Source organism: Sminthopsis crassicaudata, chromosome 4 (assembly GCF_048593235.1).
Source record: "Sminthopsis crassicaudata isolate SCR6 chromosome 4, ASM4859323v1, whole genome shotgun sequence".
Taxonomy (NCBI): domain Eukaryota; kingdom Metazoa; phylum Chordata; class Mammalia; order Dasyuromorphia; family Dasyuridae; genus Sminthopsis; species Sminthopsis crassicaudata.
The window spans coordinates 43594805-43666893 of NC_133620.1; positions in this window are offsets into that span (position 1 = coordinate 43594805).

Below are 72089 nucleotides of genomic sequence, written 5' to 3' on the forward strand. Positions count from 1 at the left end.
TTAACTTCTTTATCATTCAGGTAGCTCCAAATGGCTTATGAATGAAGTTATCATAGGTGGGTTTCAATCTATCTTGATGAAAATCATTCCCTCTTTACTTCTTTAAGTCAATGCAATCGATGATCATGATCATAATGTAAATTCTTGAATAGCAACAGAGCATGGTGAATGATTGGATGTGGGGGAAATGAGGATCATGACTATCAATCGACAAGCATTCAATAATCTCCTACTATATGCTAGATATTATACTAATTTCAGGGGATACAAAACCAAAAATAGGTGAGTCTCCAGTCTTATATTATTTTCCATCAAGGAAGACAAAGTGTACATATATAAGCATACAGACAAATCCAAGATAGTTTACAGAGAGATGATATTAGCAGGTGGGTAATCAGAAAAGGCTCCACTGAAGCTTGAAGAAAGCAAGGAATTCTATGAGGTCAAAGTGAGGACAGAATCAATTTGATGATAATACAAAAATGTCAACAGGAAAGCATTAGTACAAAGATCATACCTTGGTGACAGAGAAGAAGATGGAGAGAGAGGGGGAGAGTGACTAATACAAAGGGAAAGGAGGATTTCGAGTTCCTTGTTAGTCGTGTTGAGTTTGACATAACAGCTGAACATGGAAAGCAGATACCCTACAGACAGCCTGATGAATGGAATTGGAGTTTATGTGAGAGTTGGAGTTAGAGATAGGAATTTATAAATTATCAGCAGAGGATATATCTAGAGCTATGAGAGCAATGAGTAGGGGAGGGAGCATGGCACAGAAGATGTATACATACATATATATGTATACATACATACATACACTTCTTTTTGTACTATATATACAAAAAGAAGTGTATTCCAAAAAGGAAGTGTGATATGAGAAGCACTGTGATCTGCACTTGGGTCCTGGTCCTGACACTTACCACCTAAGTGACATTTGGATGACTCAATTCTTCTATTGCTTTTGCTCACTTTCTTTATCCATAAAACCTACAACAGTAGTTTCAAGGTTTACAAAGAACTTAACTTGACATCTCATTTGATGCTGACAACTCTGTGCAACAGATATTATTATCCCCATTGGAGTGGAAGTCAGTTCCACCTGAATATTATTTTTTATAACTTTTAGGAAAAAAAGAAGGAAGTTAGGAAGTTAGGAAGGAAGGAAGGAAGGAAGGAAGTTAGGAAGGAAGGAAGTTAGGAAGGAAGAAAAGGAAGGAAGGGAAGGAAGGAAGAAAAGGAAGGAAGGTAGGAAGGAAGGAAGGAAGGAAGGAAGGAAGGAAGGAAGGAAGGAAGGAAGGAAGGAAGGAAGTTAGGAAGGAAGAAAAGGAAGGAGGAAGGAAGGAAGGAAGGAAGGGAGGGAGAAGGGAAGGAGGGAAGGAAGGAAGGAAGGAAGGAAGGAAGGAAGGAAGGAAGGAAGGAAGGAAGGAGGAAGGAAGGAAGGAAGGAAGGAAGGAAGGAAGGAAGGAAGGAAGGAAGGAAGGAAGGAAGGAAGGAGGAAGGAAGGAAGGGAGGGAGGGAGGAGGGAAGGAGGAAAGGAAGGAAGGAAGGAGGGAAGGAAGGAAGGAAGGAGGGAAGGAGGGAAGGAGGGAAGGATGGAAGGAGGAAGGAAGGAAGTTAGGAAGGAAGAAAAGGAAGGAAGAGAAGGAAGGAAGAAAATGAAAGAAGGTAGGAAGGAAGGAGGGAAGGAGGGAAGGAGAGAAGGAAGGAAGGAAGGAAGGAAGGAAGGAAGGAAGGAAGGAAGGAAGGATGAAAAATTGAGGTCGCAAGAGTTAAATGACTTGTCCAAAGAAACAGTTATTTAAAGAGGGTTGTGAGTAAATTCAAGTTTTCCTGACTCCACGTCCAATATTCTATCCACTCTACCACCTAGGAACTTACTTGGATTAACAGCTTTGTAAAGGAAAATAATTATAATAAACTGAATGTTGTTTATAAAAATTGCTTATCATAGAGCTTATTAAAGTTGTCTTTCCCCATCCCCAGAAAGGAGTAGAAAGAAATATATTTGGAAATGAAGATGGTATAAAAACAAAAGATGCCGCTAAATTTTTAAAAAGCCAACTATACACATATTCTTTGTAATTTTTTTTGAAACCAGATTATGGGAAGTAGAAAATTGGCCTCCATTACAGTAAAAAATTCCCTGAGATCATAAACTTTCATTTTTGTCCTTGCATCTCTAATATTTACTATATGTTCAAATATATCTGGGGTCCTATCAATGTGGACATCTTCTCAATGATAAAGTCATGAGTTTCCTTGTCTTCTGATAAACTTAACAAAGGGGTTCTATTCCAAATGCTAGAGCTCTTTCTTGCTTCCTCTTGATATAGCTAGTTCAGAAGTAGAGCCCATAATATGTCATCATGTGACTGCTCCATCTTTTTTCCTCTTCTCTTTTGTCAATTATATCCATTTATAAGAGTGAGTGTTCACTGATTACCTCCAATATACTTAAAAGTAATTATCTTTGCTAGAGGAAAACACTTTTTGATGCAATTGATCATAATTAAATGTGAATAGGCATTGGACACCTCCCTGAATCAATGAAAAACTTCAATCGGGGTGATAGAAAGTCTGTTCCTATTGGATGGGAGATTTTGTTATGCCATGAAGAATTCCTCTAAAAGCCCAAGCTAGTTCAGAACCAGAGAGAAATTAAGAGTTTGATGAAGAAAGAAATGAGTGGAGATGTCAAAAGTGGCAAGAAAGAATCATTAGCATAGGCAGGAGCTGTGAAGCAGAAAGGAAAGGTAGAGGAAAAATTTAGGGAAACTCATCAGATATACCCACTGAGGGAACAAGGAGTGAGGGAAGTTCCAAGAAATTATGTACTCTATCTCCACTGCCTTCCTCTCTTTACCTATTTGCCTATTTGCAGATACTATAATTTACTCTGCTGATTTTTTAACTAAACTTTCCTGGTAACCTGAATTTTGTCTTAACCACAAAGCAGCCAATGTTTGGTGAATTAGAGGAGCAAACATAAACTAAGGCAGAAAACCAAACCTCTAAATGTTGAGAATTTTCCAAACTTGGGGTTCAAAATGTCTATGATTGCATTCTTAATTTGTTTTTGTTCAATATAATCTCTCTACAGAAAAAAGAGGGCCTTTATATTGATCCTAGGATTAATAGAGACTCGTATTGAAGTGTTAATCTTTGCCTTGTTTTTCTTTCATAATTCTTTGTTTTGGTGAGTTTCAACTTGCTCATAACCAACACAGGCCTCTATTGTTTTTTGAGTGGCTTTAAGTTTCAGCTTTCTTGACTTGCAGCCATACAATTATTACAAAAGGAGCTTTACAGTTGGTAGGCACTTCAGGGTTTATTAAGTTGAATTGGGTTGGACTTGATTCCATTTAATGATCTCTTGATCTTTTCCAAATCTCAATCCAATGATTTCAAGGCTAGAAAGAGAAATAGTCATTATCATCTGTGTTTAATATTGTTAAATAAAGTACTTGGAAGGTTGTACTCATTCATGATGGGCTTTTTCCCCCTTAAGTTGCTTACAAAGTGTTTCAAACCTTTATTATTAGGTTTTCCGATAAAAAGCAATTCTCTTTTAGTGAAAGCTTTCTAAAGTTTGATGGGAGGAGATCAAGATTTGACTAAATTGCCAGAACTAGCTCTTTTAACCATTACACTTAAAGATTCCAAGCATAAATATAAAATTATGACAGAAATAACAACTGGCATTTATATTTTTAAAAGATTTTCATGTTTTTACAAACATTATTGAGATACAAAGGCAAAAAATAAGCAGTTTACATGGTCTCTATTGATCAAAATGGGGATACCCCAGAGAAAATAGGATATTTGTACATAGTGACTCATATATCTATTGCTTTTCAAGGCCTAAATCTGCTAAGTAAAAAATTCTACATGCTGGCTAGCCAATTGTTCAAACCATATCTTAGGAGAAATCTTTGACTCCTACAATATTACACATACTTTCCTAATGATATAGTCATGACTAACTTTTTGATCTAAAGGGGAAATATGAGCTATTTACTAAACTCATTCTTAAAGTTTTAATAAACTAGAAAATATGTTAAAAACTGTATCACTACAATAATAAAAAGCATGACTTACAACCTGAATTCTGAATTGACATGTTTAAGTTCTATTGAAATTGGAATCCAGAGATTTGGGTTTGAAATATTTCTTATGCTTCCAAGATGCCCTTGGATTAATTGTTTATCCTCTTTGTTAATTTTCCCATCAATAAAATACATATAATATTTAGCATCTACAGTAGTGAAAAGATCAACTGAAATAATATAAAACACTTTTTTAAAACAAACCATCACGTCAATGACTTGTATAAATTAATGTGATTATGAGGAGGAGCAGGAGCAGGAAAATGATGTTCTCAATATTACACTAACTTTCTGGGTCACATTCATCAAAAAAAAAAAAACACATTGAAATGAACAAAAAAATCAACACATGATCCAGATAAGTCATGGGAGATTTGGCCTTCCATGGTTTTATAAAATCAGAGAGGATGTCCAAACCATCTTGTCCAAATGATGCTTCAAAACATAGCTTCCATTTCTCAGCAAATGTGACCAAAGAATAAAAATGGTTTTCAAAATAATTTCAAACTGTAACCATTTTAAAATATTTTCTAAATCATTGTTCATAAGAGAAATTAAAATTGTTTAAAAAGTAACTTTGACTTTTAACTTCATACTCTGAAAATTTGCAAAGTTCACAAAAAAGGAGCAGTTGATATCAAAAGGACTGTGAGAAAACAAGCAACAAAAATATGCTTTTGATAGAATTTTCAAGTCTTAAAATTTCTCAATTTTAATTTGGAATGATTCAAGGAAAGTAACCAACCTATCCGTATCATTTTATTCATTGATCCCACTGCTCAGCATATACCAAAAGGAAATCAAAAAGAGATGCAAATTCATACCAAAATATTTATAGCAATATATTTTCTGTTAGCAAAGAATTAGAAATGAAACTAGACCTCCCTTTGGTAAAGTAAAAAAAAAAAAGCTATGACATATTAATGTAATGGAATATTCTTGAATAGTGATAAAAGACGATTATAGAAAACTCAAACAAATGTGGAAAGATGGATCTCTCCAGTAGTTAATTCCCCAAGATCATAGTTGATTTATTTTGGACTTTGTATTCCTAGCACCTGGCACAATGCTTTACATATAGTAGGTGCTTAAGAAATGATTTTTGGACTAAAGAATGTAGGAAATATTCATATATGTCTTTTCTCTTTATCTCTGTTTTTTGTGGGTCTGTCTCTGTGTCTCATCTCTCCATATCTTTTTCTCTGACTCTCTCTTGCCTCTGTTTCTCTGTCTGTCTGTCTGTCTCTTTCCCTCTCTTTCTTTCTCTCTGTCTCTGGGTATGTATGTGTGGGTGTGGGTGTGTATGCCTGTCTGTGTTTGTGGCTCTGTTGCTCTGTGTCTGTCTGCCTCTCTGTCTCCCTCTCTCCCTCCTTCCCTCCTTTCCTCTCCCCTTCTCTCTCTCCCTTCCCCTCTTCTCTCTTTTTCCCTCTCCCTCTTCCCTTCCCCTTTTCCTTCCCCTTCCTTTTTACTGGGACAAGAGTAGAAGTAGTTTATATTCGTCTTCTTCAGAACATGACCAGAAGTTTTCAAGTTCTCATCTCTTAAGTTTCTTCAGGAAAAATGAGAGGAGAAAGCAGTTATAACTGACAAAGTGAATCCATAGTCTGGTTTTGTCTCTTCCTGTTAGAGTTTGGATTCAATATTTGGTTGGGAGATTGAATTAGGTCAACCTTGAACTCCAATACCACTCAATGTGTTTCTAGATGAGAGATTTTTTAATACAGTGGTTAAGGAAACAATGATATTCTTCATTCTCATAAAAGAAAACACTCAAGAAATATTAAAATAAATTCCTACCAATAAATTTAATGCCTCCAAATTAGAAATTGCCGAGGCATCAAAAACATAAAATAAAATCCTGAGTAGTTATTGCTTAAAATAAGTTTGGAGCAAAGTTGAACAAAAAGAAGGGACTGATTTACTTTACAAATTGTGGTATATTTTTAATGACCCCAAGTTCCTCCCTGAAAATGAGACCTACTATTTTTTTTTTCCTGAGGCTGGGGTTAAGTAACTTACCCAGGCTCACACAGCTAGGAAGTGTTAAGTGGGACCTACTTTTTTAACATCAATATTTTTCCAGGAATGTTACATGGCTTTAAGTAGAATAGTGATTTTTTTTTCTTTTTATCTGATAATTTTATCTAGATTCTCTTTTTATCATAACATTCAAGTAATCCAACAATTAATATATTGTCTCTCCTCAATTTCCTAAATTAGTTGTTTTTTTTCTAATGAAATGTTTTACATTCTCTTCTATTTTGTTGATTTATTTTACTTTATTTTATTATTTCTTGGTGTCTAATAATGTCATCAACTTTCCCTTGCCCTATTCTAATTTTTAAGAAGTTAATTTCTTCCTTAAGTTTTTGTATCTCTTTCCAATTGATTGATTTTCTTTTCATAATTTTCTTGATCTCCTTGTATTCTCATTCCCCCCCTAATTTTTACTGCATTTCTCTTATTTGATTAATAAAGTCTTTATCAAACTTCCAATAAATCTTTTTGGGGGCTTGGGACCATTTGACATTTCTTCTTGAAATAGGAGAAAGAGACAGACAGAGACCCAGAGACAGAGAGACAAAGACAGAAAGACAGAGATAAGAAACAGAGACAGAACCATGAGCAGCCTGTATGATCCATTGTTATTTTTACTACATCAGTGGAACTCAGTGATGGTCCCCAGATGAGAGGACAGACTGCACATGTTGAATCAATGATAAGATATTTACGAGAGTAGTACAGGATAAACAAGCATAGGAAGTAATGATCTTCATCATTGGAGGGAGTACACTCATCAATGAGATTACAGTTTCCTCAGAAGATTGAAATAATGGAGTAAAATAACAAGTCATTTCTTTAAAAATAAGAATGGCCACTTTCTCTTGCTCCAAAATCATTTGTCAATCACTAGGATAGAATTGAGCCCAGTTTCCTGCTTCTAAATGGTAGGAAAATAACTCTATTTTCATTCCCAATCAATTAAAAGACTGATAGAGAATGTCAAAAGATATATCAGGAGCAATTCATCTTTAGCTCAAAAACAATAAAGATTATAATTGAGGAAGACCCCTTAAGCAATCTCAGTATAACAAAGAAGGATAATTTATAGAAATCTGAACCTTACCTTCAATCTAAGGACAGTGTAAGATGTTAGAAAGGTTACCATCCCTGGAAAACTTCCACACTGATCATCAGTCAAAAGCTGATTGATTAGCTCACATGTCCCCAGAGTAATTGGTATTTAAGGCCATCATCTACTCAGCTGCTACTAATCATCCTCCTTGACTAGTTGTTACCACAAATAGAATGGATGGCAAAGGAAATAAAATTAGTCAACAGCTCAAGAATCTCTGGTCAATCAGTTTGGTACTTGAGAAACTAACATTGAACCAAAGCTTTTAGGTCATATTGCTTGGGCAAATGTCTTCAAGTTCTCTAGGTATATACTACCAGACCCTTGGGTGTAACAAGACATCAGTTAATCAATCCACAAGCATTTAAGACCTACTACATGGCAGGCACTGTGCTAAGTGCTAGAGATAAAATACCAAAAAAGTAAACAATTCATACTCTTAAGAAACTTATGTTCTATCAGGGGAGCTATAGACATTTAGAAGTATGTATAGAACATGTACACAAGAAATAAAAGGCATTTGGGGAGAGAGGGCACTAACAGTTCAGAGGTTCCCAAAAGACTTTATATAGAAAGTGGTAGGAGAGCTACATCTTGAAGAAAGTGAGAAATTGTAGGAGGTGTTGCTAGAAGGAAGAATACATTCTTAGTATGGATGGAGAAGGGTCAGTGTAAAGGTACAGAGACAGGAGAATAGCCATGTATGAAAAACAAAGAGAAAAACAGTTTAGTTTTAAATCACTTCTATTATCTCTTCAAATGTTTGGGGTTTTTTTGGGGGTTTTGTTTTTTGTTTTTTGTTGGGGTTTTTTTAGTCTTTCTGACATATTGTAATTAGAAGGAACTGGAACAGTCAAATACTAAGGTAGTGGGTTATAATGGAAATTAGGGTTGGCTGAAGTTCATCTCTCAATTCTGGATGTCTATTTGATGCAAAGCAACCATCTCCTCCTTCACAAGGTGCCTCATCCTTATCACCCACAATGCCGGAGCTGGTAACCACAGGTTTGATGGATTGTTGTTGCTAATATGCTGTAAGGCAATTTCTAATATGCCCAGAGTTCTTTGCCAATATTACTTCTCTCTTACTTTTATTTCTGCCACTGACTCCATGACCTGCTCTAACTTTCTAGGGGTATCTTATTAAAATACTCTGCTTTTTATAGCCATTTCCCCCTTTCTTCCAATAAGCAATTGAGGGATGAGATACAATGAAAATTTTTAAGTTATAAATGTCCAGTTTAGAAAGGGTATCACGGGAAAGCTATAAGATTTTATTTCCAGTATTTCTTCTGCCTTTTTTTCCAATAAGGAGAAAGGAGGCAGCATAATCCAAAGCTTTTCCTTTCAGACTCTCTACTGCCTGGTTAAATATTGCTCAAATAAGTGGAGTTCTTGTCCAATAAGATTAGTCTCCTAACAGTTGTTACTCTAGCTCTTAGCAGTTGCCACCACTCTCAGTGCAAACTGGCTTTCCCAACATAGTCATATTCCTCACAGTATCTGCTATCATCCCTTTAGATAGCCCAGGTCACATGGGACATACTCTCAACAGGTGCACCTTGGGCCTGGAAATGCCATCCCAAAATTCAAGGAAGGGCTAATCTTCTAAGAAGTGTGGGATGGGTGATTTTTCAATCCTACACATGGTTCCAAAGCCATGTAACCTCTAGGGACATCTGTGCATTGGCTCTTTACTCATTTGAAAAGGGGATCAAATGACAGGAAGCTTCTGCTGCATCAGTCTGAGACTTAATTATTATTCCTGCAGAGCTAGATGTCAGATGTCAGGGGAAAGAGGAAAAAAGAAACTGTCAAGGGGAGTGGAGAGGAGGGGAAAAGAGAAAAAGTGAGAGGAAGGGAGGTGAGGGAAGAGAGGAAGAGGAGAAAAGAGAGGGGAGAAAAGGGAAGGGGAAGGGAGAAGAGAGGAGGGGACAGGATGGGAAGAGAGCAAAGGGGAAATGAGGAAGGAGAAGGGAAGGAGAGGAGAGGAGGGAGGAAGGAGAGGGTAGGAAGAGGAGAGAAGGGAAGAGAAGGGAGGGGAGGGGAAGAAAGAGGAGGAGAGGAAAGAAGAAAAAGGAAGAGAGAGATCAGAAAGTGATTTCATCATCAAATCTTATAAATTCTATATCCTTATAATAGGATTGAGACAGAAAAGAATCTATGACTAAACAGAGCATCTTGAATACTCATTAGACCCATTAACCAAGTTCTGCGCCATGACCAACCTCCTCCAAATTGGGAAATAGAATCCTTTTCTTAAAAAAACAAAACAAAACAAAACAAAATCTCTCCCTTCTTTTTTTAAAAGTTAATTCCTGAGTTAGTTCCACAAGCCATGGTGATTTGGTCACACTCTAAATCCTTTTCCTAATTCTATAGCTGAGCAATCCTGTGGGTGAAAAAAAAAAAAAAACAAACAAACAAAAAAAAAAAAAAAAAAAAGAAGAAGAAAAAAAGAAAAAAAAAAAATCCTGAAAACCGTGTGGCCCTCAACTTCTGTAGTTAAAAGTTCGAGCAAGACTTGCAGGCCCCTGGACCTCAGGAGACATTGCCTCGGAGGATTGTGGGGGAGCCTCCTTCTGACAAGAAGCCTGACTCCCAGGCCCCCAAAGATGCAGAATTCCTCCTGTGGCACGCATTAGTGATAATCAGCATGCGTTGCTATGGTTCAGCAGAAGTCAGGCCTGAACTTCTCAGAACTCTTTCAACCTTTCCTCCCTCACTGTGTAAATGGGAACGGAACAATAAATCTTGTTGACAATTACTTCCCCATCTATTGGCAGGAAGTCAGCAGTGGTTTGAGCGGCGGCTTCGTGCACAATCTGTGCAGCCCAGCCAACACCCATTAACTATCTCCCTAGTTTCTCTGGTGACTTGGAGAACATGTTATTTTTCCCCAGTGAGTAACCCTTCCAAATGTTGAATTAGTAATATTAGCACCAAATACCACTAATTTGTCAGCTAGGCTGTGTTTTTCTGTAGCGCTTGCAATGGGGTCTGATTACCCCCTTTTGCAATACAGCTGAGTAAAGATGAAAATCTGAAGACTTTGTATTTATATAATTTTGCCCAGCTTTACAAAAACACATTAAAAACAGGCACAGTGTTGACTTAGTTACTGCTCAAGATCCACACCCTGACTGCAAATAGAATTCTGGCACTTAGGCCTTGACCGTCAACAGATACAACCTTGACTGGTCTTGCTGCTACATTATAATTTTGCAAATTAATTGAAATTTGAATTCATTTGTTGGTTTTGGACAGCATTAATTTACAACCCAGAAGCAGACCTCTTGGCTAAGTAGATAGCACTTGGAGTGAAGAAGTCCTGGTTCAAATCTTCCCTGGAATGCTTAATAGCTATTCAACTCTGAACAAATCATAAACTTCCCTGAGTTTCCGTTTCCTTTTCAGTAAGAGAAAGCTCATGATAGTATCTACTTTATAATGTTGTATGTCATAGGACTATTATAAGGATCAAGAGAGATTATATTTGTAAGGTACTTTGCACTATGTAAATACTATTGTTTTATCGGTTCTACATGCATCCGCTTTTCTGTACTCCTGTTGTCACTCTCCCCAGTTTAGTATTCATGATCAACTAGCCTAATCTCTCTCCTCAAATCCAGGAGCACCAATTGCCTATGAGATTTTAACTGTTAATCTCAGGCACTTCAAAATCAAGGAACTCAAAACAGTTTTCCCCTAATCCTGCCCTTCTTCTCAACATCCTTATGATTGTTGAAAATACCACCATAGTCACTCAGTCTCAAAAATTTAGTGTTATCCTTAACTGTTCATGAACTATCCATTACTCTTATATATTTAATATGCTGCTATTTAATATACAACATCTCTTATGTATGTCTCCTTGTCTTTACTCACATCATTGCCATCCTAGTCCAATGGCTTTCCATTATCCCCATTTGTCTGGACTCTTGCAATAAATTCTTAATTGTTTTCCCTTATGTAAATTTCTTGTCTGTCCAATCTATCTTCCACATAGTTGACAAAGTGATTAAAGCAGAAAATGGAAAAAAAGATTGATTCATGTGTGCAAAAATATTTATGGTGGTTTTTTTATGATGGCAAAGATTTGGAAATTGAGGGAATGTCCATCACTTAAGGAAGGGCTGAACAAGTTACAGTATCTGTACTGTGCTATAAGAAATGACAAGGAGGATGGTTTTAGAAAAACCTTGACTTTTATAAATTCATGTAAGGTAAAGAAAATCAAAATCAAGAGATTTGTACATAGTAACAGTAATATTGTAATGATGATCAAATGTGTAAAAATTAGCCACTTTACTCAATAGAATGATCCAAAACAATTCCAAAGGATCTGTGATAAAAAACGTTACCCACCTCAAGAGAGAAAATTGCTGAACTCTAAATAAAGATTGAAGCAAACTATTTTCACTTTGTTTTTCTTGCAACATGGCTAATATGGAACTCTATTCATATGGACCATTTGTGTCTGACCTGTGGCAGAGCACTCCAAACTCATATTGGTCTGATCAATCACAGCCTGACACACTGTAACTCAACTCTAACATAGTGATATTATTTTGGTCCCCTTCGAGAATGAAGGACAACAACCATGTCTTGCATGATTACACATGTATGAGTGATATCATATTGCTTGTCTTCTTAAGGGATGGGAGGGGGCATGAGAGAGAAAGCAAATTGGAAACTCAAAAAAGTTTTAATTAATGATAATATTAATTAATCAAGAAAAGTGATTAAGGGGCAGATCTGACTATGTCACTACCTTATTCAATTACCTTCAGTAGCTCCCTGCTATGTTTAGGGCCAAATTTAAGCAGCCCTAACCAACCCTTACACAATTACACCACCAAATACAAATTCTTCTATTTGGCATTCAAAGCATTCATTAGGCATCTAATGGTACAACAAAAATGGAAAAATCTGAAAACTCTGTGTATATAACAGTATATATACCTACATATATATGTATCTATCTATATATATGTATATATATATATATATGTGTGTGTCTTCATGTATATATAGAATGTCTACTAAGTTAATTTAGTGCCTATTTCATTTATATACATATATACATGATGCATAAAAACATATACACTTCATATATATATATATATATATATATATATATATATATACACACATATACTTAATACATATGTATCTCTATATATCTCTCCATAGATAACACATGCACACAACAAGAGCCACCTCCAGACTGCAAGCAGACTGTATTACTGGACAGAAATGGAGCTTAACTGGCCAAAAAGAATAGAGTCACATAATCATGGACTCTCCAAGTTCATTGGGATCTCTGAGGCCATCAAAATACAACCCATTCTCAGCCAGTAAATTTTTCCATAATCTACCTGATGAGTGTCGTCTAGCATTTCTTTGAAGAGCTCCAGTAAGAAGGAAACTGTGAAACTAACACCTTTTGGGAAATCCCATTCCAGTTGTTTTTTGTTTTGTTTTGTTTTTTCATGACATCAAATCTAAGTCTTCCTCTTGGTAACTTTCCTCCATTGTTACTGATTGTGACCTGTTGAAATGAACAGAATAAACCAATTGCTCTTCCATGTTAAAACCATTCAGATATTTCCAAAGAGCTCTCATGTATCTCTGGAGTCCTCAAGGAGCCATTATTTCACCAGTGGGGATGTGCTCTACATAATATTAAATAACCCCATTGTGACCTGGAAGATGGTTTACAAGATTTGTTGTGTCCCTCCAAAAAAAAAAAAAATTCTTCCACTTATTCCAAAGTGCTACACTGGAAAAGCCACTAGGTTTATCCTTTGTTTGTATCTCCAGAGCTTAAAACAGTGTCTGGCATGGAACCAAGAACTTGGTAAATGCTTTGTGGTTCACTAATTTAATAATGTTAAATGAAAGGACTCGGCTTTTGTACTTGCTACCTCTGTGACCTTGGGCATCTCTTAATTTTCCTGAGATTCAGCTTCCTCATCTTCAAAATAAAGAAATTAAACCAAATGACCTCTGCAATCCTATCCTGCTTTAAAATGCTTATTCCATGGTCCCACCTGATGGTGAGCATCTTTCAATTAACTAAGTAGTTCCTTGGATGCCTTTGTCTACTCTTAGAATCTTACCTTTTATAGCCGAGCCTTAATGAAACTAAAGTCTCTCCAACACATCAGAATAGGCTTTAAATAGCAGAAACTTAATAAATATTTGGCAAGGAGAATTAAGTACCTGACTTTAAAATGGACTGGGATATGGGGAAACAGATGGAGATAAGGGCTTCCATATAGCTATTTGATGCCGTTAGAACCTGGATAAATTGTAGTTGTGTTTAGGCATATGGGAGAAGGTTGGAAGAAGTGCTAGGCAAGATGGCATAGAGGGAACTAAGGAAATGATGGAGGAATAATGGATCAACTGTATATTTGAGCATCTTAAATATTACATATATGTAATCCAAAGTGGGCTATAAAACATCCAAGACTCGCCATTTTTTTCCATGGATTTGTAAGCTACCTTAATACAAATATTTGTATTGTTTTCCTGCAGGGGTTTTCTGGGCACAATAGAACTTTGCTTCAAGTCTTGAGCCGCATTCTGAGTGTGAATCAGAAGATCCATCCATCTAAAAGGGAAAGCTTCAAGGAGTCTCCATTCAGAAAGAGCAGAGGAAGACAAAAGAGTGTCACAGTATGAAAAATCGAATGTAAGTTTGCACAGTATGAGATTGAACCTGGCAGCTCAGCCTTAGTCCTGGAGACAAGAAAGCCAGAGAAGACCAATAGATCTTCTTTCATCTGACAGCTCTATGGTCTTTGGAATGCCCTCGGCAAAACCGTTCATAAGCGGTGACACAACCTAAAGATAGCTTACCCATTGTTCTCTCACCTTCTCTTTAGCAACAACAGAAAAGCAATCTGTCCAAATATAAAATTGAAATAGTAGCTCTTTCATGCATGACTCCACCAGTGAGTGATGGAAGGCCAAGTGCATCTCGAAAAGCTGAGGTACCTTCATGCAAGTGTGTGGGTGTGTTATGGATTTGCTTCCTGAAAGTAAGAAAATCCAACTCCCTTTACTCCCACTTTTCCTGGCAGTTAATTGTGTATTTTTGTTAACACCTACATGTAGGGCTTTTGCAGCAGTTAATTCAAATTCTTGTATACTTTTACATTTGAGATGGGATAGTCCAATGATTCAAACAGATGTCTCGGTCAGGGTGATAGAAGGAGATACCTCTTTCCAACAATCCACAAACCAAGATTTTTAGCCTCCTTATTTTCTGAAGTTTAAGCAAAATCAATGGCTCACTAAGAATGGAGAGTAAGAAATTCCCTAATAGGGGAGACATGTTTCTTATAATGACATCTGGAGTTTCATTTAGACAGAGAAGTACACAGTTTTGCAGATGTCAAAGCTTCAACAGAATAACTCATTGAGAGATACTAAATCTGAAGAGTTAAGGCTCATGAGGCATTTCACCTGCCTGTGGCATTGCTGGCCATCTTGGGGAGGCATTGCCCAATTGCATTGGTAGAGGGATTTCTCTATAACAATGAAAACAGAAGCTTTGTTTTGTTTAGGGAGATAAGAAAAGGAAGACAAAGAGACAAAGATGGGAGGGGGAAGGGAGGGAAGAAGAGAGAGACAGAGAGAAAGAGATAGAGACAAAGAGAGAGACAGAGACAAAGAGAGAGGGGGAAAGGAGGAAGAAAGAGAAAGGGAAAGGAAGGAAGGAGGGAGAGACAGAGACAGAAAGGGGTAGAGAAACAGAGGGAGAAAGGGAAGAAAGGTACGGGAAAGAGGGGGGAGAAAGAGAGAGAAGGAAAAAGAGAGATATTAATATATAAATTGCAACCATAGAGTAGAGACAAAGATATATATACATAAAATGCATATATATGTGTATATACATACATAAAAGTATATTGATTTCTTTGAAATCCTTTGATTTTAATTTATGTGTTTAAGTCATTATTTAGAGGTGGGAAAACATAGACTTCACTAATTGCCAAAAGAAACCTGGACACACACACACAATAACGGTTAGCCACCCCTGCTCCATCAAATTCAGTAGTATATGCTTACTATCCAAACATATCCCAGGCTTTCCACTTTCTTCATGGAGGGTCTAGAACTCACTTGCTAGTTTCCCAACACAGAATAGGATCTGCAAATCTGAACTCAGGACAATTCTAGATATGACTAGAACACGGAATAGATTAAGGATCCACACAAAATCTATCTTTTTGAAATATACTTGTCTCCTCCACAGTAACACAGCCAATGATTTAACTTGACATCATTCATATAGCCTCACAATTACCACTCTTCCTAGTTATTTTCCTTACAAATACGCCCATTTGTTCCTTTTTTTCTCAGCATTCAGTCCATCTATACATGCATTCCACAACATGTCTCCTCTACTTTGCGCAATCAATGACAATAAAGGGCTGTCACCAAGACAAAGCCCTTTGTCCTACACCAGGGTTCTCATTCTACCAATGGGATATTCACTTAAGAAAATTTTTTTCTCATTCTTTACAAATTATGCCATGATGGGCAATGTGCAGATATTGTTATGTATCTGCTCTTTTTTTCTTTTTTTAATCTAAAAGACCTTAAGCTAAGGTCTTTTTTTTTTTTTAATTATAACTTTTTATTGACAGTACATATGCATGGGTAATTTTTTATGTATCTGCTCTTAAAGTATTCCTTTAAAACAAAACTTATATTTGAGTGTTTGTTGCTAACATAGCCATACATATTCGACAACTAGGTGAAGATAGATAGAACTATTCTCAACAAATCTGAGTTGAACATTCAGCTCCATCACCAGGGAATTGTATGACCTTGAAAGTTTTTTAGTTTCTTTATTTGTCCAATGCAAATAATAATATCTTTCTTGATTATTTTACAAGGCAGTTGTGGATAGTCATTACTGCGCCTTGGGTAAATTCAGATGATTTGGGGAGAAGGGATAATGGTGTAAAGGACAGAGATGGTACAAGTCTTAAGGGTCAGATAACAATAATCCTGGTTGTGACACTAAAAAAACTGTAAAGCAAGGTGTGGAGATGATGATCACTACAATAATGAAGTGTGCTCTCTCCAGATGTTGCTCCCCTGATTCAAAGCCTCATTTACCTCATACTAGTTACAATTCAATTTATAAGAATCAAATGAAATAGTATTTATGAAAGTGTTTTAAAAAGCCTAAAGCACAGAGAACACATGGAATTTAGGAGCAGGAAGGGACTTAACATACAGTCAAATACAAATGACTTGCTTAAGGTCTAAATACCTAATTTTGTATTTATTCTCTCTTCTCCACATATGTAATCCAAAGTGGGCTATAAAACAGCCAAGACTCACTATTTTTTTCCACAGATTTGTAAGCTACCTTAATACAAATGTTTGTATTGTTTCCTGCAGGGGTTTTCTGGACACAATTTCTACTAAATTTCCACTAAAACTTGCAATCAATCAATTGATCAACAATAATTTGTTAAGCATTTACTATGTACCAGGCACTGTGCTAAACTCTCAAGATACAAACATAAAACAAAAAAAAAATTTGTTCTCAGTGAGATTCTTTTGTGCTGAAGGAAAATGATATACATGTTCTGCTAAATATGATATATATACATATATAAATATAAAAATGTGAATATAAAGTAATTCAGAGATAAGCAGAGATAAGCACTTAACCTTTTTGCTTTAGTTTCCCCATCTGTAAAATGAACTGGAAAAGGAAATGGCAAGCCACTTGAGTATCTTGGCCACGAAAAGTCCAAATGGGGTCACAAAGAATTGGCCACAACCAAAAAGATTGAACAACAACATGACTCCAATGAATAGAGTTTTATGAAGTTTCAAAAGAGAGGATTAAGTTGAACAAGACATTTTTAATTGATAGAAACCATAGAAAAGAATAAAATCACCGCAATATTTGTGAACATCTATTTTGATGTTTTGATGAATATGCTAACATATGTGGGAGGGTATAGATCATAGCCTCTCCTCATTTCTTCATGTATATTTGTCCATGTTCTCCCACCAATGCTCCACATATGAATTATTCAACCTACTGGAGACTTTACCTTAGGTTTTACAAATTGGGTTTTGTTTGTTGATTGGTTGGTTTTGAAAAGGGGGGGTGGGTCTTTCTTATTATTGTCTCGTTTTGTTTTATATTCATCTCTAATAGCATAACACCTTGGTTGTCTACCTGTTCTCTTTCCCTCTTACTAGATGCCTGTCTACATTCTTCTTCCTATATTTTCTGGATGATGTGAAGTCTTAGCACAATGCCTGGTACATAATGGATGTTTAATAGATGGTTGTTGATTGACTGATGAATTGTCTTTTATGTTACTTCTTCCACATAAGTTATCATTGATAATCCACTACATCCTATTTATTACCACTTTGTTCTTGTTTCTCTATTGCTATTTGGATCACCTGAAATTTTGATTTGGAGATTATGATTCTCAGCCAAGTAGTATCATTGACAGAATAGTGGGGTTAAAGGCCTGACTTTTTGCATCAGAGAGGATCTTTAATATAATATTCTAATTCATATTGTCCACCTTACAATCCTAAAAGCAATCCATTTGGATATAAATTTAAATCAGACCATTTTCTATGTTCAGAAAACAAAAGAGAGAATAAAGTGGAAAAGATATTTATCTCTCAGATTTGTGAATAGCAAGGGTCAAAATCCCTGCATGCTCTGTTCATATCCTATTATTTAATACTTCACATCAAACTACACTGAGCATTTCTTTTTAAAATTGAACCACAAAATGAAATCGCTGGTCCTTTATTAATTTGTTGTTAACTGTTTCCTTCTTAGGGATTTGTCAGGTTTTGCTAAGTAACGTGACTTCACAGATTCCAGAAAGAATATCCTATGTATACCAAGAAGGCAGAAGGAAACCTAAAGCCAAAAAAATCAGATTCAGATTGGAATTTTAAAAAAATGATTGAGATTTTATTTGACAAGGAGAGGAAACTATAATGTTAAGACTAATGAAAGAATTTTTTAAAAGCCATATCTATTGCTCTCTCCCCACCCTCACGCCTACTCTCACCCAATTCTGTAACATTAGGAGCCTCCAGGGGAGTTGAAAGGTAGAGGATATGGGAGAAGAGAAAGCTTTTCGTATTCTGTCTTGCCTCTGCTTGTCCCATTTTGGTTGCTTTATCTCAGACACTAACTTTGAAACAGCAATTATAAACAAATGGTACCCAGCATGAGAGCTCCTCTGGCTGCCTCACAGGGTCAATTGTCTCAGGCTCACCATTGCATCAGAATAGCCATGTATCACCCATTGGAAGTCAGCATGAGGAGAAGCTGAGAAGGCGAGTCGCCTATGTATGATTTAAACCCATACTCGTCTTTGTGTGCTCCCTAGGGGATGGCAGCTTGAAGAAAGCCTGTACAAAGCTTTGCCACTTGAAAATAAAATAGAGGTAGAATATATGGTGAAGGAAAAGGATGATTCAAGATGTGTAGATGTGTGTGTGCAGCATATATGTGAGTGTGTGTTTGTATATGTATGTGTGAGTGTGTGTAAGGAGAGAAAAGAAAGAAGAGAAGAGAAAAGAATAGAAGAGAAAGAGGGGAGGAAGAAAAGAAGAGGAAAGAAGGAGGAGAGAGCGAGAGCGAGAGAGAGTGAGAGAGAAAGAGAGAGAATGAGAGAGAGAGAGAATGAATGAGAGAGAGGGAAAGAGAGAATGAGAGAAGGAGGGAGAGGGAGGGAGAAATTGAAATCATTTCCCATAATAATCCTGGAGAATTGCCTTATAACTCTAATATAGATCGCCTGGGAAATAATTTAAAAGCATTTAAAAATATCTCCCATTTTCTATTACGAGCCTTTGGATTTCCACAGTTTGAAAGAATGTATACACATACATACATATACATGTATGTGGATAAGTATGTAAATATGCATATATAAAGTCCCAGTATTTTGTCACTTATCAGATGGGTGGAAGATTACGGCAAACAAGGTTACATTGCCAAGATCGCTCTTCTGAAAGACCCAATGTCAGTCGGAGAAGACTCTGCTCTTACCTCTATGTCTTGCTTCCGACATCTTTGCTCCATATTCTCTTTGTTCCCATCAGCCTACTAATTAGCTGTAATTTTTTTAATGCCCCTTGCACTGGGTTAATTTTGTCTAACTCACCAGCAGGGGTTTTTGTAATACATAATTCACAGAGCAATGTCAATGATTAAAATTCTTTCATTAACACAGCACCTTAAAGATAATAAATACGAAGATTTCTGCTACCCGATCCATAGACAAGGAGAACTTAAATTTTCTGGGAATGAAAATTCACCTTCAGATCACTGAAGAGCAAAACAGGATCTGATTTGGGATATATCACAACCCCAGAGTCAGGCAAATCAAAGAGCATCACTTATGAATGCAGTGATACAGTATAGCTTTTCTAAGGGGGGGGTAGGCGGGGTGGAGGGATTCTAATAATGTACTTGAAACATGCAAAACATGCATTCCAAAGGGCTAATTTCCCAGCATTTTTGTAGGCAGTGCTGGAGACACACAGATAATCAGCTGAAGGGTCAAGGTGCCTTGAGCTGAAAGTTGTCAGGGAGATGGGAAGGAGGAGGTGGCTTTAGACAGCAGATGCCTCCTCTCTTCAGTCTCCACAAGAATTTTAACAGGTTTTATTTGTCAGGATCTGAGGAGAGCAGTGCAGTAATTAGGAACATAAGATGAAATTTCATTTGGAAAAGTTTTAGTAAGTCTTAGAACATCTGTTCTACTGAACTCCAGTGCTTCCTAGAAAATACCTTTCCACCTACATTCTAATGATTCTTGTTTCATTTTGCTAAGTGCACAAGATGTTTGCCTTCTTGAATTCATTCTCATACAAATAGTATAACTAATAAGAGATGTCTTGGCAACAGCAGTCCTAGATCATAGAATCTGCTAACCAACAGTCGCCTCGCTAAGATTCTTCTCTCCTATTATTGTATTGTTTTTTACTTGTTTTTCTTCAGAAGTAAATCAGAATTGATGGGAGAGGAAGGGACCGGTTATTTGTGTGTGTGTGTGTGTGTACATGTGTGTACACACATATGTTAGCCTGATTTCCAGGTGAAAATATTTAATTTTTAATAATAGAAATCATAATAACACATAGCACTCATCAATAACCTTTCCAAATATTATTGACAGATTTGGGATTTCCTTAACATTTGGAATCCTCATTGTGACAATCCCCTCCACTAAGGCATATAGCAACCAATCTTTGACTTTGACTTTATAAATAAGTCCTAGAAAACTTCCTGAAGGACATGAATCCTTCCCTTCTCTCCAGTTGTGAAATGGAAATTTACAAAGTAAGGGTGTGACCACCTGGCTACCTTATTCAAGAAACTACTGTGGGTGCCTTATCACCTCTAGGATAAAATATAAATTCATATCCATTTGTTTGCCATTTAAAGCCATTCATGATAAGATTCTAGCCTATCTTTCCCAGTTCCTTTTAGATTATTTCCTCTCACATGTTATATGTTTGAGCCAAGCTGTTTTACTTTTAATTCCCCTTACACATTACATGCCCAATCTCCCAGTCTTTGGCCAGATTCTTCTTCTTATTCAGAATTAACTACATTCCTCTCTAGCTTCCTTCAAGATTCATCTCAAGGACTGCATGAAACACAAGGATTTTCCTAATGCTCTAAATTAGTGGCATCCTACTCCACCAATGCTACTTTTTGTTTCCGTCTTATAGATTTTGTTAGCTGCCAGCATGCTATCCCCCTTCCAAGAAAAAGAAAAAAAAAGATAAACTATGCAAAATTCTTTTTTTTATTTAGAATTTTTTTTCCACAGTATATATGCATGAGTAATTTTTTAATAATATTATCCCTTGTATTCATTTTTCCAAATTATCCCCCCCTCCCTTCACACCCTCCCCCCGATGACAGGCAATCCCATACATTTTACATGTGTTACAATATAACCCAGATACAATATATGTGTGTAAATACCATTTTCTTGTTGCACATTAAGTATTAGAATATGCAAAATTCTTGAGAACAGATTGTTTTTTCTTTATTATTTTATCCCTAACATCTAACAAAGTACCTGGATCATAAAAGGTGCTTGATAAATGCATATTAACTAAATGTATGTTGAATAAATGAGGTTCAGAAATAGAATTTGAACCACATATTTCTTGACTCAATCTTATAATATATATTATTATATAATAATATATTTATATTATATGTTATGATTATATAATTATATAATAAATACACTAAAACTTTATTCTATTGGCAACAATTTAAAAAGCTGCCAAAATGAAATAAGTTCATTAATAATAAAATAAGGATTTTGTGGTTTGTCTGTTTATGTGAAAAGGAAATAGTACTGCAAAGTACTCGGAGTCTTAATTTGATCTAATAGCACCAAATCATTACTCAGATCTAGGGTTGTGACTCATATTTTGATACCAGGACCCTCATAAAAGTCAAACATTTTCTATTCTTTATAAAGATTCTGATGGGTATCTCAATAGAACCAATGCTCCTCATGTAGCTGAGCCCTCCGATGTCATTTTGAGCAAAAGAGTCTTCAAATTGGCTTAAAAGATATGGTCTCCAACATCTCATCCCCTTCAAGTAAGTGGTCTGTCCATTCTAAAAGGAAGGTCAGCAGTAGGGCAGTTGAAGGAAATGTGCACTGGGTTTGTCCCTACTCTATAATTTGCCCGTGGCTAATTTTATAATTTCTGTTTTTAGTGTGTAGCTGGTTCCATTGCTCTCATGAGTTCGAATAATTGCTCCCATTTTTTAAAAGGAAAGAAAGCTGCAGATAGCCCCCTAGTAGGCCAAGCTCCTGAGCTAGCTACTGAAATTAATATTGAATCCTGCTAAGTAAAAGTTGCTACTGATCAACACATTAATGGAAAGTTGAAATAAATGTTTCTTTTTAACAGAGTAGGGAGGCAAATTTAGTTCTTTTCAACCCAAGCAGACTTTTCAAAACTAGAAGTGTTTTAATTTCACACATATAAACCAAAAAGAATTGATTTTTTTCCCCCTTGTTTCCACTTATGGAAACTTGAGTCTGGGTAGCTTGCCAAGCTTGGCCAAGCGATTATTGTTAACTAGAACAGATGAGGTGGGTGTGCAGTGACTGATACCCATAACTATTGGGCAATAGGTACATATGATTCCTATAAATCAAGAATTTTTTATGGATAGATTGAATCATGACATGAACCATCTGAATTCATAGCTCCTTCAACACTGCATAAAGGAGGATAGCAAAAGGCTAAAAGTTCAGGGTTGATATCAAATCAAGCCTCGTCTGCCTATTAAAAAAGATTTAGTCTGAATCTTTGATTCTCTCAACTGCTAGTCATCTTTAAAAAAAACTGCACAAGGAGCAATTTATTGTGTATAACATTATATATGTGTGTTGTATGTTTATGTATGCATGCATACATACATATATGCATATGTTTTGTATGTGTCTATAAAGCATGTGTACATATAAGTGAATATATTTATATACATATATATAGCTATACACACATTTATATATATAGCTATACATACATACACTTAAATATATATATATATATATATAGCTATACACACATATCTTTATATTTATAGCTATACATACACACACACAAACACACACACACACACACACACACACACATATATATATATATATATATGTATATATATATATACATACATATATACATATATATATTGTTTCCCCCAAATAATGGGAGGTCCATAAAGGTAAGACCATTTTGCTTTCACCTCTGCATCTCCAGTACCAAACAGTTCACAGTACATGTAATAGTCACTTCATAAATGTTTGTTGCTTGCTGGATTACCAAGACAGCTATTGTCATACCTTAGCAGATTAGCATGAATAAGCAAATTCTATTGACTCTTAGGCAATCAACACACTCATGCTCAGTTTCCAGAGTAGCCAAATAAAAGGAAAACCAGAAAATGATCACTCAGGGACACCATATAGATAGAGACTATGAGTGTTACCCTGCCAAGTGTACTTCCCAAGTGTAATGGGGTACAGCAAACGGGGCATTTTTACAAGTATTGCCATGCTATTTAGAGCACCATTTTATTAAATGATTCCCTCATGGTTTATATGAGTAATGACTCTCCCAGACAGCTTAACTTACACCCAGAGGCAATAACCTAGTTCACAGGCACAAAGAGAGTGGTCTAGAGTACACCTGATATGACCTGATTAAGCCAAAGAAGAAACTGATGAAACACTTGATATATTCAGCCTCAGCACTCATATGAACTGTCCAAGAAGCAAGGCTAATCAGATATACCATGGCTCGATGTGACCAGGGGACCAGACGGAAAGAGCTTTTTTTTCTTTCCAGCTACATTATGACAATGCTTGGGAGCTAATACACTTGTTATTAGGAGAGATTTTTTTAGCCCTTGTCAAGTAATCCGATTCTCTGGTATCTCAACAACCTCAATTGATATGCTTATTTGATGGGTCTAAAATTGAGGCATCCCAAGTTAGTAATCTTCTTAATGGACCAATCAGAATCCTGCAGTGTGAGTGGTTCCAAACAACACATTTTAAAAAGGCTATTGTTATGCTGAAGAGCAGCCAGCAGAAAATAAACAGGATGGAGGACCACCTTAGCAGGAAGGTGGGTGTGAGGACTGCTTGAAAGGATTGGGACGATTTAACTTAGAGAAGATAAGCCTTTGTATACATATGATAGCATGTTCAATTAAGGAAGGGATATCACATAATAGAGGTGTTAGATATAATATGCACCAAAGTGCATAGAGGGTGAATATTAGAGCATCATCTTGGGTTCAAATCTGACCCCAGACAGACACTTCTCAGCTGGGTTACCTTAGGCAAGTCACTGAATCTTTTTGTCTCAATTTTCTTATCTGTCAAATGAGCTGGAGAAGGAAATGGCAGACCTCTCCATCCATCTTTGCCAAGAAAATCTCAAATGGGATCACAAACAGTTGGACATGATGGAAAATGACTGAACAATAAATATGTAACATTCTATATAGTTCATATACATGGGTATAAATATATTTACATGTATATGTAATTATATACTTAAATACTATCAATAACAATAACAAAATACACACAATTAAATAAATATGTAAAAACACTCGGCAATCATTTATTAAATGCCTACTAAGCATCAGACATTGTGGTAGTAGAATGTGGTAAGTAGAAAGATTAAATTCTTACTCCAAACTCCATAATCTTTAATAAGAATTAATCAATCAACAACCTGCAGACATGTTTTTTTCTATGTTCTCATTTAGTGCTATCTTAAATTGCAAGGCTTTTGCTTGTTTCTATACTTACTTTTTTCCTTTATTTTATTATACATAGCTGGCATCAACATCTCTATAATTCTTTGTCTGATTATCCTTTGTCTGCATATCTCATATAAATCTCCCCGTATTACTTTACATGCTTCTTTTTTTTTTTTTTTCTTTTAAATAGAAGTAAAATTTTATAGTGGAAAGAGTGTGAGGCTAAGAGTCTGGACAATCTGGTTTCAAATTCTCCTTTAGAAGCTGTGAGACCATAAATAAGTTATTTAGCCTGAGTCTCAGGTAAATGTTTCTAAATCATAGAAAGGTTATGGTCAACGGAAGTGGTTTCTCACACCAAAGAAATAGCAAGCCCTTGACAAAAGGACACATTAAGACACTTCATGATTTAAAAAAAAAAAAAAAATCTTTCTACCTCCAGAAAGACAACTCAAGAAACCTAAGTGCAAAATTAATCTTACTTTTTTTCATTTTATTTATTTTTTTACTTTGTTGTTTGTAATATGGTTAATATGAAAATACTATTAATATTTTCATGTTAATGTTTTGCTTGACTATACATGTATAATTGATATTATATCACTTGCTTTCTCAACAAGTGGAAGAGTAACAGAATTTGCAATTAAATTTGGAATTCAAAAATTTTAAAAATTGAATGTTAAAAATATATTTTAAAAGTATTATTTATGCTCCACCATGCCTTTACTCTCAATTATCTTTATAATGCAGATATTAATGTCTGTAGTTTTGCTCTCCCAGGATTGTGATAAAGATTGAGATAATGTCTGTATCATTTCTAGCAGAAGTAAACATTCTATATAAATTTCAGTGATGGTGATGATGGTAGTGGCAGTGGTGGTAGTAATAGTGGAGATGAAAATAACGGAGATGATTCTAATGGATGATGATCATATGATGAGGAGGAGGAAGAGAAGGAGATAAACTTGTGTATTTGATAGAAAGTTTACAGTCAGGCAGACCTGAATTAAAGTCCCATTTCTGACAAATATTATCTGTGTGACTAAAGCAAAACAATTAATTTCTCAAGTCTCTAGACAATTCTCTAAGACCATAATTTGCAGAATAGCTTCCAATTTACATTGATATAGTTTTCCTCAATTAATATCAATGAAATCACAGATCCAGTCTCTATCCCTATTTCTTCTATTGCTATTGCTGCTGCTGCTGAAATAACTACTATTACTACTACTACTACTACTACTACTACTACTACTACTACTACTACTACTACTACTACTACTACTATTACTACTACTGCAAACACTAGTACCACTACTACTACTACTACTACTATTATTACTACTACTATTACCAAACTATCACTACCATTATCACCACCACAACTACTACTATTACCAAACTACCACTACCACTATTATTACCACTACTACTACTTCATCCTCACCTCAATATGAAATTGTTTGTATATATTTAAATCATTATATTTTCAAGATTTATTTAGTTGAAGATTAAGCTATGTCTGTAAAGAATGACCAATTTAAAACCAGCAATTCCATTTCAATCTTGCCAGCCTGCACAATTTTTTAGGAGGAATTATGATCTTAATAAGAACTTTCCACTATCTGGAAATGGAGCAAATTACAACTCTCCCTTCAAATCATCAGATCATCAGAGAAAGAAACTCTTGGAGCAAGGAGTATTTATAAGTATACGTGTCAAGTGTTCCATAAAATGATATTTCATCTCACCTTGCAGTGGTCTGTATCAAGATAAAATTAGCTAGAGATTATGATCTATTATATAGAAGATGAATAAGAAGATAAATTATTTTAAAGAACTTTGGCAGACTCTTCCAAACAAATCAAAATATGCATTGTTACCTGTGACTACACAATCTAAAGGTAAACAAACTGAAGCATAGGTTTCAGAATTAAAATATGAGAAAAACCAGACTAAGAATTTAAAGATTCTGGTTATTCCAGGCAACAAGAACAATAACAACAACAACAAAAACAACAACAAAAACCCATAATATATGAACAAAATAAAGTGACTACAATTTGAAAAATAGCAAAGAGCCCATTACCTTTATAGGAGACATTTTCAAATGAATTTTCTATGTATGACCCATCAATCAACTCATCAAAACAAAGACAAATGAATTGTGTATAATTTGTATAAGAGGTTTAAAAAATGGACTTTGATGATCACTATTTCAGTTCAAAGAGCAATCACCACAATGAAGAGGCAAGAAGAATACAGCATCTACTTCAACAAGCTAACCCTGATCTACTTACCAAGGTAAGAGGTATGGCAAAGAAGCACCTGTTTAGATTAAAACTCCTTTACAAAACTTTGCAGAAGGGGCTGGGAAAAAAATAACTAAGACCAGCCAATATGAAAAATATACAGAAATCTTCAGATCAGACAAAGTTCATCTAACAATCACAGAGATATTTGCAGATAAAACTGAAAAAAGAATAGGAAATGGATGAAAAAAAAATAAGATGGATTTATCAGTGTTCTTATAGTGTTCTGTTGTTACCATCAATAAGTATATTCTGAATTCTAATGCCTCAGTCCCTTATGTGCTTTGAGAAGCAAAAAAAGGTTCTTTCAAAGATAAAGTTGGGAAGAACACTCACATCAGACGTAAGAAATGTGTGCTATAAAAATCATACTTTTGAAAGCACTGAGGAGTCGTTTTGAAACTTACAAAATGTCAAAGATACCAAAAGACTAGGAGGAGGAGGAAATCAGACAATATTATTACCCCTAAAAGAACCAACTGAAAAGCCATAAGAAATTATTAGATAGTATAAATAAACCGCATTTATTTCTATAAAATTTCTATAATAATGATGCATATTGCATCAAATATTTTAAGAAGGGAAAAGGAAAAATTGTCCATTTTTAATGTCCATCTTTCTACAATAGATTACCTAACTCAAGGATATAGTAAAACACATTCTTCTTTATATATCGTTGCTTTAAAAAAACAAATCAGTTACACTGAGTAAAATTCAACTAAAAAGTCATTTCTCCAGGAAAATATTTTCACATTAAAATCATACAAGATTTCCTTAGAGATACAACTATAGAGATAACAATCATTGAATAATCTTATGATTATTCATTCATATCAAGTAAGGCACAAAAAGAAGGAAGATGTAAGCTTATCAAGGGTATTCAAAACTTTCTTCAAGGATGATCTACAAATGAGAGATTCCTTATAGATGATGAGGTTTTCAGGCTCTTCTTTTAAGAGATGTTTGAAATAATTGTATGATACACTAAAATACTACAAAGCTCCCTCAATAGGAATGGCCTTATTGAGATCATATGAAAAGATAAACCTGAAAAAATTACTCAAGGCAAAAAATAAAGAAATAAAGGATATAGTTCAGGTTATGACATGCAGTTTAATGAAAAATCTATTGAGTTATCGCATCAATACCACTCCCTTGTGCTGACAATTTAGATAGTGAGCAGATCCCAAGGAATAGGGAGGTAGTATTCTGTAGGGTAAATTTCACTACATTTTCAATTACTATCTGATATAAACTGTTACCTGACACAAACTCAAAAAAATTTTTTAACTACAATACTCTTCCAATCATACTAAAAGGAATAGTGCAATGCCATGAATTAAGTTTTGGATAACCGAAAGGGCAATGGAAAAGAATATTTTGTACATTAGCAGGTCAAAGTATCATAGATGCTATCTTTCAGGAAATATATGATTGGAAAGGGAGGTTACCTAGGCATGTCAGCATGTCAAGTATGACACATATCAAAAGAAAAAGTCCATTGAAGATTTTGGGAAGGACATGGACAAGGATTACATAGTTAAGTAGGAGAAGGTAAGGTTATAATCCAATGGATTGTGAATATTTTGAAATATTCAATTATAAGAGCATCATAGAATCTCAAAAGCAATGTAGATTTTTACCTAACCCAACATTCCATGAAATGTAGGAATGCCCTCAATATCCCTGACAAATATTCCTCTAGCCTGTACAGTTCTAATGAATATCATGAAATTCATAACAAGTTGATCTTTTTTTCCATTTCTACATAGCTCTAAATGTTAGAAAGCTCTTTAAAGAGGAAAAGTTTATAATTTCCCAGCTTTATTCCTACTTCTGCTTTTTGGGAACAACCAGAATAAATCTATAACTTTTTCAACATAAAGTCCTTCAAATATTTGAAAATGTCAGGCAACCATCTTTTGACTAGGCTAAGCACACCCATCTCTTTCAGCCTTTCCATAGAGGACTTTCAATGACTGTCTCAGGTTTTTCCAATGAAAAGTGTCTTTTACCTTCTGAAATTTTCCTGGATTTCTCATTGCTTCTCAATGTCTACCTAATGTTATATCTATTAGTACATGGGTTACCTACCTTTCCTGCAGGAGAATATAAGCCCTTTCATATATATATATATATATATACAACATACACACACACATATATATATACTATTATATTACATATATATTATTATATTATATTATATTATATTATATTATATTATATTATATTATATTATATTATATTATATTATATTATATTATATTATATTATATTATATTATATTACATATATATATACTATTATATTACATATAAGATATATATTATAGATAGGTAGAAAGCAGATTGTGATGTCACTTTTTGATTTTTTTATCTCCCATTCCCTTATGTAAGACATAGCAGACATTTAATAAACATTTGCTGAACAGAACACTCTTGTCTTGGAAAATCAAAGTGTTCACCTCTATCCAGTCTTCTCATACCTGCCCCATTCTCTATAATTCCTTTAATGTTCTTGACAGGTGTGCAATGATTTCATCTGCAAGTCCTTTCAGTAGATGAAAATATAATTTATCTTTGAAGTCTTGAACTCATTAAGAGTAGCTAGGTAGTCTCTTACTATCTATTTCATTTCAATTGTCTGAACCATGTGTGCAATGCTCTTTCTGGTCTAAAAAAATCATTCTCTTTGTAAAGAAGATGGATATGAAATGAAGTTGAAGGGTTCTGCTTTCTCTCTGTTGTCTGTTAACATTATACCACTTGGCTCAGACCATTGACCTTGCCACAAAACAAATAAATAAAATAAAATGAGGCATACTTTAATGTTTTTGTGCTAAATGACTTTTTAAAAAGTCATTTACCGCCTCTTGGCATTTTTTTAAAAACCTCAACTTATTCAAGAATTTTGCCATTCATGATAAATGTCTGCACAACAAATTTCTTTCTTCTTGGTTATGAAACATTCCCTTCATCATTTGAACATATACTTCAAAATAATCTCAGCCTAGAGGATTCTGGGAAATAAAGTAGGTCGGAAAAATTCAAACTCTACATATTTCCCTTACAAACAACACAAAATTGCATCTTGAGCTGCATGCAGAGCAGTTATATGTGTGATTCACATTGATCAATATTTTTAGATTATTTAAACAACTAGATAGTATAAGGTTGAGATATTGTTGTGGTGTAGGAAATGATAAGTTGGTAGATTTAGAAAAATACAAAAAGATCTGGATCTAAGAAGGAGCATGTTATCCACCTTCAGGAAAAAAAAAAAAAAGAGGACCAAAGAAGTATGGTACAACCTTACATAGAAATATATGAATGCATATGTGTATATATTTGTAGTTATAAATATATATATGTGTATATGTCTATATGTGTATATGTATATATATGTATGTATACATATATATATATATATTCATGCTTAAAAGTAATCTACTTGGGGGAGGTATGAGGGAAGAAAGGGGGAAAAAAAGAATAAAGTCAAAAGTACACAGCAGAGAACAAAAGAAAATCTACAAGAGAGCAAAGAAAAGATGCACAGTTTTGAAATAAAATATGGAGTGTTTATTACATATGTTTTATTAAAATGGAAATTTATTATTTCATATTTTGAATCCTCTTAAGTTCTGCTATGCATATGACAATGTTTTTTATTTTCTTTTTCTATTTCATATTTGTTTTAAATAGATCTATACCTTTTCAAAACAATCTAAGCTCATTAGAGAGTTTCTTGCATAACCTATGTAGATCTTTTTCCACCTAAATTTTTTATTTTATTTTTTATCAGAAATATTTTGGTATTGAGAGTTCCTATTACTCTATAGTCATCTTTTTTTATGCAGGATTGGGTCAAGGGATCATTAGATACCATTTAGCTAAACTTTAAGAAATATGCTTTCTTAAAGATACACTGACAAAGATATAGATATAGTGACAACCTTGAAGTTAGGCAAATTTATCTTTCTGAGTTCAAATCTAGCCTCAGACATTTATTAACTTTGTGACATAGGACAAATCATTTAATCTTGTTTACTTCAGTTCCCCCTATGTAAAACAAGCTGGAAGAAGGAAATTACAAACCACTCTAGTATTTTTGCCAAGAATACCCAAATGGAGTCATGAAGCACTAGATACTACTGAAATAACTGAACATCATCATCATCATCACCATCATCACCATCATCATCATCATCTAATATCTCTTCCTTTTTCTATCATAGTAAAAATTAACTCTTATGTAGAATTTTTTCTAATAATTATTTTACCTTCCAAATGAATATGGCACCCAAAGATTCAGATGAAATGGTGATCTCATTTATTTGGCCCTTTATAACAATGGTGCAAATAATAACTTGCCCATACCTGTCCATTATATGTGACTTTTGTCCATGCCTTTCTATAAGTCTGGTCCACCCAACATGGTTGATGATCTTCATCTCATTCTCATGAAACTTTGAAAATGTCAGTGAAATTCTTAGACTATATCTACTTGCATTCACCATGTGATAATTTTGTCTTTTTCTATCAACATTTTCTCTCCTTTTTTTTCAAAATTCCTCATTTCTTATACTTTGAATCCTTTCAATCCATAATGTACTGCATACTCCACTATTCTCTGTGCTGTTATCATTTCCTTTTATTTAGAAGTTTGGTCCCATGTCTTTTAACCACATAATTCTGGTAAAATACTGTGTGGTATGGTAGGGAAAGGGGCAGGGGTAGAGAGAAAATGCCTTAATCCCACAAGAAGCTTAGCATCATTAAAGTAATAATACATTTTAATAGGCACTTAAGTTCAGTCTCTTCTTTTAAAAGTTTGTGCCCAATTCATTACCTATTAGAATTATCTGTCCTAGAGATATGTTCTGAATGATAAGTTTTCTAAGTTGACCATTATGTCAGAATCTTAGACAATAGGCATTCCTCATCCACTTGATTCTTCTGCATGGATAGTCAGAACAAACTCTTCTGAGTGGTTAGAGATCTTCAGTATTTTGGGACTTGATACAATTGGGCATGTTATCCATATACAGGAACATCTGGGACTTCTCACCCTCCAAAGGGAATCTCTTTTTAATTTGGTTTCTGAACTTGATCACTTCAACTCCATCATAAAAATATTTGGTGAACATATGTCTCCCTATTTTATGCCTCACCTGATATTTGTTATAAGAAAGTATGTGACCAGCCTTGTTTCTATTGTTAAATCATGCAAAGAATCTTGAATGATTTTTTATAAATGGATAGAAGTCATATTGTTGACAAAAAGCCTTTGAGGCAGTGATCTGTTCTATCAAGTCAAATGCTTTTTAATGATTAATAAACAATAAAGAAAACCACTTTTATGCTCTCTATTTTTTCAGCCAGTTGTGTGATGGTCAAAGAATTGGCCCTCTGTGGAATATTACTTTAAAAAGTCTATATGTATTGAGTAGACCAATACCTATACTTTCATAAGTATGGAAATTATTTTGATTTTTAAAAGTTTATATAAACCGGAAAATACACATATATGTTGTTCTCTTTTTCTCAGATTTCCCCACACACACAGCTTGAATATTTTCCTCTCCTTCAGACAGTCTTTGCAAATCAGACCTTCAATACTTTCACAGTTTTGTCACCTCCAACACATATGTACTTGATAAATACTTAGGCGTTGCTGTTGTTGTTGGAGCATGAAGCTAAACAATATAATATGTTTATTTGTGGGTACAGTAAGGTCTTAATTAGTTACAATAATGAATCTTGTGAAGTTATCACATTATTTGAATTCACACTATTTCAGGTAAGGAGGGATTCATTTACCATATTTTACATAATGAAATTTCAAATAGTCAAAATTTGAATACATGCAGCCCCTTTGTAGAATTCATTTTTCTCACTAATCAGGACCAAACTATACATCTTTAAAAGTAAAAATAGTTTAAGATAGAAAAATATTATTTTAATTCTCCTCTTCACATCCCCATCAAAATGGAAGTAAGACAGCAAACAAAACAAAAACAGAAAATATATATTGCATATATATGTGTGGTGATGAATTCAACATTTTCTATACCTAATACATAACTGATGTTCATTAAAAGCTTATTACTATCAACAATCATTATAATTTTACATTATATTACAACAAACATTAAGAGAAAAAATATGAAGCTTTAGAATATGGACAGATATGCTATAGTACTTGTTTTGAAAATATAGTTTGTTCTAGTGTGATTGTTATTTTAGGGAACAATTTGAGCATAAAACAAATTTTGAGTTTACCTATACCCAATTTTATACTTAAAAAATACTAAGTAAACACAAAAATGATGCCTACCTGAATCAAGCTATGCAGGAATACACAAAATACAGACATACATACATACACAGACACACATCATGTACCATAACCATCCACAAGCTACCTCAGTTTAACGCATGTGTTATCCTACAAGATTGTGTTTTGCTACCCTCAAGCATTTGTAAACTTTTTATAGGAAAAAAAATCTCATTCAATATCCCAAATATGTCTAAATGTCATGGCTCAAAAACAGCATTGTAAACAAGAGGAAAGCTTTAATACTATGAAACTTGAAATAAAGCATTTTGAAAGAAACAAGAGAACATGTGTTTATCTATAGAACAACAAATATAAAGAAATCCACATTGCAGACCATTACAGACATCACTACAAAAATAAAAGAAATGATTGTAGCTAGAAGTGTTGTGTACCCATAGTTTTTATTATGCAATTTTGCATACCACAGTAATTTTTAAGAATACATGTGTCATATTATGGCATAACTGATTACATAAAAATAGTCATTTTATAACTTCCGATTACTTTTAATAGGAAGAAAAAGTTCGTGTACATTATTTTCTAATACATGGAGATATATTTTATGAAGTATTTTAAAGGGAGGAATATATAAAATTATTCTCATGTGATTGGAGCAAAAATAGCTTCCAAAATACTCTATATACATCTTTCATGTTCTTAGATATGGACATAATATCACTAAAATGTGAGTTCTTTGAGAACAGGTAATATTTTTATCTTTATATTTTAGGGAATCAATACAATAATTTGTATGTGGTTAAGTACTTACTAAATGTTGATAAATTGAATAATCTGATTCAATCCAGTTATTTTTCTCTTATTTTGTTTCATTCTAAATTTCTTCAAGACACACATCTGAAACTAGTCAATCAATCAGTCAATGTACATTTATTAAGCACTTACTATGTGTCAGGTGGTATATTAAGACCAGAAGATATAAGTACAATTAAAATCAAAGATACTCCCTCCCCTCAAATAATCTAATGAAGGAAGATAATACATAAAAGAGGGCTGAAGAGGCTAGGGGGATGGAAGGGAGGATGATAGAAGGTTCTTCAGAAATCCAAAAGCAGTGTAACTGGTAAGAAAGAGAGGAAAAACTTTGCTGAGCCCCCTCTTAAACAGTATCCTGTCCCTGGAATCCATGGCCTTACTCCAATCAGACGATTCAAACAGAAGAGCAGAGTATATTGATGAGAGGTGAGTACCAAGCAAATTCAATCCTGAAGGATAATGAGATTTCCCAATGTTTCAATTCCTGGATAAGCAAGACATAATTGAGAGTTCCAAGAAAGTAGAAACTAAGATGCTAGTACTAAGTAAGGTGGCTCTGTAGTCCTTGTTGATAAAAACAATTTGTTTAAAAAATATATAGATCTTTTCCATATTTTTATTGTTCTTCCATTTTCATCCTTACAATACCTCAAGATTATTTTGCTTACTTGGGATGAGACCATCAAGCTTTCTTTAAGCTGATTTCATGTTATAATGCTTTGCCTTGCCCAAGTAAGTGATACTCATAATTTTCCATCAGCCTTCTTCATAAGATTTTTACAAATTTGTATTCTAAATTTATGCTGTCTTTGTGACATCTCTTTCTACTTGGATAGTAAAGTTAAAGGTTTACTGACAAAGGACCTTTTTAGGCTTTTTTGTCTTTGCTTTTCTTAATTTACTTAAACTCATACACAAATTGTTTTTAATAACTGACAATGTCATGTCTATTGTGTTACCATTTTTTGTAATCAAAAGTTTGTTTAAAATAGATATTGAATTGTTTCAATTACATGAACCATATTTTTCTCTTTAATCTTCCTCCTTTCCATTTAATGATTGTGATTTTTGTTTGAACAAGTCAGTGATCCAACTTCGTTTCCTGTGCATTTAAATATAAATGAATTCAATTTTTGTGATATTATTCAGTGTTCACCATATACAAGTTTTACCAATTCTTTTCCCAAAGAAAGTATTTGTCACAAAACATATAAAATTTCTAGATAGTCTTTGACTTCTTTACCACTTTATAACTGACTCCAATTTTTAAAAATATTTGTTACCATATTCAACTATTTTCACACTGAAGTCATGGAGTTGGTACATATTAACTTTTATTGTGTTCTTTGTATTCTTTCTCCTCTGCAACAGATGCTATTATATAAGCTGCATTTATTTTCATTGTTCTCTTTTTTTCTCCAAATATTTATCATAAGCTGTCATAAAATGGGATGGGAATAATGAAGAGGGAGTAAAAGTAAAAGCAAGAGAGAGCAAGAAAAATCATTTACCACTTTCTCAATGGTGATTCCTCCTTTCATAGGACTAACTTTGAAACTAATGTTTCAAAATAAAATCCTCCATTAATCTTTATTAATATTTGACTGAATAACTAACCGATAACATTTTTTCTTACTATTTAAAGCCTCTGGAGCATAGTTAATTCATTTGGTTAACTAATCACACTGTTTTCTTTATCTGACTAAAGCTAAGTTTGGACTTATAGAGAGATCAGAGGATTTTAATAATATTGTTTACACATTTTTCAAATTTCATTATATATATATATGTACACACACACACACACACAGACACACACATATATATATATACATATATACACATTGATTATTGTGGAGATTTTAAATACCCTCCTTTTACAATGTGCTCTTCAAGAAGACAATCTATGTCAAAGTTGACAATGTTTAGTTCATTGTATTTTTCAACAACAAGCACATGGAATTTATGCCCAGTAAAAGATTTCCTCTCAAATAATTCAAATACCTATATATCCTCCTATTATTTTTTCTATAATTTTGAGATAACACTTCTTCCAGATACTCTTTACAAGAAAAGCTTCAATACTGGTGTGGTCAAGTCAACAAGAAAGTATAAAGCATTGACCATGTGTCAGTGCTAAGACAATCAACAAGCATTTTGAAGTTTTCGATGCCAGATATTATACTATTATACTAATCAGTCAACAATCACTTATTACATGCCTACTATATGCCATGCCCTATAATGAGCCTTGGGGTTCCAAAAGTAAAATAGTATCTACTCTCAAAGAGTTTATGATCTAAAGGGAGGGCAATATGCAAATAAATATGTACAAATAAGCTATTTATAGAATAACTAGGAATAATATGATTTGAGCTATTCAATGTTTCATTTTCCATATGGGTCACATTCTTCTGCTTGTCAAACTCTTGATATGGATGGATTCTGCTTAAAGTACTTAGCATTTTTATCTTTCCTACCCAGCTTTCTGTTTTGGCTTCTTTCATCCATCCATCGAAAGTAGGGCTTATGTGCCAGCTCCATTTGGGGGGATTCTTCCATGTGTTTTTTTCACACCTTGAAAATACTTTCCATTGTTTTGTATATATACTCTCTTTCTTTGGGTCTACATCTTGTATACTCCAATAGAATGCTAGGTCCTTGAGATTGAGGGTTATTCTCTTTCTGTGTTTAAATCCTCAGCACCCAGAAGGGTATATAGCACCTAGAATGTAGATATTTAATAGGTTTTATATAATTAAATTGAATAAAGTTGAAATCTAAGAATTCACAGAATACCTAAGTGGATAGAAAAACATTTTTTTCAAATTCTTTCTCCTCTGGATATAGATCACTGAAATACTAATTATCTTTCCCAATATCCAAGCCAGCATCTTCCTTCCCCAAATTTGATGTATTCAACCACTTTATTTAACATATATTTGCTATATATTTCAATTAATTGATCAATTAATTAACAAATTACATCTCAAACATCTACTCTAAGCCAGACACTGCTAATCACTAGGAAATAAAAGATAAAAGTGAAATAGTCCCTGTTCTCAAAATGTTAACATTCTGATGGAGTAGAAAACATTTAACATATTAAAACATATAACACATTTACAAGGTATCATGACAATTGGGGGAACCCAGAAAATTTCCAGCAGAAGGCAGACCTAAGATCTTTTTTAAACTTATATTTGAACACATTTTCTTTTCTGAAAGAACATAAGATCCCTGAAGGCAGGAATTATTTTATATTGTGCATGTGTGTGTGTGTGTGTGTGTGTGTGTGTGTGTGTTTTATATTTGCATCCCCCAAGTCTTAGCACTGTACATGGCACATTTAGTTAAGTCTTGTTGATTTGTTAATTGACTTTCATCAGTTTGACCCATTTATAAGATATAATCCATTCACATCCTAAAAAATCATTCTGGATAGAACAAGTTGCCCCATGATAGTTAGAGAGTGCCTAAAGGAGCCATAGGTCTGAGTAAAAAAAGGTAATCCCTTTATTTGGTATTTTGCCATTGACATTTGACCTTAGTGACTTAAGTTAATGGTCCCATAGGCAAAAAGCATCAGAATGAGTAGTGAAAGGCAAGAAAGGAAAAGCAGTCTCCAAGGGACAAATGATCCCATGACCTTTTAAAACATAGATGAGATGCTATGGCTATGTATAATTTGGCTAACTAATTTAACGGATTAGTTTAATATTGAACAACACTATGTGCTAGGCATGGTAAAGAAGTACATAGACAATATATACTGTACCTTCTGGTAGCTTCAAACATAAGGAAACTGCAATTGCAATCTGAGCTCATTCTAAAGTGTGTTATTCTTACTCCCACCCACCCGGTTTTCTTCGTGGGAAGCCGGAGAAGGTGTGGGAGCAAAGGGCTTGCTTGATATTCCTACATTTTTCTGGTCCTTTTGATGCCCTGAAATCCAGTAAGGAGCTGGGCATGGAGAAAGGGAAAGGGAGTGAATTAAAGTCTCAAAATATCTATTCCTGAATGAGCTCTTTGAGGGGTGGCATTTTTTGGTGATCTCATGCCTTTAATGCTTCTTCCTGTGTTACAGCCAAAGGAAGCCAGCAAAAGATCTCATGGGAGATGTTGATACTCAAGTTTAAGACCAAAAAAAAAACTGCATTAAATTTAGGGAAGAAAAGAAATTTACCTTCCCCTGATCAAAGATTTATTTTGATGCTTAAAGGAAATTTTTATGTTTAGAGTTGGCTGTGACTGTTAACTCTGTTTCTGGGTATTCCAGGTTTTTTTCTGAGAGTCTCCCTTTGAGATTTTTAAAAAAAAATTTTTTTTGAGGATTTTATAAGAAAATCCATTACCAAAAACCTAGTGCTGTCACTGTTATTGTCTAAACTAAGGTTGAATTTCACTGTATCACAAGCCTTCAGGACAACCCCTGGCATTGCATTTTGCCACCTTGTTCTTCTTTTAATGAGTTATATTTCATTGTAGCACAGTTTTCCTACTAGCCTGCCACCATCCAGTACAATTGATTTGGAACAAAGCTCTGGGACATGATGACAAGGGTGGGATCGGACAAAAGAAAAAAAGCCCCTGCCATAGATCGCACTCCTATACATTTACAGAGTTCTATTACATCAGTCCAACAGAACAAAAGATCATGAGATTACCTTTGCAACAAGCTGTGCAAAGACTTGCCTCCTTTTGAGTAATATTTCCCAATTATATTTTAATCTGGTTCAGGCTACATTCACTGAGAGTATTGCAGGCCACATTGCCCTAAGCGTTTGATACCTCTGATGTCCATTATCCAGACTTAGTGTATTTAGTAAAGTCAGACCTGCAGAAAATGCTTCCTTGATCTCTTGCTGGAAGCCTTTAATAAGAACTAACTTCTACATTTCTGGATTTCTCATTTATCAATAGTTTTCACCTATGTTCACTTCACTGCCTATTTTTGTTCCTTTTTCTCTGCCAATGTGAAATTCTTCATCACTCTTAAGCAAGATGCCCATTCCTGAGCTCAGACCCTAGTACATCACAGTGAACCATCAAGCTAAAGTAATCTTCCTTTCCAGTTCACCTTTCAGTAGATTGGAGATTCCCTGAAATCTCATCTCTTTTACTCCATCAGTCAACAAACATTTATTAAGAATTTTATTCATGCCAGGCAGTGTGGTATTTCCTAGGAATATCCAAATAAGGTGGGCTCAGAACACAATTTTCTAACTTGAAATGACTGGAAAAGCAGGTTGGGTCCCTTGATCATGAATTGTCTAGTTCTAAGGGCAATCCTGAAAAGCTGTGGGTTATTCTAATACAATTTTTCACAAACTCCCATGTGGTATGTCCCCAATATAATTTTATAAGTTAACATCTCTCCAATATCAACTAACCATTTAATTACAATTAACTCTTAACAAAGGAATAACTTTAAGAAAGGATATCAGGTAAGGTATAACAGCCAATCTCCTAAACTAGGGGAGCATTCTCCCCTTGAGCTCTTTCTTAGAGAGAGTGGAATCATTTTTAAACTGGTTGCTACACCATCCTGTCCCACTCTAGACTTGAAATATATCCTCACCCTTGGAGTTCTTTCCTCTCTTTTTATAGTCCAACTTACTTCTGAGTTGTTGCATAGCTGATAGTTCAGTTATTCCATTGTTCAACTGGGCTGGGTCGCTTTCAAGGATGAATTATTACTGCCATGTGCTCCAGGACTGAAACTGAGGTGCCATGAGTTTGTTGGCATACGGTGGCCAATTGTGGAGATAACAATTGCCAGACACTGTGCTAAAATTGAGGATATAAAAAGAGAAAAGATCATCCTGTCCTCAAGCACTTTTCCTTCTATTGGTCAGACAACATGCAAACAAATATATACAAAGGCAAGGTATTTATAGGATAAATACTTAATAGAGGGGAATGAAGAAGGAATGGGGAAAGCTTTCTGTAGAAGGAGAATTTGAGTTGGTATTTAAAGGCAGTCAGGTAGGTCTGTAGTTGGAGCAGAGAAAGAAAAGTGTTCCAAGAATAGGGAACAATCAAAGAAAATACCCAGAACCAAAAGGTGGAGTATCTTGTTTGTGGAACAGCCAGGAGGCCAGTGTCACTGTCTTTTAGAGTACATGTGAGGAAGTAAGTTATACAGAGACTAGAAAGGCAAGAGGGGTTTAGATGATGAAGAGAATGCTGAACAGAGCATTTTGTATTTGGCCTTGGAGACAATAGAAAGTCACCAGAGTTTTTTGAGAAGAAGGTGACATGATCAGACGTACATTTTAAGAAAATCATTTTAATAGTTGAATGGAGGATGGATTGGAATGAAGAGAAATTTAAGACTCATTTTCAGGCTATTACAATAATCCAAGAATGAAATGTTGGTAGTGTTCATCCTTTGCTCTCAAAGAGAACCAATGGCATCAGGAGGGTGATGTCCTAAGCTGAGTAGGAATTGGGTGGAAGTGATACTTACTGATCTCTGTAAAGTCATCAATCTCAATCTCTTCTCCAGAGTCTTACCATGGGTCTATGATGAGGAATAAGATGCTGAAGGCCTAGAACAGAATGTTGGCAGTGTCAGAGAAGGGAAGGAATGTAAAACATCCCAAGATGCAACCTTTCCCCATGCTCAAATGTTTGTAGCTTCCTCCAAAAAAAAATCAACACAGAAGAAAGTTAAAGTCCATCTACTAAGACCTTCCATATGCATTCTCAGTTATGGTTTAATAGACTACTGAAAGACTTTTTATCCCCACACAGTAAGCCAGCATCAAGCAGAAGATACCTATCTATATCCTTATGAAGAAGAATAAACTCCATTACAGATAACAAGAAGCAGACTCAACAATCTTGCCTGTGGTTTGGTATAAGACAGGGAATATCATACATGCTCTTGGACTGAGCTATTGATTAGTTTCCCTGTTACACAAAGAAAAATCAAAACAATCCTTGTCTTCCATGAGATTGCATTCTGTTGGTTAAAGTAATATGTAAATAAGTACACAAAAGATATAAAGTAGATGAGAAAGGCACAGGCAGCTCTGATCTGGAATTGAAATGGTGATTTCTGATCTATACCATTTTCATATCTCATTTTTTATATTCTAAACATTGTTGTGAGAATTATATATAAATGATACTCATATTGACTCCATGATCTCCCTGAGGTAGATAAAATCTTCTTTCAGTGGGGGGTACAATTTATAATCTGTCCAGGCCATGTTATCCTGGGCTTCGATCCCTCCAAATGCTAATGCTTCACACACCTTCCCTCATTGAGAGTTCCTAATATTAATTTGCCTATATTTATAAGTATATATGTTTCCCCTGATCATATGTAAGCTCCTTCAGAGCACTGACTCTTTCCCTTTTTGCCATTCACAGCTCCTAGTACAGTGGTGTTTGACCAGTGTTGTTTTTGAAGAAATCCAGTAAAATCATGGGGTGAGTAATGTTTTGACTTAGAATTGGACTTAAAAGGGGCAGAATTGCACAAAAGTTATTGGCCTCTCTCTCCCTTTTGGAATTATCAAGGTCCAATGGCAAGACAGAAGTCACAATGACTGGCAATGGCCTAGGATATAATAGATGATATCTATGTCTTACATGTCTGACCAAGCTCTAAGTACTCCATAGCACTTATTTTAGCTGACTTCATGGCCATTAGAACAAGTTGTTGTCAGTCTCCCATTCCTCAGGAAAATGCCTTCATATGCTTAGGGTGGATATCCCCCTGATTCATTGGTTTAGCCCATCTGCTGAGATGAATTACCAGGGTGTGGGCACTGAATGCTACAACTTTTTGGAACTAGAGGCAAGAGTTGAGTGCCAGGTAGACACTAAAAGTAGATGATCAGTTCTGAAAAGGGCTCAGCAAGCCCTCCCATCAGAGACTTCCTTGAACATCTGATTCATCTCCTAGTAAATGTAAATACTAAATAATGCCAGAGAATTGGTTAATAAGTGCTCAGTATATATGGAAGGCCTTCTTTAAGGCTTCTTACCATTTCCTGAATACCAATATAGCACCTTCTGCCTGTTTTCCCTTATTTTGAAAGGATTTGAATGGGCTGACTCAAAAGTCTATAAAAATCTACACAATATAAATTCTATGTCAAATCATTTTTACCATGCTGATTGTTAGGTAGCAGTGTGATTTTAGGCAAATTATTTAGTCTCTGTTTGTTTTAGTTTCCTTATTTATAAAAAGGGCACAAGATAATCCCTACCTCCCAGGGTTGTTAGAAGGATCAAACAAAATATCTGCAAAGCACTTTGAAAAATCTAAAAATTCTATATTTTATATATATATATATATATATATATATATACATATATATATATACGTATATATATGTGTGTATATATATGTATATATATGTATATATACATATATATATATGTATATATACATATATATATACATATATATATATGGTTATTGTTATGATGTGTGACAACTGACCTCGCAGAGGAGTTTATAGCATCAAAAATGTATAAGTAGAAAGAATATTAGAGGCTATCTATTCCAAACCATTCATCTTGCAGATCAGAGAGAATAAGTGACCACCCAAGATTCAAAAAGGTGTTAATATGCAGAGCCATGATTAGAATCCCAAAACAGAAAAAGTAGCAAATCAAGAGACCCTTAACTTTGGTGGGTCTTAGTTTCCTCTATTGTAAAAATGAAGGGCTGAATCAAATGGTATCTGAGGTCCCTTCCTATGTCTTCTGTTGTTCAGTCATTTTTTAGTTATGTCCAACTCTACGTAATCTCATTTGGGGTTGTATTATCATTTCCTTCTCCAGCTCTTACAGATGAGTAAACTGAAGCAAACAGGATTAAATGATTTGTTCAGGGTCATACAACTAGTAAGTGATTGAGGCTAGATTTGAACTCAGGTTTCCTGACTCTGGACTCAGTGCTCTATTTTTTATAGCTCCATCTAGCTCTACATTTCCGGGTACCATATTGTTCTGAGAGTTAATATATTTAGGATCTTGTCATTCCTCCCTAGGCTACTCTACTTACTCATCTTCATTTGACTTTCTCCCCTTCTTTACTGGATACATTCCCCTTACCCTCTTCACAACTTCTTTTTGATATATTGTCTTCCTTCTTTAGAATGTCATTTCCTTGAAGGTAGAGACTTAGGCCTACCTGGCCATTATTAATTATTAAATGTATATTGACCCAAAAGCAAGATGTCTCTACTCTCAGATCCCACATCCATTTGGACTTTCCACAGAGTACAAGAATTCCTCCCAGAAGGTGGATGTAGCTTTTTGTGACAAGGTTCATTTGATAAGCAGAAACTTAAATCAAGTACATTTAAGTCACCATTGTTGGGAATACAAAAGTGAAAATGACACTGTGGGAGTTGGGATAGAGAGGGATGTGATGAGCATAGATAAGGATAATTCAAGACCTAATAGAATTGGGGAAAGGACAGCCTAAACAAAGTGATCTAAGGAAATTTGAGGAAGGAGAAAGACTAGTATATGCTGGACTCAGCTTTCCTAAGAGGCAAATTTTCAGAAGGAGAATATACCCCTCAGAAATGGGAAAATACTACAAATCAGTGCTAGAGCTATTTTTTCCCTAGACTTAAAAGACAGTTGAAAAAAATGTGAATAATGGAAGTTAAATATAAAAATGTATCTATCCAATGGGACTTCCTCCCATCCCAGAAACTTAGTTGTTAAACAGTTGCCTACAGCAAACACTTTCACCTTGGGGGTTGGAGTGGAATCCTGCTTACTTTATGGAAGAGATGACACTTGAGTTGAGTGAGGACTTTCAGATATTAAAAAGGGAATGGATTCCAGGACAATGTATATAGGTCCATAGAAGTGTTCATCCCTTAAGGATATGGACAGTCTTTGTTTTTACACATTTATTTATTTCATATTTATTGTATTAATGCCTGGAATAATGTTATAGAAATAACATTATATAACAAAAAAGGTGAATGCACATGAAATTGCAAACTTATCACATACAACTTGCTATTCCTTTGTCTTTCATATATTTTTTTGTATCCACAGAACTTAGCATAGTACCTGGCACATACTAGGTTCTTAATGTACCTGGCACATACTAGGTTCTTAATGTTTCTTGATCAGTTGATTAATTGATTAAGATAAAAGAATAGCTATTAATCCATTTTAGTGGCTAGAACACAAGATGTGAAAGAGAATCTTGTGAAGAAGGCCAGAAATGTGAAACAGGAGCCAGAGGAGAGGGATTTCTGGGCAAAGTTAGACACATTTATACCTAATGTAAATATTTTGTTTCATTTGCCTATGGGATGATATTTACATATGTCTCCATATCCTTTAATCTACTTATACTGGTGCCATCCAATTTGCATTTAATCTTCCTAGAAACTGGGGTTGTATTTACTGGGCCTTAACCACCTTTCGATATTTGCAAGTATTATTCTTTGAGGGAATGTCTGGGTCCAAGGTGGAAGACCTCACCACTCTAGTTACTTAGTTGTTATGTGTCCCATAACTAAGTTCACAGGACTGGGAGCTAGAAGGAACTGTAGCAGTTAGTTGGTTGCACCCTCTCATTATTTTCATATAAAGAAATATCTTCTGAGAGTTCAAGTTATTTTTCTAAGATTACTCAGTTGGGAAGGAGAACAGTTCAAATGCAAACCCAAGTCTTTTGCTGTTAGTGAGCTGATGCTCCAACACTTCTGGGTCCCTGTTTACAGCATGTTAAGGATCAGATCTATGTTTGTTTGTCTTCATTATACAAACCTAGCTCTGTTGCTGAACTTGGTGAAAATGGATTGACCCAGATGGCTTCTAGGTGGCTCCATTGACAGAGTACTGGATCTCATCTTCCTGAGTTCAAATCTGGCCTGAGAGACTTACTGAACACTGGGTAAGTCAATCTAACCTGTTTGCCTCAGTTTCCTCATCAGAAAAGGGATCTGAAGAAGTAAATGGCAAACCACTCTACTACTTTTGCCAAGAAAACCCCAAATAGAGGGGCAGCTAAATGGTACAGTGGATAGAGTGCCAGCCCTGAAGTCAGAAGGACTTGGCTTCACACACTTAATACTTCTTAGCTGTGTGACCCTGGGCAATTGTCTCTGAAGAAAGAAAGAAAGAAAGAAAGAAAGAAAGAAAGAAAGAAAGAAAGAAAGAAAGAAAGAAAGAAAGAAAGAAAGAAAGAAAGAAAGAAAGAAAGAAAGAAAGAAAGAAAGAAAGAAAGAAAGAAAGAAAGAAAGAAAGAAAGAAAGAAAGAAAGAAAGAAAGAAAGAAAGAAAGAAAGAAAGAAAGGAAGGAAGGAAGGAAGGAAGGAAGGAAGGAAGGAAGGAAGGAAGGAAGGAAGGAGGAAGGAAGGAAGGAAGGAAGGAAGGAAGGAAGGAAGGAGGAAGGAAGGAAGGAAGGAAGAAGGAAGGAAGGAAGAAGAAGGAAGGAAGGAAGGAAGGAAGGAAGGAAGGAAGGAAGGAAGGAAGGAAGGAAGGAAGGAAGGAAGGAAGGAAGGAAGGAAGAAGGAAGGAAGGAAGGAAGGAAGGAAGGAAGGAAGGAAGGAAGGAAGGAAGGAAGGAAGGAAGGAAGGAAGGAAGGAAGGAAGGAAGGAAGGAAGGAAGGAAGAAAGAAGGAAAAGAAAATCCAAAATAAATGGTTTCTTCTATCTTGCCAATTCTAAGATTCTGTAATTTTTAACAAATGTTTCTCAACACAGTGGCATCCTCTTAATTACATAGTACTCCAATAATAATCTGCTTTGAGTATTTATTAGATGTTAATGAGACAAAGAGTTCCATATAAACACTTGGCCAGGCTGGGGGACAAGATTTGGGGGTGAAGGGTTTTACTTTACCAACATCCATTCAAATTACAGATGGAGTTCTTTATTTGCTTCCTTCCCTTTGTCTCCCCTCTTCACCCTCACTCATGACAAATCCACATTTTTGAGTCTGAAAGTGCCCAGGTGGGAATTTTTTATTTAAGTTTATCTTTCACTTTAAGCTATGCTACACCTTATATTGGTTTAACAGCTTTATGACATTTAACAGTTTATGAGACAGAGCAGACATTTAAATTTGCTCCATTTCTCCTCTCTAGGGTCAAGCAGATGTCATTTCGTTCTTCTTCACATCGTCCACACATTGGTCCAGTTCTGCTCTCTGAGGTCAAAGAAAGTAAATTGCATCTGTCCTTCATGAGACATCCTTTCCTACTCGAACATAGCTATTATGTCTATCCTAAGTCTTGTCTTCTGCTTGGCTAAACATCCCTATTCCTTTGGCCTGTTTTCATGTGGAAAGGCACAATGAACATAGGGAGACCTGAGCACTAAATCCCACTTTTGATATCTACATGAGTAAATTGTTTAATCTCTGAGTCTCCGTTTTCTTATTTGTAAAATGAGGTAAATAATACAAATAGAACCTACCTCACAAGGTTGATAAGAAAATAAAATGAGAAACTGTAAATGGCTTTGTAAACTTTAAAGAGTCATATCCACACCAGGTATAATTATGAGGATATTAAGATCTTTCATCATCCTGATTGTTCTCCCTTGAGCTCCCTCCAATACCCTTAATGTGTAGCCCACAGAATTGGACACAATACACAAAATAGTATTTGACCAGGGTGGTGTTCAGAGGGACTCTCACCTCCTTATCTAGAGAAGCTATACTTTGCTTAATGCAGCCAAAATTTGTATTAGCTTTCTTGGATTCCATATCACACTATACTTCAATTAAAACTGGAATCCCAATACTATATGGGATGATCAATTCTGATGGACGTGGCCATTTTCAACAATAAGATGAACCAAATCAGTTCCAATAGAGCAGTAATGAACTGAACCAGCTACACCCAGAGAAAGAACTCTGGGAGATGACTATGAACCACTATATAGAATTCCCAATCCGTCTAATTTTGTCTGCCTGCATTTTGGATTTCCTTCATAGGCTAATTGTACACTATTTCAAAGTCCAAATCTTTTTGGACAGCAAAACAACTGTTTGGACATGTGTACATATATTGTATTTAATTTATACTTTAACACATTTAACATGTATTGGTCAACCTGCCATCTGCGGGGGGAGAAAGGAGGGGGAAAATTAGAACAAAAGTTTTGGCAATTGTCAGTTTTGTAAAATTACCCATGCATATATTTGGTAAATAAAAACTATTAAAAAAAAAAACAACCTGGAATCCACTCACACTCTCAGATCTTTTTATGCACTATAATCACGTCACACCCTTCTTGTCTTATTATTTGTGAAATTTCATATTGTATCTGCCTTGTTCTTACTGCCTTCCCCACCCATACACACTTTCTTTTGCCTTGAACTTATTGCCTCTTTCATTAACTCTACTCACATAATTGAATAGGTCTTGCATTCCCCCATCTTACAGGACTTAATGTTTCTCACCTCTGGGCTTTCCAATTCATCCCCTTATATTGCAGAATAGATGTCTCACCATCAGTCCAGAGCTGGGCCTCTGCCACACTCTACTGCCACTAGTGAAACTTGCAGGTGTCTACAGAGCAGATTGCCTGGCCTGAACAGATTTCTCTCCACCCTGGCACTTTATCTCTGATTCTGACATCCTCTCCCTTTGCCCCTCCCTCACCCCACTTACCACCTACCAGCTCTCAGTTGTTAATGATAATTCCTTTTGTGGATATCATACTTATCTTCCAGGATATTTATGAGAAATAATTACCACTGTAGTTGGTAAGAAAGTATTGCTGATATAAAACTCTAATCAAAATCTATAAGCTCTCCCTATCATGTCATTTAAAAAACAGTCTTAGTCACCTGATCCATTGGACAGAATCCCTAGCGCTTCCCTTGGTCCTCTGGCTTCTTAGAGGAGGTCCTGAAATGATGGACAGTAACAAGAGAAGAGAGCAAGTAAAGTAAGTCATTCCCCCAAGTCACAGATGTAGAAGAATCTGACAGCAACAATTTGTGAGCCAACAGGGAAGCTGGAAATGCTGAAGCGCAGTGAATCAAGATGATCAAATGATTTTATTAGTTTGCCTTTATTAGTCAGATCTATTACCTTTTTTTTAATATGACCAGGGAAAAAACAGAGTAATTATAATCAGTTTATCAAGCAAGACCCTGGCGGAAAATATACCACTGATTATCAGTTTGGGTTCAAACCGAGCTGAGCCCACTCTGGGATGACCCATTCATACCTTCCAATCCCATTCCTTCCTTTGAAAACCAAAGTTGGTCTGACCAATGACCCAACCAGTTCTGATGAAATAATTTCAGGACATTAGGAGAAAGTGTTCATGTGAGTATTTGTACTTAAGATGCAACAGGGACAGACTCTGCACAAAGCTGAAAAAGGGGAGGGAAAGAAAAAAAAACACCTTAATTTATCTTCAAGGCCCAGACAGTAAATATACCACAGGCAGGCACAGCAGCAGATTTTCCCTCACTTCTGCCCTCTCTCCCAATCCCATGAACCTCACCTGGAGTAATCACATTCTCGGTAGGGGAGAGGGGATTCACTTACCAAGATAGCTAATTCCTGGGCCTCCCCTAAGTGGGGCCAACAATCGCTCTAAGCCGCTCCAAATTATAGATGGAAGCTCTGTGATGTAGACCGTTGTAGACGGGGCCAAGACAATTACCGAATGAAAGAAATATTATTATTTTAAGAAATCTAACATTTTAATACAATGTGAAAAATGATGAGGGAATAATAAATGGAAGTACATAAAAAGAGCTAATAATAAAAAAGAGCTTGGTGAGAAATCCCGCTGACATATTTGCATTTACCCTGAAACTAATGCCATGCACATTTTGGAATGCAAATAATTCACGAGAGGAAGCAAAATGAGGATGTTAATAATCATTTTTCCCTTAATGAGAAGCTGTACTTTGACTGAAAAAGAGCTTTAAGACGGACTAAGCAAGGTCTAACAAAAGACTTTTTCTCCCCCCTCTTCCCTAGGAATACATAAGAGAATGCAGTCGAATTTCATTCTGGGATTTAAAAGCACTTGCATTAACATTATCATCCCAAATCTTATTTCAATTTTTTTTTAACAAAACCTATTAGAAAAACGCTTCCTTTCAATTTGGGATCCTCCTTGCTCTGACTTTTAGCTTTAAAGTATTATTTCTTATGGGGCTTCCATGCTCTTGGGTTGGTTTTTTTTTTTTTTTTTTTTTTGACTCTTTAATACTTTAAGTAGGTATTATAAGTCAAAGCAGAGGTAAAAGAGTCTTCAGATGTCAAAAATGCTTCCTCATAGCAGGCATGCCTCCAACGCCAATGAACTTTTGAAAGCCTTTAAGTGGACAACAGACTGATGTAGCATAAACTGTAAAAAATTGAAATAAGGTGTACCAAGAGAGATGTAGTTGTAGATTCTCTGTCTCTCTGTCTTTCTCTGTCTCTCTTTGTCTCTCCATCTGTGTTTGTCTCGGTGTCTACATCTGTCTCTGTCTCATTCTCCATCTGTCTTTCCCTCTCTTATGTCATAGCTATGCCTAGAGATAGTGGTGAGATGGTGATGGAGATGGTTGCTGTCCTTTGTTCTCAAAGAGGACCAAAATGACAAAGTGTTTGGGTTAGGTGTCTGAAGTGAAGACCAGAGCAATATCAGCTCAGTTCACTCTACTCTAAAGAGGGAACAAATAGTCCTTATGAAGATTCAAGGTGGAGATGTTTCATTTATTTTGAGCTCTTGCCATTCTGGCTTTGCTTATAGAGTGCCAGACCTTCTCTGAAGTGATCATGCCATGCTGGCCATTCCTGTGCCAGTGCCTCCCATATTTCACAATCAAATTTCATAGTTCCTTTATGTGAGCACTTGCCTTGTGTCTTTTCAGCAAATGTATATTTGGCATTTGAACAATGGGGCCAATACATCAAAGTTCTGCTCTCTGCAGTTAGAGTTTGAGTGCTTGATAGCTCACCTTGAGAAAGGATCCATGACATGTAATCATCATAATTTCCCCAAAACTATTCAAATGAAGTGATTCCGTTTCCTAGCATGGCACTAATAGGCTGTCCAAGTTTCACAGACTACAGTAACAGACTATAGATTTTCATTTTGGTAGTCTATTACTTCTCTTCCACTTTCCTTTAGAAACTCCCAAACAGTGAGCTGGATGTAGTAATGCATGTGTCAAGCTCATCATCTTTGTTACATCCATGGAAAGTATATTGCCAAATATACTTGGGATAGAATTTAATTTTTTTCTATTTGTTGTAGCCAATGGTTCCACATATGAATAGTATGGTGCTAGGTCAAGTCTTTAATTTTTCTGTGACTCTTGTTTTAGATGAGAACATTGGACTAACTAGTCAATCTCACCAGCCATGCTCCAACTTGTTCTTAATTCCATTTTCCAAATAATGTCAGCTCCTTGAGGAGAGGGACTGTCTTCCTTTCTTATATTTTTCTCCATATGTTTAGCACTGAACCTAGCCCACAGTTAGTGCTTAATAAATGCTATCTCTCAATATACCAAAATTTATGGGATGCAGCCAAAGCAGTTCTTACAGGAAATTTTGTTTCTCTAGATGCTTACTTGCATAAAATAGAAAAAGAAAAGAACAATGAATTGGGGCTGCAACTAAAAACAAAACAAAACAAAACAAAACAAAAAAAACAAAAAACAACAAAAAAGTACAAATTAATCCCCTTCCAATTAAATACCAAATTTGAAATTCTGAAAATAAAAGGGGAAATTAATAAAATTGAAGGATTGAAGGTAAGAAAATAATTAAACTAATAAACAAATCTGAGGGTTGATTTCATGAAAAAAACTAACCAAATAGATAGACTCTTAGATAATTTTATTTTTAAAAGGAAAAAAATCAAATTGCTAATATCAAAAATGAAAAGGATGAACTTTCCACAGTGATGAGGAAATTAGAACAAAAATTAGGAACTATTTTGCCCAACTATATGCCAATAAATCTGATAATCTAAGTGAAATGGATGAATATTTACAAAATCATAAATTGCACAGATTAAGAGAGAAGGAAATAAATTCTTTAAATAGCCCCATTTTAGAAAAAGAAATTGAACAAGCTATTATTCAACTCCCTAAAAAAAATCACCAGAGCCAGATAAATCTAGAGTTAAATTCTACCAAACATTTAAAGAACAATTAATTCCACTACTATGCAAACTATTTGGGAAAATAGGGAAAGAAGGAGTCCTATTAAATTCCTTTTATGACAGCGATATGTTGCTGATACCTAAATCAGGTAGGGTCAAAGTAGAGAAATAAAATTGTAGAGCAATTTCCCAATGACTACTGATGCAAAAATCTTAAATAAAATATTAGCAAAGAGATTAGAGCAAGTTATCCCCAGGATAATACACCGTGACTAAGTAGGATTTATACCACAAATTCAAGACTGGTTCAATATTAGGAAAACTATTAGCATAGTTCACTATATCAATAACCAAACTAACAGAAATCAAAGAATTATCTAAATAGGTGAAACAAATGCATTTGACAAAATCCAACACCCATTTCCCATTAAAAACACTAGAGAACATAGAAACAAATGGAGTTTTCCTTTAAATGATCAGTAGCATCTATTTAAAACTATTAGCAAGCCTCATATGTAATGGAGATAAACTAGAACCACTTCCAGTAAGATCAGGAGAGAAAATAGGTTGTCCACTATTACCATTACTATTCAACATAGTATTAAAAATTTTAGATTTGGCAATAAAAAAATTAAAGGAATTAGAGTAGATAATGAGAAAACAAAATTATCACTCTTTGCAGCGAATATGACAGTATATTCAGAGAATCCTAGAAAATCAACTAAAAAACTACTAGAAACAATTCACAACTTTAGCAAAGTTGCAGGATACAAAATTAATCCATACAAATCATCAGCATTTCTATGTTACCAGTGAAGTTCAGCAGCAAGAGAAACAAAGAGAAATTGCATTTAAAATAATTGTAGATAATATAAAATACTTGGGAGTTTACCTGATAGGACAAAGTTAGAAACTATATGAACACAATTACAAAACACTTTCCTCACAAGCAAAGTCAGATCTAAACAACTGGAAGAATAAAAAGTCTTCAAGTGTAGGCCAATAAAAATGACAATTCTACCTTAATTAATCTACTTATTCAATGTCATACCAATCAAACTGCCAAAAAATTACTTTACATAGCTAGAAAAAATAATAACAAAGTTCATCTCAAAGAACAAAAGGTGAAGAATTTCTTTTTTTTTAATTTTTATTTATTTTTTTATTTTTTTAATAATATTATCCCTTGTATTCATTTTTCCAAATTATCCCCTCCCTCCCTCCACTCCCTCCCCCCGATGACAGGTAATCCCATACATTTTACATGTGTTACAATATAACCTAGATACAATATATGTGTGTAAATACCATTTTCTTGTTGCACATTAAGTATTAGTTTCCGAAGGTATAAGTAACCTGGGTAGCTAGACAGTAGTGCTAACAATTTACATTCACTTCCCAGTATTCCTTCTCTGGGTGTAGTTATTTCTGCCCATCATTGATCAACTGGAAATGAGTTGGATCTTCTTTATGTTGAAGATATCCACTTCCATCAGAATACCTCTTCATACAGCATTGAAGTGTACAGCGATCTTCTGGTTCTGTTCATTTCACTCAGCATCAGTTGATGTAAGTCTCTCCAAGCCTCTCTGTATTCCTCCTGCTGGTCATTTCTTACAGAGCAATAATATTCCATAACCTTCATATACCATAATTTACTCAACCATTCTCCAATTGATGGGCATCCATTCAACTTCCAGTTTCTAGCTACAACAAAAAGAGCTGCCACAAACATTTTGGCACATACTGGTCCCTTTCCGCTCTTTAGTATTTCTTTGAGATATAATCCCAATAACAGCAATGCTGGGTCAAAGGGTATGCACAGTTTGATAATTTTTGGGGCATAGTTCCAAATTGCTCTCCAGAATGGCCGGATTCTTTCACAACTCCACCAACAATGTATCAGTGTCCCAGTTTTCCCACATCCCCTCCAACATTCATCATTATTTGTTCCTGTCATCTTAGCCAATCTGACAGGTGTGTAGTGGTATCTCAGAGTTGTCTTAATTTGCATTTCTCTGATCAGTAGTGATTTGGAACACTCTTTCATATGAGTGGAAATAGTTTCAATTTCATCACCTGAGAATTGTCTGTTCATATCCTTTGACCATTTATCAATTGGAGAATGGTTTGGTTTCTTATAAATTATGGTCAGTTCTCTATATATTTTGGAAATGAGACCTTTATCAGAACCTTTACTTTTAAAAATATTTTCCCAATTTGTTACTTCCCTTCTAATCTTGTTTGCATTAGTATTGTTTGTACAGAAACTTTTTAGTTTGATGTAATCAAAATCTTCTATTTTGTGATCAATAATGATCTCTAGTTCTCCTCTGGTCATAAATTCCTTCCTCCTCCACAGGTCTGAGAGGTAGACTATTTTCTGTTTCTCTAATCTATTTATTATCTCATTCTTTATGCCTAAATCATGGACCCATTTTGATCTTATCTTGGTATATGATGTTAAGTGTGGGTCCATATCTAATTTCTGCCATACTAATTTCCAGTTTTCCCAACAGTTTTTTCCAAATAATGAATTTTTGTCCCTAATGTTGGTATCTTTGGGTTTGTCAAAGATTAGATTGCTATAGATGTACCCTTTTTTGTCCTTTGTATCTAATCTGTTCCACTGATCTACCGGTCTATTTCTTAGCCAATACCAAATGGTTTTGGTGACTGCTGCCATATAATATAGCTTTAGATCAGGTACACTTAGACCACCTTCCTCTGAGTTTTTTTTCATTAGTTCCCTTGCAATTCTTGACTTTTTATTCTTCCATATGAATTTTGTTGTTATTTTTCTATCATTAAAATAGTTTCTTGGGAGTCTAATTGGTATAGCACTAAATAAATAGATTAGTTTGGGGAGTATTGTCATCTTTATTATATTCGTTCGGCCTATCCAAGTGCACTGAATGTCTTTCCAATTATTTAAATCTGACTTTATTTTTGTGGCAAGTGTTTTGTAAATTTTCTCATATAATTCCTGGCTTTTCTTTGGTAGATGGATTCCCAAATACTTTATACTCTCAACATTTGTTTAGAATGGAATTTCTCTTTGTATCTCTTGCTGTTGCATTTTGTTGGTGATATATAAAAATGCTGAGGATTTATGTGGATTTATTTTGTATCCTGCCACTTTGCTAAAATTCTGAATTATTTCTAATAGCTTTTTAGCAGAGTCTTTGGGGTTCTCTAAGTATACCATCATGTCATCTGCAAAAAGTGATAGTTTGATTTCCTCATTTCCTACTCTAATTCCTTGAATCTCTTTCTCGGCTCTTATTGCCGAGGCTAGTGTTTCTAGTACTAAATTGAATAGTAATGGTAATAGTGGGCAACCTTGTTTCACTCCTGATCTTACTGAGAAAGGTTGCAGTTTATTTCTATTGCATATTATGCTTACTGACGGTCTTAAATATATGCTCCTAATTATTCTAAGGAATAGTCCATTTATTCCTATACTCTCAAGAGTTTTTAGTAGGAATGGATGTTGGATTTTGTCAAATGCTTTTTCTGCATCTATTGAGATGATCATATGGTTTTTATTAATTTGATTATTAATATGGTCAATTATACTAATAGTTTTCCTAATATTAAACTAGCCCTGCATTCCTGGTATAAATCCTACTTGATCATAGTGTATTATCCTGGGGATGATTTTCTGAAGTCTTTTTGCTAATATCTTATTTAAGATTTTAGCATCAATATTCATTAAGGAAATTGGTCTATAATTTTCTTTCTCAGTTTTCGATCGACCTGGTTTAGGTATCAGTACCATGTCTGTGTCATAAAAGGAGTTTGGTAGGACTCCTTCATCCCCTATTTTTAAAAATAGTTTATATAACATTGGGGCTAATTGTTCTTTAAATGTTTGGTAGAATTCACATGTAAATCCATCTGGTCCTGGGGATTTTTTTCCTGGGAAGTTGATTAATAGCTTGTTCTATTTCTTTTTTCTGAAATGGGACTATTTAAGCAATTTATCTCCTCCTCTGTTAATCTAGGAAGCCTATATTTTTGGAGGAAGTCATCCATTTCACTTAAGTTATCAAATTTATTGGCCTAAAGTTGGGCAAAGTAACTCCTTATTATTTCTCTAACTTCCTCTTCATTGGTGGAAAGATTCCCCCTTTTCATTTGTAAGACTGACAATTTGATTTTCCTCTTTCTTTTTTCTGATCAGATTTACCAAAGGTTTATCTATTTTATTGGCTTTTTCATAAAACCAACTCTTGGTTTTATTTATTAATTCAATAGTTTTTTTTTTTTACTTTCAATATTATTGATTTCTCCCAAAAGGTGAAGAATTTCAAGAGAATTAATGAAAAAAAATTACATCTAGCTGTATCAGACCTAAAACTATATTATAAAGCAGCATTTGGTACTGACTAAGAAATAGAGTAGTTGATTAGTGAAATCTGTTAAGTTCACAAGAGTCAATGACTGTAGGAATCTAGTATTTGACAAATCTAAAGACTCCAACTTCTGGGATAAGAACACAGTATTTCAGAAAAATTCCTGGGAAAATTGGAAAATAATATGGCAGAAACTAGGCACTGACCAACACCTAACACCTTATACCAAGATAAGGTCGAAAAGGGTTCATGATTTAGGCATAAAGAGGGTATCTATAAGCAAATTAGGAGAACAAATTAACAATGAGAAATGAAAAATCATAACAATTCTGAAGTTTCCACTTAATATTCAGAAAATTGACAGTGATTATAAAACATAGTAAGAGTCAATGTTGGAGGGGCTGCAGAAAGACAGGTACATGAATATTTAGTTCTTGGAGCTATGGAATCACATTGAATCATTATTATTTTATAAGCAACCTTAATATGAAGAGTTCCAAGAAGCCTGGGAAGAAGATTTATTTGAACTGATACGTCATGAAATTAGCAATTCCAGGAAAATAATATGCAAAATAGCTACAATATTGTAAATGTTAAGAGTAGCAACAATCAGAAAGCTGAAACTGAACAAGGTATAGTTTCAATGTCAAACATTTCCCAAGAAAAAATGAGAAAATGTATCTTCCTTTCTTTTCAGAGGTGGAGGATTGTAAGTGTAGAATATTGCAAATTCTGTTAAATTTCATTGATGTATTAGTTTACTAAGCTAATCTTCTCTTTCAAATCTTCTCTTTCTGTTTTCTTTCTGTTATTATTATTGTGTGTATGTTTTTAATATGGCTCAATGAGTAGAAGATAGAAGAAGAATATATTTGAGAATGAAGGTGATATAAAAAGTGCCAATAATTATAAGGAAAAATAATCTTAAATAATTTTATTCTCCAGTGTTTTTGCCAATAATGTTTTATTCTACCAATGTGAAAATTTTAATAATAACAGAATTATAAAGTAAGTGTCAATCAAATGTCACCTAGCATACTGTTCTAAATTCACAAAGGCCTATATCTGCAACATCCCGGGTTAATGAGACATCTATTTTATTTTTTTTTTTTTCAAAATCAATTATTGATTTTAATTTCAACTAAATAGGTAAAAAAAAATACAAGTTCCACTAAAAGTTATAGCTTAGAATTTACTAAATGAAATTTACAAAAAGCTAGATATATCATAAGTATTCTATCATGTTTTCATTGTTCCATTTATTTATCCCCAGATTCAGGAAACTGCATTTTCATTATTAATAAATCTCTTTCTAAAAGATTCTGTTAGCTTTTGCCTCAATTATTTTATGCATTTAATAATTATTTTGAATGTAATTTCCCTCTCTTATTGTCTCTTGGATTTCACTTTTTATATGTAGACACATTATATATGTTAATTTTTATGGGTTGTTTGGCAGGATACATCTTTTCTAAAGCACTTAATAATCTTTTTTTTATTTATAATTTTTTTCACAGTATATATGCATGAGTAATTTTTTATAATATTATCCCTTGTATTCATTTTTCCAAATTATTCCCTCCCTCCCTCTATTCCCTCCCCCCGATGACAGGTAATCCCATACATTTTACATGTGTTACAATATAACCTAGATATAATATATGTGTGTAAATCCAATTTTCTTGTTGCACATTAAGTATTAGCTTCCGAAGGTATGAGTAACCTGGGTAGATAGACAGTAGTGCTAACAATTCACATTCACTTCCCAGTGTTCCTTCTCTGGGTGTAGTTGTTTCTGTCCATCATTGATCAACTGGGAGTGAGTTGGATCTTCTTTATGTTGAAGATGTCCACTTCCATCAGAATACCTCTTCATACAACACTGAAGTGTACAAGCAATCTTCTGGTTCTATTCATTTCACTCAGCATCACTTGATGTAAGTCTCTCCAAGCCAATGAGACATCTATTTTAAAGGACACCAAAAGTGTTTACAACTCCTTCTGAGATTAGCAACTGTCATCTTAGGAAATTCTTCTTTGTAGTTAATTTAAATTCTTCCGCCTATGGCTTAAGCCTATTTCCTCCTGTGTTTTTCTCAATAAATGAAGAAAAAAAATGTTCTTCATCCTTTTTTATAATAAACCTTCATGTATTGCCTCCTCTTCTATAAAATGAGTCCTCTCAGTTCCTTTGGCTTTTCTTTTTTAATGATGGCTAGATCTTTTAATCATATTTATGGCTATTTCTAGAGGTCTTTTTTATATCCTTTACAAAATTTGGAGGATAATATTATAACACATCATTATCTTCTAAGAGAGCACTGGTGCTGCTGAGATATTACTGTAGATTAGTGAAAATAGTATTGTGTTTGAAGCTAGAGGACCCATGTTTGAATGTTGACTTCACTCCTTTCCATCTGGGTGATTTAGGATGTGACACTTAAACTCAAATAGAAATGTGGCCCCTAAATCATAAGTAACAATCTCTGAAGGTTCCATATTGACTTAGAAAAACACTAAATTATAAAGTCAATATAAATTTAAAAGATATAAAAAGTTGTATATAATAGGTTTGAAGTTTCATATATTTTAAATATACTATGTTATAGCATATAACATATAGTTATGTGGTATAGTATAGTTTGTTGTATAAACTAAAATTAAATAAATTAAAATTTTAACAAGAAAAACTCATTTACATTATCCATGTTCCATTGTATTTTTAATTATGTATGTATGTATGTATATATATGTATGTATGTATATATATATATATACACACATATATATAAATACATATACACATATACCATGTATATGTGTGTGTGTGCAAACCTTTTACACCTTCAACACTATGGAGCTATAAGATTCTTTGTGGATCACAAAGCACCAAAAGTGCCCCAGACTTAATACAAAAGACCATTACATGGAGCTTTTAGGGAGAAATTCAGGGAAGGCACAAATCATAGACCAGCATAAATTAATCTTTAAATTACTGCCTTAGTCTTTTCTTCCAATATTTCCCAACAATGGTTTTCCTGTATTAAGCTTCCCATCACAAAAGTAATGCCTTCTTTGTTCCTTTCTATGAGTTGATAAAAAGTTCCTTCTTGTCGATGGGTTAACTGTTATTTTGATTAGATATTGGAGTCAATAAGCATCCATGACTTTGTGTGCACTAATTTCCAATCAGGCATTGGATTTATTCGATAACTTTATTTTGTAGGTTTATAACATCAGATAACTATTCCCAGTATTTATTTCCTTATTACTAGTAAAAACAGATTTATATCTATGGAATTTCCTCTCCAGGGATATAGGGGACTTTGAATCTTTAACAACTTTTAAATCAAATGTAATAGATTTTAATTTTCTAATGTGTGCTCAGGGTAATACTTGTTTTAATTATGTTTATATGATTTACCTTGGGATGCATGCTTGAAAATCAGTCTATAAATAGATATTGTATATGTTATATCCTGTTCAATTATGGTTAAAAATCTAATCACATGGCAAATTCATTACTCTACAAGGAAGAGATTTAATTTTGCCAAAGAATTCCTCGTTTTCATCCTGAATTAAGTTTCACATATTTACCTTTGAATTCTAATTAGAAGTGAATTTGATGTGAGCACACCAGAAGATGGGTTATAAATTCAGCTTTTATTATTTCACATAAAGGTGAAAGTTAGAAAGTATACTACTGCCTTTGTGCTAATTTTATCTGAAACCTGCTGTTGAAAGTCTGAAGATTATAATTTAGTTACTTCAATTCAATTAAAATTTGCAAAGAAGATTTTAAAATAATGGGAATGTGATCTCTACATCTTCCACAAAAAAGTATTAGTTCTTTTTACTCAAAAAATTCCTTTTTATGCATATTTGCTAATAATTGTAATAAAAAAGGTTTTGAATGACCAAATGAAAAAACTCTAAATGGAGAAAGTTTTCATTTAATTTATCAAACAAAGATATGTGTTCTATTTAGCATGAAAAATAAAGACTCCCACCCCATAATTCAATGTTTAACAGTAGCAACCTATGAACTGGTCAATTGTACACAATTACTATTATTATATGTTGTTGTATACAAAAAAGGCTATATGTAGCTTTTATTCTACATTTCCCCCACCTGGAAAAAAGAGGGTTTTGAAGTTCACTGAGGTTTTAATTGCTCTGAGAGATACTTCCTGTGTTCCCATTTATTCTATTTGTCTTTTTTTTAGGTGCCCTAACCAAAAGGAAGAAACTAAAAAGGAAAGGCCATTCTATCCTAATCTGTTAAATGGCATACTGGGCTTTGCATCAGAAGACTTGACTTTTGAACCTCAGCTCTTCACTTAACCTTCCGTCTCATTCTCTTCGTGTACAGTAGAAAATAGTAAAACACAAGGAAAAATAAGGTTACCATGAGGAAGAGGGATTAAAATTATGCTGATTGACCCCAGAAGGCAGATCTAGGAACACAGGATGGAAAATCAAGAGGGACAGAGTTAGATTCATTGGAAAGAAAGCAAATTCATAGCAATTCTAAATTTTTAAATATGGAATAATCTGACTTGGCAGGTAATGGGTTAACAGCACTGGATTTCTTAAAGCAGTAGTGTTGAATTCAAATAGAAATGGGGATCATTAAAAGGTAATCTTATCTATGCTTTATTGAATTTTTTATTTAATTTGTAAAATATTTCCCAATTACACTTAATCTGATTTGGATGGTGCTTGGGAGTTTTGTGGACTGCATGTTTGATACTTCTGTCTTAAAGCACAGTTTGAATGATACCTGTTAAGTATGTCATGGGGAGGGGGTTGTATAAAGTATGGATGTGACTAAGTGATCTCTTCCAACTCTGATATTCAGAGAAGCTATTAGTCTTAGTATATATCTCTTTCAAGTCAACATGTTTTTAAATAAATACTGAGCTGATCACATTTGTTAATTAAGGAGTATTGTTTCAGATTTTGCCATCTGATAATAGAAGTTACTTTTCCTTAACTAAAATCATGGGTCTATTATAGTTACAGAAGGATGTATATTTTCCATAGAATGATGTTTAGCATGACTCACTGGGATGTAGGAGGAAAAAACATTAGAAAAAGATGTGCTGGTAAAAGGTGCTGGTCATCTACTTTTTTTTGTTTTTTTACTTTTTTCACCTTTCAGATTTAGGACTCTATGAATAAAGGTCAGAACTGAAACTACTGTGAAACTGAAAAGGAAAAATTCTAAAGAATATATAGGAAGAAAAAGCACCATGAGCTTCTCTACAAGAATCCATCCATCCATCAAAATGACTTTTTTTAGTGCCAGTCATTCTATTTGAACTACAGATAAAGACAAACTATCCTAAGGAAAAATTATATTTTTGAGGGTATGGAATGAGAGAAAGGATGCAAAATGTACATGTTTTTCTTTTTTTCCCCTTAGTAGAACATAAGTTCTTTGCATTAGTATATATATTAGGCTTATCCAGATCACCTAAGATGAAGGTACTCTGCCTTCTCTTCCACATGAATGGGAGCAGGCTCCTTTGATTGACTTCATAACCAGAAATTCTGTGCCTTTGAAACTGGACAGACTGAGACAGTCGCTTACCTTCTTTCCTGAACTCTCTTATCTTCTGTATCCAAAGGGATCATAGTTCTCTTATAAGCAGGGCAAAAGGGAAAGAACATGTTCCCTCTTTTACTTCACCATTGAGAAAAAGCCCTGATAGCTGGACCCAGGAGTTCCAGTGGGGGCTACCTTAAACCCAGGGTTCTAAGTAGAATCTTTCAGATAGTTAGTTAGCCTGACAAGGTATCCCTGGGTAGATCCAAAATGCTTGGGTCTAAAGAACAAAGTGAGTTTTGGACTTTGAAGTAAGACTAAACTAAGAGCTAAATTATAATCCTAAACCCCTTCCCCTCCCAAGAAAGGTACAAAGATGGGGGGATTGTCTCCTACGAGAGAGAGAAAAGAAAATTTATATATTTGTGATTATCACTTTTAAAATTCTTTGTTAAATGTCTTTGTAAAAGTTAAATTATCATTAACTATATGGAACTAAGATACAGGAGTTTCCACTCTTTCACAATTTAGGGAATACCATAGGTACAGATTAGAGCCATTAGCAGAGAGTTTAGATATCCCAAATTCCCTAAAGGACAGGAGAATTCTGGGAAAAGGGTAAGAAATGTAACATACCTTGTCTTTGAGATAGTGGATAATAAGTGTTACATATAAAAAGCTAATATATTATCATTTCAGGGACGAGGCACTAACAACTATGAAGACCAGAAAAGAAGTCACATAGGATATAGCACTTAACCTGAACTCTGAAGGAAGCTAGGTATTCTAATAGGCAGAAATAAGGATGGAGTGAATTCCAAGCAGGGCAGAAGGCCTATACAAATTCACTGAATTGGGAGATGAAATATTATACACAAGTTATACCAAATGTTCTAGTTTGGTTAGACCATAGAGTACATAAAGGAGAACAATATGTGATAAACCTGGCTAGGTAGCCTGGAGGCTTATTGTAAAGTTTTAAATGTCAAACATGGGGGATTTTATATTATCCTAGAGACAATAGGAACCCATTATAGCTTTTTGATTAAAGAAAAGACAAGATCAGAATATAATTCAGGAATATTTCTTTGTGAGATGTGTAGGGGATAGATGAGAGAAGATGAGGCAGAAAGACCAATAAGAATGTATATTATAAAAACACATTCATGGTAGACATAATAATCCACTATAGAAAATATGACCATTGAAATTCACTCTCCTGTCACACAAATAGCAGATGAGACATCTTTTTCCTGCCTGAGAGATTTTAGGACAATATATATATATATATATATATATATATATATATATATATATATATATATATATATATATATATATATATATGTATGTATATCAGCTGTCTACGTACAATCATACCATTAACTTATTAGAGCAAAGATCAAATTTAATACAAAACTAGCAGAAATAAAAATGAGGGGAAGAAAGGAAATGAAGTGACATGTAGAAAACTCCAAACTAATCTATTGAAACAATTTATTGGCAATAAAAATGGGATATACATGGAAGCACATGGATCCTGACTACAAAAATCCCTTACAGAAGTTAAACTGCTACAAATCAATTACAACAATAAGGAGAACAAAAATGCCTCAGACAGAAAACACAAGCAGATAATTTTGAAAGTCAAGAACAACACCAGTTTATAACATAAACTCATTTGAAAAATCTTAAATGTATAATGGAAGATGATGAGTAGCATCACTTCATAAAACAGAAGAGGTACTAGAAAGCAAAGGCAGATTTTTAAAAAGCATGGCAAAACATCCAACTTGAACTAATCATTTCAAAGGCATTTTAGTAGTGAGGGACAATGAACAAAAGAAAATGGAAAAAACTGTAGATGCGTTTACTAAACTCACAAAAGAGAACAAAGATGGAAAAAGAGACTGGATGAGACCAAGTATACATAGAGGAGTTTGTCCATGTCAAAAGAGATACTTGACTAGAAGTAACATAACTGGGAGGACCTTGAAGTATCAATTTACAAAATATATAATGTAGGGGGAGATAATGAAGGCATGGAAACAATTTTGGATATTTTTAACATGAAAAATTAAAAAATGGCCTGTGACCAAGATAATATCAGCAATTACTGGCCTACCTGACTATTTTTCTATTTGTGAAAAATTTTAGGAGAATAATATAAACATCTTTCATGGGTATTCTTGATAAAGACATCAAAAAATTAGCATTTCATTTTTTTAAATATCCCACAATAGATCTTATTTTTACTATCACAGAATTGACAAAAAGATCAGGTGAAAAATATAAGATACCATTGTGTTTACTTTTTATAGATCATTAATTATTTTTTGATTCACTGGGGAGAAAAATGACACCTTAAAATCTCTCAACAAACGAGTGTTCATGTTCATATCTAAATCTTTCAAGGTTACTTAAAAGTCGTAACAACTGAGAAAATATTCTTCAACAATTATTTGATTTTAAAGTTAGAAAGTAGAGAAATATATGTTTACCAAAGGTATTTGACACTATAATGCAAAACTCTAAGTGCAGAATTCAAGTTAAAAACATATTCTTTAGCTGCATCTAGATGACACAGTAGAGAGCACACTGGCCCTGGAGTCAAGAGGACTTGAGTTCAAATCTGCCCTCAAATACTTAACATTTCCTAGCAATGTAAACTGGACTAGTCATTTAACTCCATTTGCATGGAGCGGGGAGGGGCAGATGGAGTAAAGAGAAAGGGAGATTTTTTTCTTTATAGAAAAGTATCATAAATTTCTTGTTTTTGAGTAAAAATTTCACTGGATTAATCAAGCCTCAGAACCTTGCAACATCACCTGTATGAGCTCATAATAAGTCAGAAGAATTTACCTTAACCATCCACATAGGGAAAATCAAGTGGATAAGAACTTAATATTATCCAGATTACAGCATATATAGTATATATAGCTCATCTGTCAAGTCCATGAACAAATGCCAAAACTGGAAAATTAATGGGGTTCAGAATTAAATAGAACAGTTTATTTGGATTCCTTCAAGTCTCTTCTAAAAGTCTACCTTCTGCAAAAAGCCTTCCCTGTTCGCCTTAATTGTAGTGTTCTGTTAATTATCTCTGTGGTATTTTGTATAATTATTTGAATGTTATCTCTCCTATTAGTTTCAGCTTCTTTAAGGTGGGTTCTTGTTTTTAGTCCCAGTGGGGTAGGTGGGTGGTTTTATGGATTGAGTTCTGAGCCTGGTGTCAGGAAGACTCAAATTCTTTAGTTCAAATATGGCCTCAGACACTTACTAGCTGTGTGTCTGGGCAAGTCACTTAACCTCATTTGCCTTAGTTCCTCATATGTAAAATGAGTTGGAGAAGGAAATGGCAAACCATTCCAATATCTTTTTTTTTTTTTAAGAAAACCTTAAATGTTCAAAAAGTTGGATGCAATTGAAAAACAATTGAACAAGAACAGTATTTTCAGTGTTTAGCACAGTACCTGGAACAAAGTAGGTCAATAATATGCTTAATAAATGATAGTTGACTGACAGTTGAATCACTGACAGACTATTGCCTTTGAGACCTTGAAGAGTTCCTTTAATATTCCTGAAAAAAACCTGTCTTTTAATAATGATATTCTACCAGTGTCATTACATGACATTGAAGCATGAAAAACTATCATCTCTGAAGAATTATAAAGGAATAGCTTTATATGGGGCAATGGAAAGGAATGTGATCAGGGTATAATACACAGAAAATAAGGAAGTACATAGGACCCAGAATAAACTACACTCATCAAAGAAACGAACACCAAAATAAAAAGGTTTAAACTGTGTTCATGGCAAAAGCAAGGGATCACTGATGAACAGTCTATGTGTTTGGCTAGTATTCTCCTTATGGAAAAAAAAAGGAAGAGGGGAAAGCTTCCAGAATGTTGGGGAGTACCCACGTTTTGAAACTTTGTATAGATATGAACAGGAGTCAAAAAGAATGGATAAACATAAAAAATAGCAATCTGCATCACTAATGGAAACAGCAACATCAATAAGTGATGTCTTAGATTCATGTAGACGGTGTGTCATGGTAGTGTCAAAAATATGACTTAGAATTAGGGAGATCTGGGGCTCACATCTGAACTCTTACATATAATCACTGTGTGATCATGAGTTAGACACTCCCAGTGGTTAACTTAACTTTCTAAGACCAGAAGTTACCCTTCCCCAAAAAAACTATATATATATATGTATATATATGCATATATATATATGTATATATATGCATATATATATTTATTTAAATATGATCAACATATACATGTATATGTTGATCATGTGTAAAATATATTTATATTTTTATAAATTTATAGTTTAAATTAATAAGTTACATATATATTGATTTGCCATAAGTGCAAAAATATTAAATACCAATCATACCCCTATGCTAATGAAATCATGTCAGAAGCAATAACAATCCTCCACAAAAATGCCCAAGTATCATTTGTTTAGTAAATGTTTATTCCTATAGAAGCAGCTTACCTTGAATTAATTAGAAGAAAGTTGCTCAAATGCAAAAATAAAGAAAATATTAAATTATTTTTGAAAGAATATTAGTCTTAGAACTAGAAAAACTTGGATTTTTATTTCAAATCTGATACCTACTAGTTATGTGATCTTGGCCCAAGTCCTTAATTTTCCTTAGTCTTACTTTTTCATTTGGAAAATGGGAGCAGAAATATTTGAACTTCTTACCTCTTCTGAGAAAATTGTTTTGTAAAATCCAAGATAACATGGTCTTGTGGAGATACTGTTGAAATTGAAAATCAGAGAGACCCAGTTTGAATTCTTTAATGCCTACTAGCTCAGAGACCAGAAGCAGGTTTTCTCATTTTCAAAATCAAGTTGAAGATCCTTAAAATATTCATGTTAGTATTACTGGGAAACTTCCATCAGCTAGAACAACCATCTTTGTACTATTGCTACATTTCCAGCAGCATAGGGATCTTGTCTAACTCTATTCTGAAGTATGTAACCAGAAGCCAAATAATGCAAAAGTAAGAAATGGAAGTTAGGCTAATTAAAGGAATCAGGCAGGAGTGTACATGAAAGTCAGGGTAGAAAGTGAGAAGGTGCTTTTCATATAACATTTCCTCCCAAGACACCTATAGATCATGCTCTGCTGGTGAAGAAGCTAATATTCTTTCCACATTTTTTGTTGATTTTGTGACCTTCAGATTCTAATCAAGCAAAGAATTACTATCGTACCAGTAAATATTATCTCTAGGAAAGTTGAAATATTTAAGACTCATGGTATCAAGGAAGCTCACCTATTCCAGAACAATTTGATGACAAAAAAAATAGTTTCCAAGGTAATTCTGAAGTTCCAATTAATATTGATCATGTCACTGTCTCATAATACTATGATTCTTAGATTTCAATATTGTCCAGAGAAAGAAATTAGCACGCCCACTGGTTGATGAATGAAGTGACAGAATAAAATAAGAACAGCCAGGGTGTGGGAAAATTAGGAGCGGAAGGGTTGCCCTTGGAGATGAATGGTGGGGGAAATTTCCATCTGCTTCTTCAATTCTGAATTTAAATTCCTATCCTCAAATTTTACTCCATCCACATTTAAACTTTTTTTCTTTTTTGATGTTAAATTTGATGTAGTTTCTCTTAGAGTGATAACAACTACTAATAGTGGCTAATCTTAATATAGCACTTTCTATGTGCCAGGCACTATGCTATTAATATTATGTTATTTGATTATTATTATTATTACTTTGATTATTTATTATTTGAATTATTATGTTATTTGATCCTCACAGCAATCTTGGGAGCTTTTATTACCTCAGTTTTACAGATGAGGAAATTGAGACAGAGATTAAGTGATTTTCCCAGGATCAGACCTTTAGTAAGATCTGAGGTCAAATGTGAATTCAGATCTTCTTCCTGATTCCACTGTATTACCAGTCAGCCCACTACACTCTAGTGTGTAGTAAGTCGCATGTCATATGTGATCAATATACCTAATTATTTTGCTTAACTATACCTTTTTATTACTAGAGATTACATTGGGGCAAAGGGCTATTGGGACAACAATTTATTTTTAATCAATGAAACACTTATTTTAAAATAGAATTACGTGAGTGCAAGTCTTTCAAAAATCCATCCATACTCCCCAGGGATGAATTCTCCAAATGGACATGCTCTCAATCCCAAGAAGAGACTGGATCCTTACAGAAGTCCTGAGAAGTCTCCAATCTCTCGCCCAAATTGTGTGAGAAAAGGGTATAGGCAGATAAAGGAATCCCATTAATTGACAATGACAGAGGTGCTTCCCATTCAGCACATTAACGATGTACACGGATGTGCCTTCTAGTTCTTGATTTCCGCTCTACAAGGCATCAAGTGGACGGCTTTGCTCAGGCTTCCCAGGGGGAGTGGTAAAAAGGAGATTTCTCATGCTGCTTATGTTGGCTGCAAGATAATGACTCAGGAAGCCGCACTTTAGACATTTTCAGGAGCTGTGGTGGCTCCTTCATTGTTCCCTGCACAGCAGGCACTAGGGCAAAAGTTTATCAGGAAGAAAACCTGAGGGTTAAATGGAACTGAAGGGAAATTCAAATATGGTTAAATAAAATTTCCTCTTGGGCTTTATTCAAGCCTTTGATTTGCATTCTTCTGGAAAAAAAAATTTTAATGATGTTTTAAATATAGCTGTCCTTTTGTATCCCTCATTTAATCGCAAACCTTTGACTTTGGATATTGTTAATAACATTAAATATTAGGCTTACACTGTTAGTTTAATAGTAAGTGGAAAGGATGGCTTGGTAATTGTATGATTTTTCTCACTCAAGTCTTTTCTTTTAATAAGTCAGTTTAAAAATTCAAGAGACAGTCTAATGCAAGGGTACTACCAGGAAAGCTATTCAGCCAGGAAAGAGTCATTGCTGATGCAAATCATTTAAAATTTAGAAATTAATGAGTTCTACTAACTGAGTTTATCCTCATCAATTACGGAAATGCCACCTCAAATGTATATTCATTAGGAATACCATGTTCTTGGCTTTCTAAATACCGTAAACTCATTTTCCAAGAGTTCAGAAAAATCTCCAATGCAACAAACAATCTTGAGCACTCTTTGGTACCTCCATTTCCTAACTCCCCTCTTCAACCTTCTCCCCCACACCCACTCATCATTAAACTCAGTCTGCCTTGTGGTGGGAAGTAGGTTAGATTTAGATTTATAGAACTTGGATTCAAATCCTATTTTTGGTACTAATTCTGGGTAATTCATTTAATGTCCCTAGGCCTTAGCTGGCTCATCAGTTAAATGAAAGTAGTAGCTACTGAGGTCACTTTCAGCTCTCAAATTGTGTGTTTCTTTAACTTGATGACCTCTCAGGTTTCTTCTAGCTCTAAATCTATTGTTTAATTGTACTTAGTAGGAAAAAAAATTCATGCTACATTTACTAATTAAGGTGCTATTGTAGGAACTATTGGGTAACTAAGATGACTGAGGAGAGAGTCACTTCCTGAGCATTTCACACTTTTTTTCTTCTTTACTAGAAAAAAAAAAAAATACTCCTTCTTATCTATGCTCCCCCCGAGAAATTATCTTACCTTGGAAATCCTTAAAGTTTGGGAGGAATTTATGACACAAAAGTTGCAGGAAAGAAGCACTGAAGACCAAAAAAAAAAAAAAAAAAAACCCTTCCCATTTTTGAAGGATTAAAAAACTTACCTCTATGCAGTTATTCATTTCTTTCCAAAATTTGTTTCCATAGAGTTTGAGTACATTTATAATATGAAAAAATATTTTCTTCAATAGTCTCCTTTTAAATGTTTCAGGTTTGAGAAAAATTCACACTAGTTCTGCCACAATGCCTTTGGACTCACACCCATGGAATTGTGTGACAATGGAAAAATAGCTACAGAATGTCCCTGAGATCAGAAGTTAAATATGTGATTCCATTTACAAATTTGAAAAATTATATTTGCAATTACCTTTGATTGAGCTTTTAACTCCTAACAGACAAGTAGCATAGCTTTTCATCTTCTTATTTGTCTATTCTTGTCTGCACTTTTCATTCAGACAGAATTATTAAAGTGGGGGGAAAAGTAGGAACAAAAATTCCTTTGCCTCTTTTCTACTTTCCGTCATGTCATCTTAAGCGGCAGAAAATGTACATTAGCTATATAGAGACATATATAAATATAGATTATAGATGAAAGAAAGCTGACAGATAAGTAGAGAAAGAAAGGAAAAAAAAGAAAGAAAGAAAGAAAGAAAGAAAGAAAGAAAGAAAGAAAGAAAGAAAGAAAGAAAGAAAGAAAGAAAGAAAGAAAGAAAGAAAGAAAGAAAGAAAGAAAGAAAGAAAGAAAGAAAGAAAGAAAGAAAGAAAGAAAGAAAGAAAGAAAGAAAGAAAGAAAGAAAGAAAGAAAGAAAGAAAGAAAGAAAGAAAGAAAGAAAGAAAGAAAGAAAGAAAGAAAGAAAGAAAGAAAGAGGAAGGGAGGGAGGGAGGAAGGAAGGAAGGAAAGAAGAGAGGGAGGGAGGGAGGAAGAAAAATGAAAAAGGAAGAACAGAAGGAGGGAGAGGGAAGAAAGAAAGAAAGAGAAAAAGTAAAAAGACAAATGGACAGAAGTGAATGGACAAACAGAAAGGTAGAAGGAATAGATAGATGGCAAATGACAGATCATAGATAAGAAAGAAAGAATAAATCAATAAAAAGTCAGGATTTTTGTATTCTTCAACATAGCAAGTGAAAGTATGTTAAAATTTTGCAAGGTGTGATACAAATTCAAGTTAATAATACTATAATTTTTCATCCAGTAAAGTCATTTTCCCATGACTTGTCTTACTTAGTAGGGAGGTGATTGTGGCTTCTGAAGCAAGGCCAATGGAGTACAAGATAGGCAAGTGCTATGAAATTGAAAAGACTTAGGTATGCATGTTGATCTAGATGTCTGAAATATGAGTGCCAATCTAACTCATTTGGGGAGCCCTACCAACTGAATTTTGACCAGAAAGTAAAGTATACACATTTTTTGACCACAACAATTCACAAAAACTACTTGCTAAAGTATAGAGGGGCTAGGGATCTTTGAGAGTATTTATTGTTATTGTTATTATTTTTAAACAGAATATTTTCCAATAAAATTGTCATTGTCAAGAGGTTAGGTACCTAGAAGAATGAATGGAGGCCAAGAAGTAAGAATGATGAAGAGGATATGTCTGGAGGCAGGCAGTTGAATTGAGAAAACAGTAGGAGCCCTTTTCAAAAATTTGAAAGAGGAATGAGAATTTAAAATTATAGCCCCAAGACTGTATTTTCAACCGCCTGCAGATCTATGATCTCAGCAGGGTTGAGAGAGATCCCAAACCATCTACTTTCTCTACTCGTGTAACTTTTTATCCATGAAATATCATTAATCCTTTAAAAGCATTCTATGCAACATGCTGGAGATTTTCCTCTAGATCTCTTGACAAAGTGTGAATACTAGTGAAATGCACTGTTAAAGTTCTCTCTACACAACTGGTCCACCTCCATGTTTAACCATAATATCTCTTATCCAATCCTTTACACAACTTTGATCAATTTTTGTTGGTGATGAACTATAGCAAACCTAGGCCTATCAAGCACCTTCCAATTGACCTTTGACTCTTCAGAGAGGAATATCCCATGACTCACAACTATACAGTATCATCAGAAGCATATTGATGTTAAAAAGTTGAGTCTTTATTCCCCAGAGAAGCTTGGGATATCCAAAAATACTACCCAATTTCCCAAAGTTTGTCCCAAAAACATACATTTTAGTGGCCATGGTTTGTAAATGTATTGTACCCATTCAATATTTTAAAACTAATACAGATTGTAGTCCCTTCACAATTTAGTGCTTGATAATACCTAAAAGTATCACCTCCATATTCCAAATATTTGAGGAGCAACTTTGAATTTACTCTGGCTAGACTTTAGACACCAAGTTTGGTTGATCTTTAGACTCATAATAGCAGTCTTTACAATTTGGTAAATCTTTGAAATGGCCTTTGAAATGCCATTGCTGTCATACCACCATGAGGCATCAGAGGAGTACTCTTTGTTATTGGAACATGCACTAGAAATTTAGACATCATTTATTTCTATTAAGAATTGCAAAACTGCCATTTTAAATACACTTTTAAGTTGCCACTTATATTTTAGATGATTATAGAGAAAGCAAATGCTGCATAATGCCTCTTTTCATTGCTGAGATGTAAAGAGTCATATATGAGAGAAAACCAATTATAACAATAACATTGAATAAAGGCCTAAATTGTTCAGACTTACACTTAGCTCACCTCTCACTATTGTTTACCATGAGCCAAAAGATAAGACCAATATCCAGTTACACAATGAACCTACTAATATGAAAGTCATATTTTAAATTGCCTAAAAACTTCACAGTGAGTTTTGAAGGAAAAAAAAGAATGACTAAAAACTATATTTTGTTAAATAGCATTAATAAATGGCAATAATGAGTGTGGTTGTGATACATCTGCAGTTTGATTTTTTAAAATCTTGTTCCAAATTACATTCTTGTCTTTCTAAATAGTTTCGAAATTAGTTGTATAGGTTGCAATTATATTTCGTCAACTATGACTTTTTCTAGATAAGTGATTTTTATAAGTAAAACACAATTTTTATTATGCATATCTTTGTGACTCAAAAAAATTTCAGCAGTGATCCAAAATATTAGGTTTTTCTTTTCTAAAACAGAATCTCTAATTTTGTTTCCTACGTCTTCTTTGTTGTTGCTACTGATTTGTTTCGGTCTTATCTGGCTCTTCATGATCCCATTTTGGAGTTTTCTTGGCAAAAATATTGGAGTGGCTTGCTATTTCCTTCTCCAGCTCATCTTACAGATGAGAAACTGAGGCAAACAGAATTAAATGACTTACCAGTATCATACAACTAGGAAGTGTCTGAGGCTAGGATTGAACTTATGAAAATGAGTCTTCCTGATTTCAAGCCCAGCACTATCCACTGTGCCATCAAAACTAAAGAGACTTGGCAAAAACAGGCAATAATTTATTTCCAGTTTCTAACTATAGTTGTGA